Genomic DNA, 72089 nt, shown 5'->3' on the forward strand with positions numbered 1-72089 from the left:
TCGTCGATAAATACAATCACACAGATATCGAGGAAATCTTTGAATACTCTATTCATCAGGTCCATGAATGCTGCAGGAGCATTGGTTAGTCCGAATGACATAACCAGAAACTCGTAATGTCCATACCTAGTGCGGAAAGCCGTCTTCGGAATGTCCTCCTCTCGGATTCTCAACTGATGATAACCCGAACGGAGATCAATCTTAGAAAAGACCGTCTTCCCCTGAAGCTGATCGAACAAGTCATCGATCCTAGGTAATGGGTATTTATTCTTCACCGTCAGCTTGTTCAACTCCCTGTAGTCGATGCACATCCTCATAGATCCATCCTTCTTCTTGACGAACAGAACCGGGGCTCCCCAGGGTGACACACTGGGCCGAATGAACCCTATGTCAAGCAACCCTTGGAGCTGAATCTTTAATTCCTTAAGTTCAGCTGGAGCCATCCTATACGGGGCTTTGGAAACCGGTTCCACCCCTGGTGCCAAGTCAATCACAAAATCAATCTCCCGCTGAGGTGGTAACCCTGGAAGTTCTTCGGGAAAAACGTCCAGAAACTCCCGAACCACTCTGATGTCCTCTGGCCGAATGGTGTCTGGCCGAGTGGTGTCCACCACCACGGCCAGAAACCCTAAGCACCCGCCGTGCAACAATTCTCTCGCTGACATAGCCGAGATCACCGGGATCCGAGATCCCTGAACTGAACCCACAAATACAAACGGTTCTTCACTTTCCGGTTGGAAGACCACCATCTTCCTTTTACAGTCAATGCTCGCCGAATATTTAGATAGGAAATCCATTCCTAAAATAATATCAAATTCGACTAAGCTCATCTCTATCAGATCAGCGCTTAACTCTCTACCATCTATCCTGATCGACATAGACCTAATCCACCTATTGGAGATAACCAATTCTCCGCCAGGTAACAGGGTTCCAAACCCTGATTCATATCTATCATAGGGTCTACCCAATTTACTAAAGGCTCTGCCCGCCACATAAGAATGTGTAGCCCCAGAATCAAACAGCACTGAATATAGCGAGTTGTTAATAGAAAGCTGACCTGTGACTACTGATGGGCTGGCATCTGCATCAGCCTGCGTGATAGCGAACACCCTGGCTGGAGTGGGTATCGCTGGAGCTCGCGGTGCCTCTGGTCGGAGCTGGGGACATTCCCTCTTGAAGTGTCCGGGCATGCCACAATGAAAGCATCCCTGACCTTTGCACTCGCCCCGATGGTGCCTCTTGCAGCTAGGGCACTCGGGATAGGAGAATCGGGTCTCAGTACCACCAGGACGACTCCCTCTGTTCTGGTTCCCCCGGAACCTCTTGTTCTGACTCGAGCCGCCGGAAGCAGTGGGTGCTCTCTTCCTCTGATCAATGGCCGAACCACTACTCCCCCTGCTATAGCCTGATGCAGGAGGGGTAGGAGCCCCGCCACTAACCGGAGTACTCGCTGATTCTGACATGCACCCCACTGCGACCTCAGCTCGCAGTGCCTTCTCCACCATCTGAGCATAGGTGGTGCTGTCGTCGGTGGTGATCATCAGGTCATGCCTGATCTTGGGATTCAACCCGTCCAGGTACTTCTCCTTCTTACTGAAGTCGGTCGGCACAATTCCCGAGGCTAACCTCGCCAACCGATCAAACTGAGTAGTATACTCAGTGACGCTCATGTTCTCCCGCTGGGTCAGGTGAACGAACTCTTTCCTCTTGGCGCTTCTGACCGCCTCATTGTAGTATTTCGCATTAAAGAGTTCCTGGAACCTTTCCCAGGTCATGGTGGTGACGTCATGGATCTGAGACACCATGTCCCACCATACCAACGCGTCCTCCTGGAACTGAAACGTGGCGCACACCACTCTGTCGTTACCGGTGACACCCATGAAGTTCAAAATCTTGGTGATCACCGTCAGCCACTGCTCGGCTTTCATTACATCCGGACCTCCCAGGAATACCGGATGTGCTTGCTTCCGGAACCGCTCATACAATGGTTCCAATCTATGGGCCGCCACCACTATCTCGGCCTGGGCAGCAGGGGCAGGTGCCACTGGAACTATGGGCACAGGAACTGCAGGAGCACCCTGCTGTCTCAACCTCTGAATCTCGAGGTCTTGTTCTTCGATCCGGGCATGCATTTCCGCAAACCGCAACTCCCAGTTCGGGGCTCCCTGATAGGCTGGGGGAGCCTGGGCAGCCTGTGGCGAGTTCTCATCACCCCGGCTACGAGCCCTGCCTCGGGGACCTCTACCTCGGCCCCTAGCAGGTGGGGGAAACTGAGCTCCCTGTCCTTGGTTCGACCCTACGGAGTTGCCCTGACTCCTGGTAGTCCGCCTGGCGTCCATCTAGTTAGAACCGCCTGCGAAACCAAGAGTTGGCATATCAGGTCGTATTCAAGGAGAGCTTACTAATGCCGCTTAATTTGGAAATTAAAAACGAAACATGCGCCTATTCTACTATCAGGCTACTAACATGCTTCCTAACAGGCTTTTCTTTTTCATAACTGAATAAAATAAACTACTAAAGCAATAAAGGCTTACTGAACCGTGAACCGAGCTAACTGCTGATGATGATTGTACATGTCGTGACGATCTTCGGAAGACAACCTGGCGGCTCTGATACCAAATTGTAACACCCTAACTATCTTAGGCGTATTACGTGATTTTTAAACGTACTGTGCAGCTCGTTGCTAATCAACAAGGTTTATGGAAAACGTGATTAATTAAAATTTTGTTTTTTAATTAAACTTATAAACCATATTACAAAAGACTCGGGATCCCGATTTATAAAATCATTTACAAAAGTTTTTAACTGTTTAACTATTACATAAAATTAAAAGTCGTCTAACGACCAGTTACAAAAATTCAGCCTTGCTGTCCCGAGGATCGTACGCTCTAGGCCTAACCGCCCCGACATGTACAATCTCATAAGCTCGCTCACGGTCCATCAGCTACAGCCTTGCCTTTACCTACACATGAACATAAACTGTGAGTCGACAGACTCAGTAAGAAAAGCATAATAATATCATACATAATACTAACTGCCGTGTCCAACACGATACTGAGTCCCGCTACTGCCATGTCCAACATGGTAATGAGCCACTACTACCATGTCCAACATGGTACTGAGTTTTGAACGTTCATAGGGATGGTACTATTGACAAATATCCTCCTGATCGGTCGAACCGGTCATACTCCGGCTGCTGGTCATACTCCAGCCTGTACCGACGGGATAGGTCAATAGCACTGAACCACCAACCAAATGTCAGCCTGATCGGTCGAACCGGTCATACTCCAGCCTATACCGACGTGACAGGGTTGGATGGTTCGAAGCCTAAATACATAACTAATGTAATCTAGCAGGCTTCCTACATGCACGCTAAACATGTAATCTACATATGCATACTGTTATACTAATCTTACCTGGATTCCGATTTCAGGTGTGCCGGTCAACCTGACTGGAACTGAAGCTGAGCGGCGGATTACTGGCTCCTAAACCATAAAAATCACAACGCTATAAGTGACACGCTAAATCACTTTCCGGGGACTAAAACTAGGAACTAAAAGTTTCCCTATCGATAAAAAGCATGGCAATACCCCTAAAAACATAAAAACGAGGAAAACTCGGGTTAGGAAAAATTCCCCAACCGGTAGACCGGTTGCCCAACCGGAATTCCGGTTCTGAGAATTACTGGACACCCATCCGGAATTCCGGTTGCACAACCGGAATTCCGGTTCCTCGCAGGAATTTTTCAAAAATTCCAAACTTGATCAATTCATACCCAAATCAATCCAAACCTTCCAGACCTGCTCTAAATACCCCAAAGAACCAATCCTAGGCACCAAACTAACCCAGAATTCACAGATACACAAAATGCCATTAAAGCTCAAGCTTTGAGTTCTAAACTCAAACTTGAGCAATTCTCACATACATGCATTCAAACCTAGTTAATTCTACTCAAATATGCATGAATAAGCCTCTGAAAATGAACATAAACAACCACAGCAAGTAATTACAGATTCAACATATATTTTCAAAATTCATGCTCTTGAACTAAAAACTCCCAAAACTTGATTTCAAGTAATCATCATGCATACACTAGCTCTAAATTACTTAAAAATAGCAAGATTAAACTTTAGAAAACAACAACAAATCACAGCAGCAAGAACTTCAAATTAACATGCATTTACTCAACTTTTTCATCATTTTTTTCATAGTTTTAAGGAAGAAATCAAGAGAGCTAACCTAGCTTGGAAAAATGCTAAGATTAGGATGAGAATTCACTTGAAAGATTGAACAAAACCCAGCTCCAAGCACCCACATGCACAGCCGAAATTAGAGAGAAAAAAGGAGTGTTCTTTGAAAATTTTCTTACTTTCTTACTTAGTGATTTTTTTCTAAAAAGAGAAAATAGAATACACTATATACACTATTCATTTCAGCCAAGTATATAATTAAATAATTATTTATTTTTCAAATAAAAAGGCCACTAAAAGACAAAACACTAATGGGGCAAAAAGACCATTTTGCCCCTCCACCATAAAATCACATAAACCATACTAAAGGGGTATTTTTGGGACATTCTAAATCCCCGGCCATTCCCGACATTCCCAATGTCTAAAACCCGTCCACAAACTACTAACATACTAAGTTGTGATTTCTACTGAGCCAAACGCCGAGTTCCAAAATACCGGGCACCGGAAATGCAAAATATGAAAAACTACTGGTAACATAATCATGCATTTCTGAATTCCATAAATAACAGTAATAAATTATTTAAATAGCTATAAATAATTTCATAATTAACATAAACAACTGCTAATTTCCAAATTAACTAAGCGGGCTTTACAAGGAGTGGCCCAAGCTCAAAGTCTGTCCAAGTGATACTTGGACAGGTACTCGAAGGGCTACTACAGATGTTGACCGTCCAAAAGGAACACGGATTTCTACCTTGGATATAAACCAGGATCGCCCAGCGATGGTTATGATTTTTTTTGGCATAAGATTAGATCTTGTCTCCTATGCCAGGACATGGTAGTGCGTGCACCTCATACACCTGTTTGCCAGATGGTTATTCTAGTTATTTACTTTTCAAGGTTAAACTATTTGGTGACATGCGTCCAGTACGTACAGTGGTCTCCTATTGTCCAGCTGCTGCAATGTATGAGCACAAATCCTTCCAAGGGGCCCCACAATCATCTCTCTTTGCATGTACTTTACCTCAGTAGTGGGCTCTTTCCCGATATCCTAGGCGGGTCATGAGCATGTCCATACCCATCCTTTATCCTATAAATACCCTTCTATTCCATATGATGGGGGATCACAACCTAGGTAACCAAAGCCCTACTAATATTACTCCAAGATTTTCTCTTATTCAAGATAAACACAGAGTACAAAGATAGGGTTTCTTGCATATACACTATAAAAACATTAAATACGCCCTTTGAGGCTAATAGACTGACTCGTGGACTAAGGTTAATTAACATCTGAACTACATAAAAATCTCAATCTCATTTACTATTGCATTTTATTATTTCTTAAGATCTCAAATATTTAGTTTCCAAAAACTTTGGCAAATATTTTGGTGCTTTAATTGAGAGCTGAAGAAAGACCTAAACCTATAGTGCTAGTGTAGCCATGGTGTTTACCCAAAAATAGTTACCAAAAAGACTCTTTAAGGCAAACTCGATGTTGTAATAGAGGATGTAAACCCTCTCTTGCTAGAGCACGCTCAACTGGGTGATGCGAGTGGAGGAAATGCATCCAACTCTGACAACCGAAAAGCTGGCCTGAACAACCAGGACAATCACATCGATGAAGACCGAGATGCTAAGAAATGAGGAGGAAGACGATGAGGAGAATACGTTAAAGATGGGTATTACAAAGATGACTATCTCTATGAGTAGGACCCCGAAGTGATTTGAGTATCCAAAGAGTTGCTAGAGACTAAATAGAAGCTAGCCCATCAGGAGAAATTTTCTCAGAGAATGATGACTCACCTCCGAGATAAATTTGCAGATCTGGAAGAAGGAGATTATAATGATGACCCTTAAGTGGAATGTGTTAATGGAAACAATAGGAAAAATCTTGATGATGTTGGAATCTCTGCTCCTTTGACAAGGGAAAGGCAAAAGTAGGTGACCCTCAAAACCTGACAGCTCCCGTACTTCTTTCAAAAAATAAAAATTGAGTTAATAGACCTAGTCAGGCGTACAAGGCCACTGACGCCTTCGGGCTTGGACGCTATTTTGCTTTGAAAGACCATAATACGCAAAAAGGGACTGGTACAAAAGTACTTAGGCCCAGGGAAGGAAAAATCACCTTAGTGATTCTGTAAACCAGGACCCTGGGACTAGGGAACAGTATTATGATGATAGTTGGTCCATAGTTGATCTTTGAAGGTGCAATGCCCTCTTACTTAGGCCCGCTATAGTGATTTTTTACATACTATGCACGCCTTTTTCTAATAAAAGGGTTTCTCAAAAATTGTATCAAATTTAAACTTTTATAAATCTATATATTCAAATGTAAAAGCTAGAATTCCGTCTTTAAAATTTACAGTCATATTCAATATACATTTTATAAACATGTTGCACAACAACTACAAAATAAGGGTGAAGTCATCCCGAGAATGAACTCTCCAATTCTAATCGTCCTGATATGTACAATCATTCTTAAGCCATGGACTCACTAGTGCTCAGCCTTTGCCATTCCTTTACCTACATATGTAAATAATATCTGTGAGTCAACCAACGCAGAAAGAAAAGCATATAACATATTTCTGACTTGTATTAAAGCGTCCATATACATCTATTTACAAGGCTTAACAAATGATCATGAACGTTCTTAATAGAAGTACGACCTTTGTACCACATGCACTAAGTACTTGTCATGTACTAGTGTTTGTAGGGTTGAACTGTACCTTGAGTACCAATGAGTGTCATAACGCAAGCACTACAGAGTCGTCCCGTACTAGTGTTGGTAACACTGTATTGTACCATTTGAACATCATATACTGTACAAATGCACTCCATACCGCTACCGTAATAGTGATGGTAGTACATGAATCACATAACATAGCATGTAATTTATATACAATATACATATACACACATTTTATACTATTCTTACTTCATTTCCAAAATCAAGTGTGTCGGTCAACCCAAATAAAAATTTACGTGCTGAATGGAAGAAAGAATGTGTCACCTCGATGTTCTATCAAAATAGACCTCCATAAGGCCTACAATATAGTTGATTGGGGATTCCATTTTTGGCAACGTTTTTGGTACACCAATTTTTACCGCCACCGATAGTTAATGTGTACCGCTTAGGTGAGGTTTTAGAACTCCAAACATTAAATATAGTCATATTATATTTCGTTAGACTTAATTTTGAATGTAGAATGTAATGATGATAATTATTTAGTCATCTGATGGTCATAGGCGAAAGCGATATCTAAGATTGGACTAAATAATTGGAGCTCGGGATTTGATGGCTTAGACTCTTCTTTTTAGACAAAGTTTAACGACTTGAGAAAGGTAAGAACTTGTAACGCCCGTATTTCATAATAATAAACTCGGAAATTAATTTTAATAATTTATATATTAATAACCATATGGATCGGGATCCCGAGTATCAAAATTTAGGTTAAAAGTACTTTACTATTACATATATATATATTTTTTAAAAGTTTTGCGGACATGCATCTTCAAAATACAGACTCAAAATAATAAAAGACCGAAACCCTCCGGGTTGCACTGCCGCGATATGTACAATCATGCCGAGTTCTGTCTCACTGTTCCTCCAGCTTTGCTTTTCCTTTACCTACACAAGGTAGCAAACTGATGAGTCAACAGACTCAGTAAGATATGCAAGAAATATAAAAGTAGCACGCTGCCAGCTTTATGATCAAGCTGCCCTGAGCTTAACAACGAATCTCACCAAATGATTAAGAACGTTCTTAAGGGTAGTACGACTACTATACCAAATGCACTAAAGTACCAACTCTGTACTTGTGTTGGTAGAGCCCTAACTGTACTCCCGGGAATTACTAAGTGTTGTACCACGAACACGACGTACCCTGGGTACTCGTATTGGTAACACCGTAATCACATTAACATTCAAAAACAAGCATATACATTCATATATATATTCTTACGCTATCTTACCTCGTTCCGTGCTCAAGTGTGCCGGTCAGCCTGAGTGGAAGTGCAGCTCGACGTTTAACAGGGCCCTAAACCATAATGTTCAAAAACCGATGAGAGACTCGCTAAAACACTTATCGGGGATTTAAAATAGAAACTAAGCTTAACCCTATCGATAAATAGGATGCCAATACCCTAAATTACTTAAAACAGGAAAAACTAGGGCTCGGGAAAAAAGCCCCAACCGGCAGGCCGGTTCCCAACCGGAAGTCCGGTTCTTGGGACCAACCGGTCGACCGGTTGCAACAGGGTCCCAGGAACCGGAATTCCGGTTCTGAGCTGGGAACCCAAAAAAATCTTCCCCTTAATTCAAATCAACCCCAAACTTCACAATAACTTCCAGAACACCTGTAAACATCATAATAGATCAATCCCAATCAAAAAAACTCAGCAATACACACAGATTTTCAATTCACCATTAGAGAGCTAAGTTTGAGTTCACAAACTCTAACTTTGCTCAAACTTCATATTAACCTTCAATTTCAATTCAAATAAGCTTAAACAACCTAAAATCATTCCCAGAATACCAAGTTATACCATTTCAATCCACACAGCCACCTAGAACCTAAATTCACAAGTAAAACCTAACCTATACCTACTAAACTAAAGAAAAGGATAGCAAAGAATCTTTACCTTAAGTTGAATCTTCTTTTTTCAGGTTACAAACTCTAAATTCCAGCAGCAAACACTCCTTCTTGCTGGTTCTTTGGGGTGCACGACAAAGAGAGAAAGGGAATGATACTTTCTCCTAAGGTTTCCTTCTTCAATGAGTAAAGCCAACCCTTTTCTTTTCTTTTAAATTAATAAACTTATACTCAGCCAATAAATTAACTAGGAAAAGACAAAAGAAGTCTTGTAAAAAGACCTTCTTGCCCCTTCCACTAATAAAAACAATTAAAACATCACAAGGGTAGAATGGTCATTTACTAAATCCCGGAAATACCAATACCGCTAAAGCTTCACAAAAATACCCCGAATAAATTCTAAATTATATAAAATGCGACTCTCGCTTTCCACAGCTTCCGAACACAATCACAGAAATTGAGAATTTGCATAAATAGCATAATAAATATATATGCATTCAAATAAATTCCCATAATCATAATATTATTAATAATAATAAAATCTCATACATAAACCCTAATTATTTAATAATTCAAAGTATTAATCATATGCGGTCTTTACAATTATCCCCCCGTTAAAAGGATTTCGCCCCCGAAATCTACTTGAATAACTCAGGGTACTGAGTCCTCATATCGGATTCCAATTCCCAAGTGGCTTCTTCCACTTTACTATTCCTCCAGAGTACCTTAACCAATGATATAGTTTTAGTTCGCAAAACTTTTTCCTTTTATCCAAAATTTGCACTGGTTGTTCGTCATAAGATAAATCGGGTTGCAACTCTAACATTTCATAACTCAGAACGTGCATTGGATCAGATACATACTTCCTCAGCATGGACACATGAAACACGTTATGCACTGCTGACAAGGAAGGAGGAAAGGCTAATCGATAAGCAACTTGTCCAACCTTCTCCAGAATTTCAAAAGGTCCAATAAACCTAGGGCTTAATTTACCTTTCTTTCCAAAACGTCTGATTCCTTTCATCGGGGATACTCGTAAAAAGACATGATCACCAGGTTGGAATGTAACATCCCGTCGCTTAGGATCTGCATAACTTTTCTGTCTGCTTTGAGAAGCAAGCATTCGAGCTTTGATCTTGTCTATTGCTTCATTTGTCTTCTGAACTAATTCAGGGCCCAAGTATTTCCGTTCTCCTGTTTCGTCCCAATGAATTGGGGAACGACACTTTCTTCCATAGAGCAGCTCATAGGGAGCCATTCCTATGGTACTTTGATAGCTATTATTATAGGAGAATTCAATCAGAGGCAAATACTTACTCCATGACCCTCCAAAATCCATGACACAAGCTCGTAACAGGTCTTCGAGTATTTGGATGGTTCGTTCAGATTGCCCATCTGTTTGAGGATGAAAGGCTGTGCTGAATTTCAAATTAGTTCCCATAGCCTTTTGCAAACTCACCCAAAACTTTGAGGTAAATTTAGGATCCCTATCTGAAACGATTGACTTCGGTACTCCATGAAGACGGAGAATTTCTTTCACATACAAATCAGCATACCGATCCACTGAATAGGTTACCTTAACAGGTAAGAAATGTGCTGACTTTGTAAAACGATCCACCACAACCCAAACTGAGTCGTACATTCCTGTGGTTCTAGGCAAGCCAACCACAAAGTCCATCGCAATGTCTTCCCACTTCCATTCCGGAAGTGTTAATGGCTGAAGTAACCCCGCCGGTCGTTGATGCTCAGCTTTAATTTGTTGACAGGTTAAGCATTTAGTGACATAGTCCACTACATCCCTTTTCATCCCATACCACCAGAAATAGGGCTTTAAATCTTGATACATTTTGGTGGTTCCTGGATGTAATGAGTAAGGGGTAGTATGAGCTTCTTCTAAAATTTCCTTTTTAAGCTCACTGAAATCAGGGACACACACCCGTGCTTTAAACAACAGCATTCCATTGTCAGAAATGGAGAAGTCCTTAGCTTTGCCTGCTAAGACATCTTCTCGAATCTTAGTCAATTCTGAATCTTCTAACTGAGCCATTCTGATTCTTTCCAACAAATCTGACTGAAGTGTCAGATTAAATAATTTCTCAGTCACCAACTCAATGTTTGCTTTTGTCATTTCCGAAGCTAGCTGAGAGGAAATCATAACCATGTTAGATATCTGATCAGGTCCTTTTCTGCTTAAAGCATCAGCTACAACATTTGCCTTTCCAGGATGATACAGGATTTCACAATCATAGTCTTTTACCAATTCTAACCACCTTCTCTGTCTCATATTCAAATCCTTCTGAGTGAAGAAATACTTGAGACTCTTGTGGTCAGTATAGATCTCACACCTTTCACCATACAAGTAATGTCGCCAAATTTTCAAGGCGAACACCACTGCTGCAAGTTCTAGGTCGTGAGTTGGGTAACGCTGCTCATAATCTTTCGCCATTCCGAGAAGCATAAGCTATGACTTTATCTGCTTGCATTAACACACAGCCTAAACCCTGCCTAGAAGCGTCACAATATACTACAAACTTTTCTTGATCAGATGGCAAGGCCAGGATAGGAGCTGTAATCAATCGTTGCTTCAGCTCTTGAAAACTCTTTTCACATTTATCTGACCATACAAATCGCTGATTTTTCCTAGTTAGCTCGGATAACGGCGTCGCAATTTTGGAAAATCCTTCCACAAAACGCCGATAATAACCCGCTAATCCGAGAAAACTTCGAATCTCAGTGACTGTTTTAGGTCTAGGCCAATTCTTCACCGCTTCAATCTTCCCTGGATCAACCATAATTCCGTCTTTTCCAACAATATGCCCCAGAAAAGACACTTGTGACAGCCAAAACTCACACTTTTTGAACTTTGCATAGAGTTTATGATCTCTAAGCCGCTGCAGAACCATTCGAAGATGTTGCTCATGCTCTGCTTCTGACCGAGAGTACACAAGAATATCATCGATAAATACAATTACAAAATTATCGAGGAATTTCTTGAATACCCTATTCATGAGATCCATAAAAGCTGCCGGTGCATTTGTTAACCCAAAAGACATAACCAGGAATTCATAGTGACCATACCTGGTCCGGAAAGCTGTCTTCGGGATATCCTCTTCTCGAATTCTCAATTGATGATATCCAGACCTCAAGTCAATCTTTGAGAATACTGTCTTGCCCTGAAGTTGGTCAAACAAATCGTCAATTCTGGGCAGAGGATATTTATTCTTAATGGTTAACTTATTCAGCTCCCGATAATCAATACACATCCGAAGAGTTCCATCTTTCTTCTTCACAAATAGCACAGGGGCTCCCCAAGGTGACACACTAGGTCGAGTAAACCCTAGATCCAACATCCCTTGGAGTTGTATCTTTAGTTCTTTTAATTCAGCAGGTGCCATTCGGTAGGGTGCCTTTGAAACAGGCTCTGCTCCAGGAATTAAATCAATGATGAAATCTATCTCCCGCTGAGGTGGTAATCCCGGCAATTCCTCTGGAAATACATCCAGGAATTCCTTAACCACTTTAACTTCTTCTGGTCCAAGTAACACAGGTTTACTGGAATCCACTACCACTGCCAGAAAACCAACACACCCATCTCGTAATAAATCCCTAGCTTTCAACGCTGAGATTCTTGGGACACGAGAACCTTGGACTGAACCAACAAAAACAAAAGGTTCCTCATTTTCCGGTTCAAAAGTCACCATTTTCCGTTTACAATCAATACTAGCAGAGTATTTAGACAAAAAGTCCATACCAAGTATAATGTCAAATTCGGCCAATGGCAACTCCACGAGATCAGCACTCAATTCTCTATCTTCAATTCTAACTATTACTGACCTAATCCACTTTCTTGAAATAATTAATTCCCCATTAGGCAACAGGGTTCCAAACCCCGTCTCGAGAATATCACTAGGTCTATCAAACTGATCAAGAAGTCTTGATGACACATAAGACCGAGTAGCACCCGAATCAAATAAAACAGTATAAGCAAAACCATTGATTAGAAGCTGACCTGTAACTACTGAAGGACTGGCAGCAGCATCTGCCTGAGTTATAGCAAAGACACGAGCAGGTGCAGGTGCAGGTTTGACCTCGGGCTTCGGTTCCTCTTGCCTCAACTGAGGACAGTCTTTCCTGAGATGTCCCACCGAACCACACTGAAAACAGGCTCTCCGGTTACAAACCCCGGGATGATGCTTCTTGCAACGCGGGCACTCAGGATAAGAATAAGTCTGACGTCCTCCTCTATTCTGGTTTCCTCGAAACCTTTTTCCTTGCCCTGAACTTCCCGAAGATGGAAAAGTTCTTTTCCTCTGTTCAAGGGTAGAACCCCCACTCTCTTTTTCAGGACCCGACATAGGGAGAGTAGTAATCCCACCAACACCAGAAGACTCTCGGGTTTCTTGTAAAAATTTAACTGCCCCTTCTGCTCGAAGAGCCTTATCAACCATTTCTGCATAAGTCGTTGTATCACTCGTTGTAATAACCAGGTCATGTCTGATTTTGGCATTCAGCCCAGCCAAATACTTTTCTTTCTTACTGAAGTCTGTTGGTACAATTCCGGAGGCTAACTTAGCCAAGCGATCAAACTTGGTGGTATACTCGGTTACTGTCATACCCTCACCTTGTACCAACTCAACAAATTCCTTCCGCTTTGCACTGCGGACCGCCTCATTGTAATATTTGGCGTTGAACAATTCCCGGAACTCTTCCCAGGTCATTCTGGTCACATCCCTGGTGAGGGATACCATTTCCCACCAAATCAGGGCATCCTCCTGAAATTGGAACGTGGCACATGCCACCCTATCATTTCCAGCTACTCCCATAAAATTCAGTATTCTTTCGATAACAGTCAACCACTGCTCAGCCTTAAGAACATCAGGGCCTCCCAGAAATACTGGAGGCGCTTGCTTTCTGAACCTCTCATATAAAGGCTCCATGCGGTTACCAGCAACATGTTGCTCAGCTGGCACCGCAGGGGCTGCAGGAACCGCAACAGGCGGTTGCAGGGGAGGCTCAACAGGGGCATCCCGTTGCCTGAGTCGTCGGATCTCTTCTTCTTGTTGCTCAATTCTAGTTTGCATCTCAGCAAACCTTTGTTCCCAATCAACAGGGGCCTGAGGTGGATTCTCCTGTCCACCTCTCGGGACTCGACCGCGCCCACGGGGGTTTTGGGGATTTCTACCACCCCGACCACCTCCGGTCTCAACCAGTTCACCCTGCCTTCTAACGTTTCGCTGGTCGTCCATTATTTAGGACTTAGCCTGCGAACCCACAAGGCACGTAGGTCAGACAGTGGTCAAAATACTTTCAGGACCGCAATTAAAATTTAAAACATCTTATTTAATCATATATACAACACTACATATCTTAAAATAGTTTGCAAAAGAAATAAAGCTTACGGAACCGTGAGTTGAACTCGACACTGGCCTTGATTGTACATATCTTGACGGTCTTCAGTGGACAACCCAGTGGCTCTGATACCAAACTGTAACGCCCGTATTTCATAATAATAAACTCGGAAATTAATTTTAATAATTTATATATTAATAACCATATGGATCGGGATCCCGAGTATCAAAATTTAGGTTAAAAGTACTTTACTATTACATATATATTTTTTTTAAAAGTTTTGCGGACATGCATCCTCAAAATACAGACTCAAAATAATAAAAGACCGAAACCCTCCGGGTTGCACTGCCGCGATATGTACAATCATGCCGAGTTCTGTCTCACTGTTCCTCCAGCTTTGCTTTTCCTTTACCTACACAAGGTAGCAAACTGATGAGTCAACAGACTCAGTAAGATATGCAAGAAATATAAAAGTAGCACGCTGCCAGCTTTATGATCAAGCTGCCCTGAGCTTAACAACGAAGCTCACCAAATGATTAAGAACGTTCTTAAGGGTAGTATGACTACTATACCAAATGCACTAAAGTACCAACTCTGTACTTGTGTTGGTAGAGCCCTAACTGTACTCCCGGGAATTACTAAGTGTTGTACCACGAACACGACGTACCCTGGGTACTCGTATTGGTAACACCGTAATCACATTAACATTCAAAACAAGCATATACATTCATATATATATTCTTACGCTATCTTACCTCGTTCCGTGCTCAAGTGTGCCGGTCAGCCTGAGTGGAAGTGCAGCTCGACGTTTAACAGGGCCCTAAACCATAATGTTCAAAAACCGATGAGAGACTCGCTAAAACACTTATCGGGGATTTAAAATAGAAACTAAGCTTAACCCTATCGATAAATAGGATGCCAATACCCTAAATTACTTAAAACAGGAAAAACTAGGGCTCGGGAAAAAAGCCCCAACCGGCAGGCCGGTTCCCAACCGGAAGTCCGGTTCTTGGGACCAACCGGTCGACCGGTTGCAACAGGGTCCCAGGAACCGGAATTCCGGTTCTGAGCTGGGAACCCAAAAAAATCTTCCCCTTAATTCAAATCAACCCCAAACTTCACAATAACTTCCAGAACACCTGTAAACATCATAATAGATCAATCCCAATCAAAAAAACTCAGCAATACACACAGATTTTCAATTCACCATTAGAGAGCTAAGTTTGAGTTCACAAACTCTAACTTTGCTCAAACTTCATATTAACCTTCAATTTCAATTCAAATAAGCTTAAACAACCTAAAATCATTCCCAGAATACCAAGTTATACCATTTCAATCCACACAGCCACCTAGAACCTAAATTCACAAGTAAAACCTAACCTATACCTACTAAAATAAAGAAAAGGATAGCAAAGAATCTTTACCTTAAGTTGAATCTTCTTTTTTCAGGTTACAAACTCTAAATTCCAGCAGCAAACACTCCTTCTTGCTGGTTCTTTGGGGTGCACGACAAAGAGAGAAAGGGAATGATACTTTCTCCTAAGGTTTCCTTCTTCAATGAGTAAAGCCAACCCTTTTCTTTTCTTTTAAATTAATAACTTATACTCAGCCAATAAATTAACTAGGAAAAGACAAAAGAAGTCTTGTAAAAAGACCTTCTTGCCCCTTCCACTAATAAAAACAATTAAAACATCACAAGGGTAGAATGGTCATTTACTAAATCCCGGAAATACCAATACCGCTAAAGCTTAACAAAAATACCCCGAATAAATTCTAAATTATATAAAATGCGACTCTCGCTTTCCACAGCTTCCGAACACAATCACAGAAATTGAGAATTTGCATAAATAGCATAATAAATATATATGCATTCAAATAAATTCCCATAATCATAATATTATTAATAATAATAAAATCTTACCACCTATTTTAGTTGTTTTCCTACTTGACTTTTTAATAAACTAAGGATCATTGATATTAGTTGTTTTCCTACTTGACTTTATAAGCTTACCACCTATTTTACTCTCATTTAGGAACTTAATTTAATGCTAGTAGATGATAATAGTACCGTTAAGGAAAAAAGTCTTTATTAATTTAGTCTTTCTCCCTGTCGTCCTCTATTCATGAATCGTCATGGGATCGGTCCTTGTGGTGCTTCAATTTAATCTATAAATTATAAGTGTCGATTTTTGAGCTTAATAATTGTTAAAAAAATTAAACTTAGGTATATATTTATAACCATTAGTTAAATTTACTATTTATACCGTAAATTATAAAAAAAAAAAAAAATTATTAATCACTCATAAGTAATTGGGCATGGCCCACTTGTGGTAATAGCAATGTTGTATCATAATTCTCTTTATGGAGATGTGTATAGATACATCTTTGCATGCTTTTCGCTTTTCACTAAGCTAATTAAGCCTTACAACTTGGACCAAATAATAATTTGTTATTATTCAAAAGATTATGCTGTTATTACATCATCTCCCTACCTTTAGAAAAACGTACGCGATATTTTTACTTTTTTAAAAAAACATACTATTATTATGAAAAATGTGAATGTTTATACGTATTTATGTCTATGCTTTTTCTTTTAGAATTTGATTCGTGGCAAAATATTCATGATCCATATATATCTGAAGGAAATTATTAAACTAGTGTGCCTTTGTTTTTGTTCACTCAGCTTGTACAATATGTTTGTGTGGATATCCTTAATAATATACTTTCCAAGAAATTAAACTAAAAGTTATTCTAATTTATAGAAGAAAAGTTATCCTGGTTCACGTTTGATTAATAGCGTGTTCCCTGTTTTTATTTGCTTTTCTTTTAATAATTATATCATATTAATAGTATTTTCTTTAAGGGAATAATTTAGTGTTAACTAATCATCAATATATATATATAAAGGAAAGCATCAACAAGTTTATGTGGCATTCTATATGAGTTTTCTCTCCTATTCTTAATTTTGTCAAATTTTGTCATTTGTTTAATTTTTTTAATTATTTTTTAAGCTAAAAATCTATATATAATACATCCACATTAACAACACATCTATTATCTATTATTATTACTAATTACTAATAATGAATGATGGAGTAACTTATAACTATATCTAACTACTAATCTATTATAAATATCAATATATACAAAAAAATATTGCATTATAAATTGGTAGTATTTTTTCTTTAAAATATATTCTTCCAACAATTAAAATAATTTTAGGTGATATACAACATCTTTTACAAACTAAATATTTTTTGTCATATTTAATCTAAAAAAATTTACTCATATATATATGCATGTTGAAAAAATACACACGGAACAAAAATTAAAAAAAAAATCAAAAGAAATAGGCGATATTATATATATATATATATATATTTTAATCTATTTTTACTCTTTTTTTTTAGTGTTTCATGTTTTATTTTTTCTTTTTTTAAAAAAAAAATACCTATACCAATATATGCATTAATATAAATTATTTTACAAATCAATATATCTATATTTATCTATCTATATACTTATATAAATGAGATGAGAATACTAAGGAGATGATGTAGCATCTTCTATATGAGTTTTGCTTATTGTTATTTGTTTTCTCAAATTTTAAGATTTTATTTGATTTTTAATTAGTATTTTTATTTAATAAAACTTTTCATTTTTTCATCCCTACTCTCTATTTAATTAATAACATTTATGTATGAATAATTAATGAAAAGATAAAAGAAGAAGAAGCATCATAATATTACATTGGTGGTTTGAAAAGACCACTCATTATTAAAAAATAATTCAGTAATAAATAAAAAACTGATAACATTCCTTTTGTTAATTAGATGACCTATGGTTCAAAAAAAAAAAAAAAGTTAGATGACCTATGAAATTCTAACCTTAACATACGGTAAATGTAATAACTATTTGTAGTATTGTGTATTTATTTCACACTTATTGTCTTATATAATAATAGCATTTTTTTCAACATCTTTATACAATGTACTCATGTCTATATAAATATATAATATTGAAACAAGTATATATATATATATTTATATTCTCTATATTACATATTTGCGGCAAGAGGCAATCAGTCTTTTTGTGTGTATGTTTTGTTGTAATGAATTTATATATAGCTTTATAATCTTTATTCTTAGCAATTGTTTTTTTTTCTTTTATTGTGTGTTCTATATTTTGTGACAGGAAGGGAGTACTCCAACGGAGCGGTATTGCGAACTCTGACAATATACATGGATCATTATCCTTTCAAAGATTTTATGCTTGAAGAAACTATGAAAGATTTTCAAAGAATTTTTCAAGTTAGGTAGCTCATAATATGACTAAGTTTAGACCAGATTCTCATGGTGCTGGTAGTCTTCATTATGTATATGTATGATTTTCTTTAAATCAAATCTATGATATTTTAATTATATCTACACATATCTTTAAAATTATAGTCATTTCGCTTTCATATAAATCATTGTACCATTATTTCTAACTCTACCTAAGCCATTTGAGTTGTAAGTGGTGTTAATTTGTTGGATAATATGAAATTTATAATGACATAATGAACTTATTTCAATAAATAAAAAATTCTATAAGCTATATAATTAATTAGAATTTGGGTAGTCTCTTAGGTTGTTTATTATTTATATTGTTCAATCTTTTCTCAAATTTTCATATAAGGTTTTTTAATTATGATTTTTTTAGTAAAATATAACACTACTACATTTTTTTTATTTAATCTTCTAATTTGTAACATAAATTTAAATAAGAACAATCTTATTGGATAGATTTTTTTATTGATTATTCTGTTAAGCAAAAATCAAGTGTTTTTGCTTACTAAATAATAAATTTATATAATAATTAATAGAAAATAAGTTTACTATGAAGAGCCTTAAACAAATGAATAAATGTTGTGGCATGTAAAAAATAATTAATGGTTAATAAATAAAATTTGAATGATTCAAATATTTATTTTTGCCATATTGATTGTGAATGTGCTTAAAAAAAATCATCCGTATATAGATATTTGTATATATTTATAATTAATGTTCAATTTCTATGAAAATATTAATTGCCTAGCATTTTTGAATTTATATGTGTTTATCATCTATTTTTTCACTATATATATTTATATAAATATCTATATGTTTGATTGTTCTATAAATAAATTAATAGAAAATTACAAAAAAAAAAAAGGAAACAGATACTTGATTTATAATCATGGGGTATTTTGGAAGTTCTAGCTAAATGCTAACCCACAAAACTTGAAGAACAATTTAGTTAATCAACTAGCAAAACTGTAAGACAAATTAACATTTTATTATAGAAATAATTAGTCTTATTGATCATGACTTCCTTTTCATTGTTATAATTTACAAGTTTTACATCCACATAATCTGTTAAAAAAAAATTAATCCTCTTATCTACCTACATTCACAATATTTGTGAAAAAGACATTCCAATGACCTACAAAACAAAATGAAATTTTTTTACAAGTAGCAATCAAATTGTTTTTAGTTTTTTTTTTGGCTGAAAAAATAAATCTAAATAGTATTTTAAATAAATACTATGGTTTTTCTTTTGAAAAAAGTTATTTCATTGGATTTCTTTTTTAAAATAAAAATATAGTATAAGGTATAATTGATTACCCTAAACTGTTTTCCTCATATTTTTTGTTTTAGCTTCTTCCAAAATATTATTTTTCATAAAAAGGCCATATTTTTATAAAGGCTAATAAGTAATTTCCCCTCCCCCCTTCCCGAACTTTGACATATACCAAATCATACTTCCTGAACTTTTTTGGCCGTTAAAAATTCTCCCTTAACTATTGAGATTGTTAAATTTAAGAACTTTTGTCTAATTTCATTTAATTTTACTGTTTCAGTGATTGTCTATGTACTAAAACATGCTCCTCAGACTTTGATATCTACCAAATTATGCCCTTCCAATTTTGATATGTACTAAATCATGCCCCCTGAACTTTCATCCATGTTAGAATTTTTTTACTAAAATTAGACAAAAGTCCTTAAATTTAACAATCTTAATAGTTCAAGGAGAATTTTTAACAGCCAAAAAAGTTCAGGGGGCATAATTTTGTACATGTCAAAGTTCGAGGGGAAAATTGCTAATTAGCCTTCTATAAATTTTGGTAAAAAAAAATCATAAAAATAAAAATTTTCTCAATAAAAAGATTACAAATGTTGGGTAATACCGCGCGAAGCGCGGATTAATTCCCTAGTGTTATATATATGTATTTTAATAAAGTATATCTTCTAATATATCCGAAACTCCATTGTCTTTCTACTAAATTTTTCATTTTCGTTTTTATCAAAAAAAAAATTCATTTCACGTATAAAAATTGTAGTACTATTTTTTCCACCCTTTTGCTTTCAATAACTAACAAATTTCGCTCTATATGAATGGAAGTTTGTGTTAATTTGCATGCATGCTGTAAAGCCCGCTTAGTTAATTTGGAAATTATCAGTTGGTTATGATTAATTAAGAAATTATTTATAGCTATTTAAATAATTTATTACTGTTATTTATGAAATTCAGAAATGCATGGTTATGTTATTCAGTAGTTGCATATTTTGCATTTCCGGTGCCCGGTATTTTGGAGCTCGGCGTTTGGCTCAGTAGAAATCACAACTTAGTATGTTAGTAGTTTGGGGACGGGTTTTAGACATTGGAAATGTCGGGAATGGCCGGGAATTTAGAATGTCCCAAAAATACCCCTTTAGTATGATTTATGTGGTTTTATGGTGGAGGGGCAAAATGGTCTTTTTGCCCCATTAGTGTTTTGTCTAATGTGATTTATTAAATGGATTAAATGGTTATTTTATTTTAATTTGTTGGCTGAAATAAAATATGATTTATGGCTTATATTCCTTTTTTCCACAAAATTCAACACTTAATCAAAATTAAAAGAAATTTTCAAAACACTCAAAGCTCTCTCTCTCTCTCTCTCTTTTCGGCCAAGGCTTGGCTGTGCAAGGGCTGGGTTTTGCTTGGTTAATTCAAGTGGTTTAGCAAGATCAAAGTGAATTTTATTGAGGTATTTCTTGGCTTTAGTTTCTTACTTTGTTTTCTTGAAATTTATGATGAAAATGGTTGTTGCATGCTTAAATCTTTGATGTTGTTGCTGCTGGAATATTGTTGTTGTTTCTGAGATTTAAGTATGTTGTTTTGTGATTAATTAGGTTGTTAGTAATGAGTGTTAAATTGCTTTGCTCAAAATTGGAAGTTTTAGCTCAAAATATGATTTTCAAAGAGTATTGATTGAATCTGTTGCTGGGTTATTGTTGAGGTTTTTGTTTGATTTCAGAAGCTATTTCAAGCATATTTGAGTAGAATTAACTAGGTTTGAATGCATGTTTGTGGGATTTGCTCAAGTTTGAGTTTAGAACTCAAAGCTTGAGCTTTAATGGTGAATTTTGTTTCTGTGGTTCCTGGGTTAGTTTGTTGCCTTAGATTTGTTCTTTGGGGTATTTAGAGCAGGTCTGGAAGGTTTGGAACCATTTGGGTTTGATTTGGTCGAGTTAGGAATTTTTGAAAAATTCCTGCGAGGAACCGGAATTCCGGTTGTGCAACCGGAATTCCGGATGGGTGTCCTGTAATTCCCAGAACCGGAATTCCGGTTGGGCAACCGGTCTACCGGTTGGGGAATTTTTCCGAACCCGTGTTTTCCTCGTTTTTATGTTTTTAGGGGTATTGCCATGCTTTTTATCGATAGGGAAACTTTTAGTTCCTAATTTTAGTCCCCGGGAAGTGATTTAGCGTGTCACTTATAGCGTTGTGATTTTTATGGTTTAGGAGCCAGTAATCCGCCACTCAGCTTCAGTTCCAGTCAGGTTGACCGGCACACCTGAAATCGGAATCCAGGTAAGATTAGTATAACAGTATGCATATGTAGATTACATGTTTAGCGTGCATGTAGGAAGCCTGCTAGATTACATTAGTTATGTATATAGGCTTCGAACCATCCAACCCTGTCACGTCGGTACGGTACCGGAGTATGACCAGCAGGCGGAGTATGACCGGTTCGACCGATCAGGCTGACATTTGGTTGGTGGTTCAGTGCTATTGACCTATCCCGTCGGTACAGGCTGGAGTATGACCAGCAGCCGGAGTATGACCGGTTCGACCGATCAGGAGGATATTTGTCAATAGTACCGTCCCTGTGAACGTTCAGAACTCAGTACCATGTTGGACATGGCAGTAGTGGCTCAGTACCATGTTGGACATGGCAGTAGCGGGACTCAGTATCGTGTTGGACACGGCAGTTAGAATTATGTATGATATTATTATGCTTTTCTTACTGAGTCTGTCGACTCACAGTTTATGTTCATGTGTAGGTAAAGGCAAGGCTTTAGCTGATGGACCGTGAGCGAGCTTATGAGATTGTACATGTCGGGGCGGTTAGGCCTGGAGCGTACGATCCTCGGGACAGCAAGGCTAAATTTTGTAACTGGTCGTTAGACGACTTTTAATTTTATGTAATAGTTAAACAGTTAAAACTTTTGTAAATGATTTTATAAATCGGGATCCCGAGTCTTTTGTAATATGGTTTATAAGTTTAATTAAAAAGCAAAATTTTAATTAATCACGTTTTTCCATAAACCTCGTTGATTAGCAACGAGCTGCACAGTACGTTTAAAAATCACGTAATACGCCTAAGATAGTTAGGGTGTTACAATTTGGTATCGTAGCCGCTGTGTTGTCTTCCGAAGATCGTCACGACATGTACAATCATCATCAGCAGTTAGCTCGGTTCACGGTTCAGTAAGCCTTTATTGCTTTAGTAGTTCATTTTATTCAGTTATAAAAAAAAAAAGAAAAAGAAAAGAAAAGCCTGTTAGGAAGCATGTTAGTAGCCTGATAGTAGAATAGGCGCATGTTTCGTTTTTAATTTCCAAATTAAGCGGCATTAGTAAGCTCGCCTTGAATACGACCTGATATGGCAACTCTTGGTTTCGCAGGCGGTTCTAACTAGATGGACGCCAGGCGGACTACCAGGAGTCAGGGCAACTCCGTAGGGTCGAATCAAGGACAGGGAGCTCAGTTTCCCCCACCTGCTAGGGGCCGAGGCAGAGGTCCCCGAGGCAGGGCTCGTGGTCGGGGTGATGAGAACCCACCACATGCTGCCCAGGCTCCCCCAGCCGATCAGGGAGGCCCGAATTGGGAATTGCGGTTTGCGGAGATGCAAGCCCGGATCGAAGAGCAAGACCTCGAGATTCAGAGGTTGAGACAGCAGGGTGCTCCTGCAGTTCCAGTGCCCGTAGTTCCAGTGGCACCTGCCCCTGCTGCCCAGGCCGAGATAGTGGTGGCGGCCCATAGATTGGAACCATTGTATGAGCGGCTCCGAAAGCAAGCACCTCCGGTATTCCTGGGAGGTCCGGACGTGATGAAAGCCGAACAGTGGCTGACGGTGATCACCAAGATACTGAATTTCATGGGGGTCACCGGTAACGACAGAGTGGTGTGCGCCACGTTTCAGTTCCAGGAGGACGCATTGGTATGGTGGGACATGGTGTCTCAGATCCATGACGTCACCACCATGACCTGGGAAAGGTTCCAGGAACTCTTTAATGCGAAATACTACAATGAGGCGGTCAGCAGCGCCAAGAGGAAAGAGTTCGTTCACCTGACCCAGCGGGAGAACATGAGCGTCACTGAGTATACTACTCAGTTTGATCGGTTGGCGAGGTTAGCCTCGGGAATTGTGCCGACCGACTTCAGCAAGAAGGAGAAGTACTTGGACGGGTTGAGTCCCAAGATCAGGCATGACCTGATGATCACCACAGACGACAGCACCACCTATGCTCAGATGGTGGAGAAGGCACTGCGAGCTGAGGGCGCAGTGGGGTGCATGTCAGAATCAGCGAGTACTCCGGTTAGTGGCGGGGCTCCTACCCCTCCTGCATCAGGCTATAGCAGGGGGAGTAGTGGTTCGGCTATTGATCAGAGGAAGAGGGCACCCACTGCTTCCGGTGGCTCGAGTCAGAACAAGAGGTTCCGGGGGAACCAGAACAGAGGGAGTCGTCCTGGTGGTACTGAGACCCGATTCTCCTATCCCGAGTGCCCTAGCTGCAAGAGGCACCATCAGGGTGAGTGCAAAGGTCAGGGATGCTTTCATTGTGGCATGCCCGGACACTTCAAGAGGGAATGTCCCCAGCTCCGACCAGAGGCACCGAGAGCTCCAGCGATACCCACTCCAGCCAGGGTATTCGCTATCACGCAGGCTGATGCAGATGCCAGCCCATCAGTAGTCACAGGTCAGCTTTCTATTAACAACTCGCTATATTCAGTGCTGTTTGATTCTGGGGCTACACATTCTTATGTGGCGGCCAGGGTCTTTAGTAAGTTGGGTAGACCCTTTGATAGATATGAATCAGGGTTTGGAACCCTGTTACCTGGCGGAGAATTGGTTATCTCCAATAGGTGGATTAGGTCTATGCCGATCAGGATAGATGATAGAGAGTTAAGCGCTGATCTGATAGAGATGAGCTTAGTCGAATTTTATATTATTTTAGGAATGGATTTCCTATCTAAATATTCGGCGAGCATTGACTGTAAAAGGAAGATGGTGGTCTTCCAACCAGAAAGTGAAGAACCGTTTGTAATTGTGGGTTCAGTTCAGGGATCTCGGATCCCGGTTATCTCGGCTATGTCAGCGAGAGAATTATTGCACGGCGGGTGCTTAGGGTTTCTGGCCGTGGTGGTGGACACCACTCGGCCAGACACCATTCGGCCAGAGGATATCAGAGTGGTTCGGGAATTTTTGGACGTTTTTCCCGAAGAACTTCCAGGGTTACCACCTCAGCGGGAGATTGACTTCGTGATTGACTTGGCACCAGGGGTGGATCTGGTTTCCAAAGCCCCGTATAGGATGGCTCCAGCTGAACTTAAGGAATTAAAGATTCAGCTCCAAGGGTTGCTTGACATAGGGTTCATTCGGCCCAGTGTGTCACCCTGGGGAGCCCCGGTTTTGTTTGTCAAGAAGAAGGATGGATCTATGAGGATGTGCATCGACTACAGAGAGTTGAACAAGCTGACGGTGAAGAATAAATATCCATTACCTAGGATCGATGACTTGTTCGATCAGCTTCAGGGGAAGACAGTCTTTTCTAAGATTGATCTCCGTTCGGGTTATCATCAGTTGAGAATCCGAGAGGAGGACATTCCGAAGACGGCTTTCCGCACTAGGTATGGACATTACGAGTTTCTGGTTATGTCATTCGGACTAACCAATGCTCCTGCAGCATTCATGGACCTGATGAATAGAGTATTCAAGGATTTCCTCGATATCTGTGTGATTGTGTTTATCGACGACATCCTCGTGTACTCTCAATCAGAAGAAGAGCATGAGTTACATCTTCAGATGGTACTGCAACGGCTTCGAGAACATAGACTTTATGCCAAGTTCAAGAAATGTGAGTTCTGGTTGTCTCAGGTGTCCTTCCTGGGGCACATTGTGAGTAAAGATGGGATCAAGGTGGATCCCGGGAAGATTGAATCCGTCAGGGATTGGCCGAGACCGAAGACAGTGACAGAGATCAGAAGCTTCTTGGGATTAGCTGGGTACTACCGTAGGTTCGTGGAGGGGTTCTCCAAAATTTCAATGCCCCTAACCGAGCTTACAAAGAAGAATCAGCGATTTATCTGGTCAGATAAATGCGAAGCTAGTTTTCAGGAGCTGAAACAGAGGTTGATTACTGCTCCGATACTAGCTTTGCCTTCGGACAAGGAGAAGTTCGTAGTTTACTGTGACGCATCCAAGCAGGGTTTGGGGTGTGTGTTGATGCAAGCCGATCGGGTTATCGCTTATGCCTCCCGTCAGTTAAAGGATTATGAACAGCGATACCCGACTCATGATTTAGAATTGGCCGCAGTGGTTTTTGCACTGAAGATTTGGCGGCATTACCTTTACGGGGAGAAGTGTGAGATCTATACCGACCATAAAAGTCTCAAGTATTTCTTTACTCAGAAAGATTTGAACATGAGACAAAGGCGTTGGTTGGAATTAGTGAAGGATTACGATTGTGAGATCCTCTATCATCCCGGAAAAGCCAATGTAGTGGCCGATGCCCTGAGCGTAAAGTGGTCCCGGCAAGTAGCTAGCATGGTTCAGATCTCACCCCAGCTAGCTGAGGATATGGTTAGATCCAGCATTGAGTTTGTGGTAGATCAGCTTCACAACTTGACGCTGCAATCTGATCTATTAGAAAGAATAAAAGTCGCTCAGATGACAGATCCGGAGTTAGTGAAAATCCGAGATGAGGTGTTGGCTGGTCAAGCCAAGGACTTTTCAGTGTCAGATAGTGGTATGCTTTTGTATAAAGCCAGGGTTTGTGTTCCGAGCAATGCGGAACTTAGAAATGAGATCTTTGAGGAGGCTCATTCTACCCCGTATTCGCTGCATCCCGGCACCACCAAGATGTACCAAGATTTGAAACCGTACTTCTGGTGGAACGGTATGAAGAAGAATTTGGTAGAATTCGTATCGAGATGGCTCACTTGTCAGCAGATTAAGGCTGAACATCAGAGACCGGCAGGGTTGTTGCAGCCTCTAACCCTACCAGAATGGAAATGGGAGGATATTACGATGGATTTTGTGGTCGGGTTACCTAGGACCACGGGTTTGTATGATTCCATCTCGGTAGTGGTGGATCGATTTACGAAATCTGCTCATTTTCTGCCGGTCAGAACAACATTTTCAGTGGATCAGTTGGCAGAACTGTACGTCAGAGAGATAGTGAGACTTCACGGGGTACCGAAGTCTATAGTTTCGGACAGGGATCCGAAATTCACCTCCAAATTTTGGCAAAGTTTGCAACGGGCAATGGGTACAAAGCTAAAATTCAGTACAGCGTTCCATCCTCAGACAGATGGTCAGTCCGAAAGGACAATTCAGATATTGGAGGATATGTTGAGAGCCTGTGTTATGGACTTTGAAGGCTCATGGAGTAAATATCTACCGTTGATAGAATTTTCATACAACAACAGTTATCAGAGTACAATAAGGATGGCTCCCTATGAACTGTTGTACGGTAGGAAATGTAGATCCCCTATCCACTGGGATGAGACAGGGGAGAGGAAATACCTAGGTCCTGAGTCAGTTCAGCGGACCAATGAGGCGATAGAGAAGATAAAGGCTAGAATGCTTGCCTCACAGAGCAGACAGAAGAGTTACGCAGATCCGAAACGCAGAGATGTTGAGTTCCAAGTAGGGGAACATGTGTTTTTACGAGTATCTCCGATGAAGGGGATTAAACGTTTCGGGAAAAGAGGCAAGTTATGCCCTAGATTTACAGGACCTTTCGAGATTCTCGAGAAGATAGGTCAAGTGGCATATCGGTTAGCATTGCCTCCAACCTTATCAGCAGTGCACAACGTATTCCATGTCTCAATGTTGAGAAAATACGTTTCAGACCCCTCTCATATACTCAGTTATGAGAGTCTTCAGCTTCAGCCAGACATGTCATATGAGGAACAACCAGTGCAGATCCTGGATAGAAAGGATAAAGTCCTTCGGAATAAGACCATAGCATTGGTCAAGGTTCTCTGGAGAAACAGTAAGGTGGAAGAAGCCACCTGGGAGCTAGAGTCAGATATGAGAGCTCAATATCCAGAGTTATTCAGGTTAGATTTCGGGGACGAAATCCTTTTAAGGGGGGAATAGTTGTAAAGCCCGCTTAGTTAATTTGGAAATTATCAGTTGGTTATGATTAATTAAGAAATTATTTATAGCTATTTAAATAATTTATTACTGTTATTTATGGAATTCAGAAATGCATGGTTATGTTATTCAGTAGTTGCATATTTTGCATTTCCGGTGCCCGGTATTTTGGAGCTCGGCGTTTGGCTCAGTAGAAATCACAACTTAGTATGTTAGTAGTTTGGGGACGGGTTTTAGACATTGGAAATGTCGGGAATGGCCGGGAATTTAGAATGTCCCAAAAATACCCCTTTAGTATGATTTATGTGGTTTTATGGTGGAGGGGCAAAATGGTCTTTTTGCCCCATTAGTGTTTTGTCTAATGTGATTTATTAAATGGATTAAATGGTTATTTTATTTTAATTTGTTGGCTGAAATAAAATATGATTTATGGCTTATATTCCTTTTTTCCACAAAATTCAACACTTAATCAAAATTAAAAGAAATTTTCAAAACACTCAAAGCTCTCTCTCTCTCTCTCTCTTTTCGGCCAAGGCTTGGCTGTGCAAGGGCTGGGTTTTGCTTGGTTAATTCAAGTGGTTTAGCAAGATCAAAGTGAATTTTCATTGAGGTATTTCTTGGGTTTAGTTTCTTACTTTGTTTTCTTGAAATTTATGATGAAAATGGTTGTTGTATGCTTAAATCTTTGATGTTGTTGCTGCTGGAATATTGTTGTTGTTTCTGAGATTTAAGTATGTTGTTTTGTGATTAATTAGGTTGTTAGTAATGAGTGTTAAATTGCTTTGCTCAAAATTGGAAGTTTTAGCTCAAAATATGATTTTCAAAGAGTATTGATTGAATCTGTTGCTGGGTTATTGTTGAGGTTTTTGTTTGATTTCTGAAGCTATTTCAAGCATATTTGAGTAGAATTAACTAGGTTTGAATGCATGTTTGTGGGATTTGCTCAAGTTTGAGTTTAGAACTCAAAGCTTGAGCTTTAATGGTGAATTTTGTTTCTGTGGTTCCTGGGTTAGTTTGTTGCCTTAGATTTGTTCTTTGGGGTATTTAGAGCAGGTCTGGAAGGTTTGGAACCATTTGGGTTTGATTTGGTCGAGTTAGGAATTTTTGAAAAATTCCTGCGAGGAACCAGAATTCCGGTTGTGCAACCGGAATTTCGGATGGGTGTCCTGTAATTCCCAGAACCGGAATTCCGGTTGGGCAACCGGTCTACCGGTTGGGGAATTTTTCCGAACCCGTGTTTTCCTCGTTTTTATGTTTTTAGGGGTATTGCCATGCTTTTTATCGATAGGGAAACTTTTAGTTCCTAGTTTTAGTCCCCGGGAAGTGATTTAGCGTGTCACTTATAGCGTTGTGATTTTTATGGTTTAGGAGCCGATGTCCGCCGCTCGGCTTCGGTTCCTCGGAGTTGGACTAAGACACCGAAATCGGAATCCGGGTAAGATTAGTATAACAAGATGCATATGTAGATTACATGTTTAGCGTGCATGTAGGAAGCCTGCTAGATTACATTAGTTATGTATATAGGCTTCGAACCATCCAACCCCGTCACGTCGGTACAGTGGAGTATGACCAAGCGGCGGAGTATGACCGGCTCGACCGATCAGCCGACATTTGGTTGGTGGTTCGGTTATTGACCTATCCCGTCGGTACAGCCGGAGTATGACCAGCAGCCGGAGTATGACCGGTTCGACCGATCAGGAGGATATTTGTCAATAGTACTGTCCCTGTGAACGTTCAGAACTCGGTACCATGTTGGACATGGCGGTAGTGGCTCGGTACCATGTTGGACATGGCGATGGCGGGACTCGCATCGTGTTGGACACGGCAGTTAGAATTATGTATGATATTATTATGCTTTTCTTACTGAGTCTGTCGACTCACAGTTTATGTTCATGTGTAGGTAAAGGCAAGGCTTTAGCTGATGGACCGTGAGCGAGCTTATGAGATTGTACATGTCGGGGCGGTTAGGCCTGGAGCGTACGATCCTCGGGACGAAAGAAGGCTGAATTTTGTAACTGGTCGTTAGACGACTTTTAATTTTATGTAATAGTTAAACAGTTAAAACTTTTGTAAATGATTTTATAAATCGGGATCCCGAGTCTTTTGTAATATGGTTTATAAGTTTAATTAAAAAGCAAAATTTTAATTAATCACGTTTTTCCATAAACCTCGTTGATTAGCAACGAGCTGCACAGTACGTTTAAAAATCACGTAATACGCCTAAGATAGTTAGGGTGTTACACTTGCTCTCTTTTGAAATATCTGATCAATTTCAATTATTTTTAATTTATCACAGCTAATTACTATTATTCAGTCTTCATTTATCGGGATGATTCACCCTAAGAAATTAAAATAAATTTGCTGTCTCAAAATTGGTGTGCCCTCTCTGTCTCCACTAATTGTTTCAGGATACATCATTTATACCTATTTTACATATATTAATTTAGTTTAGAGTGTGTTAACGAATTTATTATATGTTAAATAGGTATAGATGTTGTGTACTAAAATAATTGGCAGGAGAGGGAGGGCACACCAATTTAAAGACAACAAATTTTCTTTCCTAAAAAATATATACATGGAAGATTTTGTCAAGTTAGTTAATTATTGATAACAATTACATAGCAATTAAATGTGGGGTGAATTTTGAATATTAATTACAATACTAACGATTATAAAAGTAAAATTGTGCTTATGCTCTCTTTCGAGAAGAGCCTTTCTTAAGTTTGCTTCACACGCATCGTTCTATCATGGATGATTTGCTTGAGAAAACTTTTAATCTTACGATTCTTGAGGAGGATGGTTGGGAAGTAAATGTCGCTAGTGATTTTGAGTTGGGAAATTTCTGTGTGATTGAATGTCTTTGGTCTAATAAGTCGATGTGTAAGCGTTTTCTAAAGACTATTTTGAGCAAATTTGGGGACTCAAAGAGAAGGATCGGGATGTTCTGATTACGTTATCGATTGACTTGCTACTGTTCTCATTTTTCTCTTTCAAATCTGATAGAGAATTGAATTAGATTCTCAGATGGATGCCTTGGTATTTGACTAATGGAACGCCCATTCTCCGGCGCATCTCTCGGATGCCTCTAGACTCAAAGTCGGAGCTTCTATGTTTTCATATCACCGGTTGAGTTCTGAATCTTCCCCCTAAATTATCTATTACCCAAAGGAACTTGGATCAGTAGGCTGGGTTTGTGGGTGAAATCATCGAGGTTGAAAAAGTGAAAGTTGCTACAATTGTCTTAAACGATTATATTTTCTTCAAGGTATGGTGTGACATTTCTAAGCTGTTATTTGCTGGTTTACTATTTCCTAGCAAGGGTCTTAAGTGATGGCTTCCCCACCATTATGATTAGTTGCACTACTAAATAAATGGTTTTTTCTGACGTTTTTAAATAGGCGGGTAAAGTATTCTCGTCAGTTTCTATAATTATCGCCTATACAACTGTCGTAAAATGGGCAGAATAGGCAACGATTCGAAATAGTTGCTAATTTGAAATTCTCGATAATTCAAAATTGTCGCCTATAATAGGGTATAGGCGACCGTTTTAAACTATCGCCTATAGTATAGGGCACAATTTTAAATCGTCGCGTATACCCTAATATAGGCGATAATTTTAAATTGTGTCATATAGTACAAGTTACGTTTTTTATTTTAAAAAGTTTTTTTGAGCGACGGTTTTTTTCAGTCGTTACATTGGAAAAATAAGGGAAAATGTAGATTTTCTGCCATTTTCTCTTACATTAATTTTTAAATTTTTTACAAATTTATATAGTCACAATAATTAGCCTAACGCTAATATCATCTAAATATATTTAAAAATCTTTATAAACTATAATTAAACTAACGCTAATATCATCTAAATATATTTAAAAATCTTTATAGTAACAATAATTAAACTAACGCTAATAATCATCTAAATATATTTACAAATCTATATAGTAACAATAAATTGAGATATATACACACTTATTAACAAGGTCCGTTGTCATTCTGCTTTCACTTTCACGTAAAGAATCTACCGATCATGCATAATATTTATCTCGTCATTTGTGTACAAAATGAAGAACATACCATGTAATTAAAAGTATATATTAATTAGTAAAGACAATTATCATATGCTATTTAATAAAAAATAATATTTATTATAGTACTTATTAATTATTTTACTAGTAGTGTCAACACGTGTATTGGATCTTCTACGGTCATAAAAATTTCAATGAATTTCATGACGTAGTATCCACATTGTTTGTTGTCAGGTTGTTCAGGACATATAGGAGTTATCTACTAGATGGGTCTATCAGGTCGTCCTGCCATTTGATTGTATATGGTGAACGATCTACACAAAAGGTAAAGTTAGCATATATAAATTTATAAATTTAAAATACGCTTACATATTGGGATATTAGATATAGAACTTACGGGAAAATGATGAATTTTAAATCATCTGGTACGTCGTCATTGCCTGAATCCAAGTACACCACCATCGGCGTACTTGGTTGGATGAGTATAAGCATCCAGTTAATTATTATCCTGCACGAACAAATATGTGTAAAACTGTTAATACATAATAATAATAAATATTATGAAGAGTTATAAATGCTAAAATGATTCATTTTAAATCTACATACTGATTGTTGTAGGAGCAATAACCCATTTATCTAGATTGGTAATCCTAGTCATACGAGTGACTAGTGCTTGACAACGGTTACTGTCAACCCCTACTTCGGTGGCAATTACAGTCAAATTTAAAAAAATTATATACTCTGTTTAGCCCATTGATGTCTAATAATCTTTCTTTCATGTGCTTGATAAAAAGTCATAATTAATAACCGTCGCTATTAAAAAATATGATCAAGTTTATTATTAAGAGTTGGAAATCATAAATGCACCAAACTCCTATCGATTGGGCTCTAAAGTAATTCATGGTGCACAATTCATGAGTATTGTTTTTAACAAGCCAAATGGAGTCATCTTTGACCCGAAATAGATCATAAGCAACCCGAATTGGATTATGGACGACTTCAACCACCTTTTGACGGAGTTCCATAAGGTAATGATTGAGCTAGTTTGTCATGGTTAGAAATAACAGCCATGGCATGTTGGCTTACTTGACCTCTCAGGGTGTTTTAGAGGCTATGTTTAAGGACCGAGTAAATTTTTCAAAGGCTTATCTGCCTCTCCTCATGGATTGCTTCTAAGGTTTCTTGATGGGTGATTGTGTCTATATATATGGAAAAAAAATAAAGTTAAAAATGTCATTAATCAATAAACACAATATGTTAAGTAAACAAAATAAAACATGTACCAAGTATTTTCCAACACGTGTAAGATAGTCTTTTGGCCATGCTACGTAACTTTTTATCGCTTGACATACTATTATGAATGCATCTTGGGCTATGGGACACGGAAGTAGTGTTTTCTCCACACTGACTTCTTTGATCAATACCCGACGATAATCTTTGTATAGGTATTCATCATTGTGAATCAAGAACTTTCCATCTTTCAAACATTTCTCCTTCACAATGTGCCCCAAAGCAACCTTTGGTACCATCCCACTAGTCTCCAACTGACAGTGCATCCAACACAGTAAGGTCTGCATATCCAAATCAAACAAGCAACAACTCAGGTTGTAAATTGACCGTATTTATAATTTTGTATTAGATTAGTTCATAAAATAACATTAAGATTACCTCTTCTAAATTATTACTAGTAGGTGGAGGTGTTGCTGCTGGAGCAGAAACCTTTTTGAAATGTGATGGTGATAGAGTAGAGACATTGGCAGCTAGTGGAGTAGAGACATTGGTAGGAATCGATTGTTTTTCTATAGGATCAGAGGCAATGTCAGCATGGGCTTGTTCATTCGATGCTCCTCCAATAGAAGAACCAGACGCATGGGATGTGCCTGTAATGCTACTATGCTGAGAACTAACTAGACGAATGAGCTCATCCATTTTCTTCTGTAGCTTTTTGTTGCTTTTCTGAATCTCCTGAATGCCTCTCTCCAAATTTAATGATGGCTGGTTTGACCCATCCGTGTTTTTCCTTTTAGGGCATGGTGTACTAAAATATTTGATCTGGGTAATGCTGATACCCATAGCTCGAACCCGACCACCATGCTCCTCTATCCCTAGTGCCATGGCCAACACGTCCCTCTTACCCTCGACATGCACAACTCCATCTTCCACTTGCTTACGAAAGTTTTCCTAGAAACATAACAAATAGAGTTAGAAATAAATTATGAAACATAACAATATAAATGAAATTATACTTTAAACTTACAATCCATTTAACAGTTTTTGTAGCTAGGCCCTCCACCTCGTCTTTCGTGTTCATGTGAATTCTTTTCTATATTTTAGATCTATCAAATTCGGTAATTTGGTGGCCTCCCTCTTTGCCCATTTTTTCTTAAACCATCCTTACACCACCTCGTCTGATGTGATGGTTGTAAATATTTTTTGCCCTGCTCTGTTGGGCCTTTTTCCTTCCCACCTCAAAGTCTACACTCAATCTCGTAGCCACAAACTCTCTCCATCGTTGCAAATCAATTATGCTTTCATACAGTTTCAGTGGCTTTTTGAGAAGTTGGGGAGCCACATCTTTGACTTTAAAAATACAATCTGTTAGGGTATTTTTTCCAATCCTTCCACCTCTCTTCACCTTTAGAAATGGTTAATTTCTTGTCTTTCTCCAGTATATCAAATGTGGCCTGATAAATTGATAATCATAGTTAAAAGTACTTCGTACAATCAATAGTAAATAACTCGAATAATAAAATTAATTTTAGCTTTATGTCATCCCATAATTAGTTTTTAATGTCCTAACTCACTTTAGGCCATGGTATGTCTCGAAGTGGAACATTAATTCACAGCCATGTTCCGATTCATGTAACTTTTGTCGTCACTCCTTTTCCCCAATTTTATATATAGTTATTGTACTCAATCTTCAAGTTTTTTCCCATGCTATCTATTTTTGTTATGTCGCTCTGTTTGCGTTTTCCGTGAGTATTTTTTTGTGTTGGTTGTTTAGTCACAACACTACATTCTTCTTCCATGGATGGTTGTTCAGGATCAACACTAGATCCTCCTAGCACGGATGGATCATCATCATCATTATAATCTAACCAAGCACTCCACTCATCATCCCCACCTGGTCCCATGATGGATAATCTTATGCAAATTTGAAACCACACATTAGAATATAGAAAAATATGTAAATTGATAGCTAAAAGTAAATATATCAAAAAGACTAATACAAATACGTGTTTGATGACGCATCTATTGAGGGCTTCGTTCACTCATAATCCTTCACCATGATCTCGAGATGATATGATATCATCCCCAACAGTGACATCAATAGGTGGTGGAGTGATTTGATGAATTCGGTCACTAAGTATGAGATCATCGCCATTAGGCTCTTGATTATCACAATCTTTTGGTTGCGTCGTTAATATAACTGATCAGCGTGCATCTAATGGATCGCTCATATATAACACTTGACTGGCTTGGGATGCCATTATAAACGTATTAGACTTGTGTCCAATTCGATTCAAGTCCACTAACTTGAATCCAAATTCATTATCTTTAACCCCATTATCACTCCTAACCCAATCACAAAGGAAAAAAGGGCTCCAAAAGCTACTGTAATCTAATTCCCAAATTTCATGAAATACATCGTAAAAAGACATGTTGCATTCAATAGGATTTTTGCCTTTTTAACTAGATACTTATAAAGTCTTAGCAACTATCATAACACCGTTATTTTGTGTATTTTTTTAGATTTATCACGAGCTTGGGTGAAAAATTGTGTACTATTTATATACTACGATTGGTACTTAAGTACATCACACGAAGGACCTCGTGATATGGAAAATAACGTGTTGGATACATTGCTCAGAGATTCACACATTTTCACATATACCTATCAACATACAAGTTGATTAGTGAGCAAAGGTAAATTAATATATGATCCATAACAAAATAATAGTGTTAATAGTACCTTTTTTTTAACCATGTACTGAAATATCGATAATGTTCATCTTGTACCCATTTTTGATTTCGTGCCTTAGTCAGATTAGTGGTCTTTATCCAAATAAAATATTTCCGTAAAGTATCTGATGGATTTATTTTAGTTTCAATTGAATATAATTATTTTGTTTTAACTATGAAAAGTTAACTTAAACTTACTCAATGTACAGTTGGACCACGTCAGTATTTTACAACACAAGTTGGTGTGCTTCTTCACGATCAACTCGGCTTACACCACAAAGAGAAGCACCCTTACTCCCTCTACTTATTTCACTATCGACTCGAGTAGGGCGAGAGCCAATGGTGGTAACCTCTGACAAGTAGTTTGAGCAGATTTTAATCATCTCTTTAATGATGTATGATTCAACAATACAACCCTCAGGCCTACTTCTATTTTTGACAAAACCTTTCAAGATTTTCATGTATCATTCAAATGGGTACTTCTATCTCAAGTACACAAGTCCACACTACTTCTCCTCTCTCACCAAGTGCATTGTTAGGGGAACCATTATGTTAAAAAAGGAAGGCGAGAAAAATTGTTCCAAATAACACAAAACTTCTACAATTTCTAACTAAATATTCTCTAACTTAGCCACATCAACTACTTTACAACAAAGAGATTTGAAGAATAAACACAACCTCATAATTGCATATCTAACTTTCTTATGCAACATAGAATGGATAATAACTAGTTAAATGTGCTGAATCAATAGATGATGATCGTGAGATTTCAGACCACTCAAAATTAATATGTACCCAATCTGAGACATTTGAAGAGTACCCTTCAGGTACCTTCACCTAGGAGATAGAATCACACAAAGATTGCTTCTCTTGTTTAGTTAAAGCATGACAAGCTGGTGGTAAGAATGTTCATCGACCAACAACTTGTGGGTGTAAATTGGCTCAAATCCCTAACTCTTTCAAATCTAGGAATGTTTGATTCCATCTTTGCTCCACTCAGGATTATTGAACAAGGTATTAACGAAGCTTTCTAACACATTTTTCTCAATGTGCATCACATCCAGATTATGACGTAATATCAAATGCTTCTAGTACTCGAGCTCAAAAAATATTGACTTCTTTTTCCATGGCCCCTGAGGTTTATTTGTAACAACGTCACTTTTCTCACGGTGACCTTTTTTTTTCCTTAGAGTAACTTTTTTGTTTTCCAAGGTCGAATTGAACTTTATTCAACTATTCTAACACTTGTTCCCCTTACAAAGGTGGCGGTGGCAATTCAAATTTTTGCTTACCGTCAAATGCTTTTTTCCAAGTCTAAAACACATGTTCGTTTGGAAAAAACATTCGGTGTCGCATATAACAAATTTTCTTCGAAAGTTTTAAATACATAGATCATGTTTTCTCCTCACCAATAGGATATGTTTTGTACCCTTTCACACTGTATCTAGAAATATTTCCAAATGTTGGAAAATCATTAGTTGTCCACGGTAATATGGCCTTAAGATTGAATTCTTCTTTCCTAAAGGAATCATATGCAAGAACACCCTCATACCACAATTGACTCATATTATCAACTAGAGGGGCTAAGTACACATCAATTTCATTACCAAGCTTTGAATGGCCTGATATCAATAGTGTAGGCATAGTGAACTTCTTGTTCATTACCAACAAAGGTGGCAAGTTATACATCACAACCAAAACTAGCCAACAACCATATTTACTGCTAAGGGTGGTATGTAGATTGATTCCATCTGCTTAAAATAAAATACGGATATTCCTAAGTTCATTGCCAAATTTAGGCCACCTAGCATCAATTGTGTAGACCTCAAAAAGTGATCAACCGACAGCGAGGTTGTATAGATCTGATGCTTTCCACGTGTTCCATAAACAAGAATGAAAAGTAATAAATACATAGATTTTTTATAGAGGTTTGGCCCCCTTGTGATAGTAGGTAATGACTGACTCGCCTTTTAGTTGTATTTATACTGAGGGTTAATACTATCCAAATCAATAAAGATTGGATCTGTTGTATAGCCCCCTTAGGAATATAATGTATGAACCAAGAATGGAAAAACTCAAGTGATAGTGCTTGTATAGGCGTGTGACGAAGAGAGAGAAGTTGTTAAACTTAGGCTTAGAGCTTGGAGGCAAGTACTAGGCTTAACAGAGCTTAGGTTTTTTAGGTTAAAGTTAAGGCCTTTATATAGGAGGCCTAAACCCTAGATTACAACTTGAAACCCTATATATTTATATATTTTATTATTAAATTATAAAAAGACAAAAATGCCATTGAATCTAGATATTATTCAGCTATTTTGTTGGGCTTTTAGGGACCAATTCGCAGCCCAGAGGATGTTGTCCACGTGTAGAAGTGAATAAAGAATCCTGTAGAACCCTTTTTGGCCAGCCAAGCACCTGTAGCGAGCAGGCTGGCCGGCCATGGCATTGTCCAGAGGCTGGCCGGCCAAGGGTGGGCGGCCAACTTATGTGAGGAACATAGTCTTGTGTTCGATGCTCGTTTGAGTGGCGGGGTCTCCGTTTTCTCAAGTACTGACTTTGTCTTCATACCAGTGAGTTGTATTGCCATGTGGCACTAATTCTGTCCATGTAAGCACTACCACGTTAGGAAGACAAAACATGGGATACCAGTTACCACCCAAGTCCCTGTGCAGACGCTTGTATGGATAGGGACTTTCCCTGCTATGTTGGTGTGGTCAGGGCTATAGTAGCCTTTGCTGAATAAAATTTCTTACGTTCTTAGTCCTTTAAAATTTTTTACCCTGATTGTCTTATCTTGTTGCTGTTCAAAAATAACTGTTTTAGTTGTATTTTTGTTGTGTAGGTGAAGTAATTGAAGAAAGGGTCCCACATGCACTACATAAGTGCTTTTTGGAGGGAAAACCTTTTTCACTTCTCACTTTTTATTTTTCATTTTCTCTCACTAGAAATTTGCATTAGAAAAATCTCCTCCTTCTCTTTAGAGGGCCGAACTCACCAGCATCATCTTCCCAGGATTTTTGCACTGTTTCAACGATCTAAGCTTCCCACCTTCTTCCTCAACGACATCATGTAGTGGGTAAGCTTTCTATTCCCGCTATTTCACTTGATTTGGTTGATTTTTCCATGGATGCATGAACACTATTCCTTAGTTTGAACATGTTTTGATTCTTATGTTAGATTTTTATCCTTCGGTATTTTGATATGTGTGAAAGCCTTAGGATACATAATGTATGATTTTTAGACAAAAAAGATCTGAATCTGACCTTCGTTGTGATAATTGGCTCTTTATGTCACGAAGAACATGTTTGAGTTCTTGAAAAAACATGACTTCTAATCCATGAAGATCTTCGTCGGCCAAGGAGCTCTTGTTCAAGACTTGGCCGGCCAAGGGAGGCTATCAAGGGGCCTAGCCGACCAAGGGGTTGTATCCCTAGGCTGGTCGACCTATGCCTGGAATTATGGTTCCTTGCTAGACACTAGACTAGGTCTTGGCATCTGGCCAGCCACTAAGGCCTGGAACCCTTGCCGGTCAAGGCCAAGGCTCCAAGTGGGCAGCCAGTTTTTCTCTCTCTTTTGACCACGACTAGGGTCTTGTGACAGCCTTGGAGGAATATACAATTGTGGCCTTATGCATGGTTTCACTTGGAAACTTTATATAAGGCTAGGTAGTGAGTCCATTATAGTTAATTATACAACTTAAGAATTGCAATATGTCTTAGTTAGTGTTCTTAAGACGGTACTTGATCGATGATTGACCTTCTACATTGTGTTTTGCCTAGAAGGAACCTTTGGGTACTGTTGACTTGAATTTGTTTGTAGCTTTATCAAGTTGCTCACCTCCCTTTATTTCTTCCATGTAAGTAGCACCAGGTGTTGACTAGGGGAGGTGACAGCCGTGTAGGTCCCTCATTTACTTCATATTTATTGCCAAAACGAAACAGACCCTCCGTAGGGCACCCCCATATGACCATCACGTGGCTAGGGTGGCCACAAGGGGTCAAGTTAAGATTGTGGAGGAGATTGCTCAGCCCAGTGCTAATGTTGAGCCAGAGATTGACCAAGGGGTCGAGAGTCCTAATACTAAATCTAATCTTGAGGAGGCCGCACCGGCGAAGAGGAGGAGGTACAGGACTTGTTCTGTCCTCCCAAATTGTCCATTGGGTCACTGTGAGGCCAATGGTAACCCACTGAACAGGCTTGGTGAGCCTTCAAAGCTTGGAGTAGATCATGTAACAGAGCAGTCTTTCGAGCTGGAGATACTAGATGCGAGATCACAGAGAGATAGTTGGGTCTCTACTGCTTCTACTCTTTTTGATGAGGCCTTTAGCAAGATCCTTACTAGTGGCTTAGTGAGGGGTTTCCATTGTCAGATTCCTCATTTAAATTATTGGGTGCACTGGCTCCCTTTGGGTTGGTTGGCGTGATCTAAGCGCCACATTGAGCATGGGGTAGCATTTCCATTTCATTAGTGTTTTTTGGACATTGCTGCTTACTTTGGGATGTGTCCTACACAACTCACGTGGAAAAGCATCAAGTACCTTTCGATGATGTTTGTCATATATAGGGAGCTAGGGTGGCCTCAACCTACCCCGTACGAGATCGAATACTACTTTGTTCTGAAGTCTGCCCCGAAGTAGAACAGGACTGGGTATTTTTATTTATGTTAGATTGGTCACCTATGGTTGGGTGACACTAATTGTGCAACCATGTTGAAGGTCGGTGGGTACGCCAAGAAGTACTTTATTGCCTATGGCCTCCGTAGGATCGGGCACTACAAATTCTGACTAGTGCTACTCTTCAGATGCTCTATCCTTACTTTGTAAATAGGGCAAACCACATCCTATCTCTCTCGCTAGAGTAGAGAAATATAATCCAGTTGACCAATGTGGAGAATTCCCGAAAGTATGGCTTATATCCTCCTACTCTTAGAGTTGCGGAAGTCTCGGTGGTAGAGGGTGACTTAGATGTTGAGGTGCCTTTATCTCACATCTTGTAGAATCTAGAGAAGAAGGAAAAGACTCTCCGCTGGTGCCTAGCCTGGCCAACGAGGATCCAGTTGGTGATGCTTCTCTCTAGATCGGGCCTAGAGGCCAGGCTTTCAAGGGACCTACTCGCCCCATGCCTGAATCTAGAGGTAAGGGTAAGGAAATTTTCAATGACTCTGATAGTTCCTCTTCTAATGATGATGGTATTTGATAGTTGATAACACCATACTCTTATCTTGTATTGAATGTTTATGATTGCTTTCCGACTTTTCTACTTTCTTTTACAGATATGTCTTTCAGGCTGAGAGGTCTTACTCGGGGACCTTCAAATGAGCCCACGGGATGAGTAAAGGCCAAGGTGGCTAGGACTTCTCGTGGTGGAGATGATGTTAGGTCGTCACTGCCTCCCCCTCTGCTAGGGCCTGCACCAGCTGGGTAGCCTGTGATACGGCTTGCTGGCTAGGCTACTTGGAGGACCGATAGAGGAACAGGGTCAGTTGCTGGGTAGAGGGCTACTGAGGTAGCCACAGAAATATAGAGAGAGCTTTCCCCTTCATGGATGAGGATCTAAAGGAGCTTGGTGATGGCGAGCCAGATAAGCTCTACTCTACCGGTATTTGGGATCTTTCTCTGGTAAGTTGTACTCTTAGCTTTGTTCACCTTCTTGGCACTGTGTAGGCTGGCTAGCCCTAAGGTTTGTTGCATGTGTCTGGCCGGCCTTGGATGTATAGGTGAGGGGCTGGTCTGCCATAAAAGTCCCAAGGGGTGGACTGGCCGGCCAATGTTGTGGTTTTAATACTATTATTGTTCTGTTTTGTTATTAAGCCTTGATAAAGCTGAGCTCAGCACATGATGGCTCACAGGGATCCTCGGATGCTCTTCGAGAGCAGGTGAAGACCTTGGAGGTTCCCTTGTGGTGAAAGACAAAGCCATACCTGAGTTGGAGATTCTCCTAGAAGAGAGACAGAGAATGGTTTCTGGCTTAAAGACTATGCTTGGTGCTAGAAACATAGAGAACACGACAAAAGCTGCCATCATCATCGAGCAAAAGTCTGACCTTCATGATCACAAGGAGAAACTGAGGGAGGCTCTTAATGGCCAGCAGACCATTAGGGTTGTCCTCCAAACTTACTTATGAGTTCAAGTTACGTGACACCCGTGCTAGTCTATCATACATGGGCATCAGGCTTTTGTGGAGAGAACATTGGCCCGTGGAAAGGCATTTTTTGAGAGCTAGATGGAGGTAGACCAAGTCACTACCTATCGAGAGGAGTCATCATTAGAGACTCATGATGAGGGGTTGGCCGACCCACCTGTGGAGGAGGTGGTCAGCCAGGATACAGACCACCAGGTTGGCTAGCATGTTGATGCAAGGGCTGGCCTAAACTCTAGCAATCCTAATCTCGTGGCTTCAAATTCAGCTCCTCTTGGCCCCTACACACATTTAGATAGTATTTCTATTAGTAATATTCAACATTATGTTTGTATAAGATAGACTGTTGACCTCACTTCTAGCCAACAAGAGTGAGTCAAAATAAAGTGATTACATAAAATAAATAAAAGAAAGCAAAAATAGTAAAGTAAAAAGAACACCGGATTTTAAAGAAGTTTTACCCCGTGAGAATGTTAATAGCCTACTCCCCTTGTATTTTATTGACTTGAGAGAAGGAATAAAGTGTTCTTCCTCTCTAAAGCTCTTATAATGGATCTCTGAGTTATTTTCTCTCTTAGATCACTATTCTCTCTTGAGTGTGTTTCTAGATTAATTCTTTTGTCCCCCATAATAGTGAGATTATGCCACTATTTATAAGGGCTTATTACATGAAGAATGGCTTAATCTATAATGAATAAAATAGGAAACTACATTAATTCTATAATTACAATGTAAAGAATAGGAAACTAAGGTATCTTTCCTTTATTTTCTGACTCAATCCCACAATTATAGGGATTGTCTTCGCATCTTGGAGGTGACAAGATTGATCTCTAGAATGGCCAACTTATATGCCTTGCTCGATACAACTATGTCTGTATCTTGGTCGGATGTCTTCTTGACTATCCTATTCAGAAATCCAAGTGTTACCAACATTAAGATTAACCATTAGTATGTTGCTAGGAATACTTCCCTTTGCCCAGGTACCAAAAATATGGGACACGTGTCATCCATTCTCATTGCCACGTCCAGGTCCAAAAATAGGACAACATTTGCCCCTTAAGTCTGCGTAGGACATTCCTGGTCGCACGTGGACTTCACTCAGCTCGAAGTCTTGTCCACGTGGGTGACACGTGTCTTTGATGATGATGTCGATTTGATGTGACTCTGACTAGGAGTCTCTTCAATATCTAACCATTTAATGCCTATTGATAGGTATACCTCGAACCACGGTTCTATGTCTGAGCACGCTTGACAGATGTACTCCCTGCAATGAGTACTAACATTTACTTTTGGGGAGAAATCCAAATATTCAAATTTCGAAATGATTAATTTCCTTTTCAGATTGCTTATAAATAGGACTAGGAACCTTTGGTGATCCTTTCAGCCATTTTAACTCTTAGAAAACAAGAACAAATATTTCCAAACAAGTTTTCTCTCTAATTTTTCGAAGAACTCATAGGAAAACTCTTGGTGATATCATCCAAGCAGGGCAAGAAAGCTCTGAATCAATGAGTAAGTCTTTCATTCCTTTCTTTTATACACTTGTAATGAAAGGCATGCATTATTTTTGGATACTTTGCTGTGAATTTTGCTTGTTCTTGAACGGTTCTAGGTTAATTGTAGAGCAACTATGTTAAGGGTTAGGAAATTGTAGAGCAACTTATCAGTATTATGAGGATGAGATAGGAAATTTTGCAATTTCTATTCAAAAGACTCAAGCACAATTCCTAGTCCTTATGAAAAGTTTTATGGTATCTCTATTGATTACTTAATCTTAAGCAAGTATTTTACATTAATGTTAATACTAGAATATTGTCTTGATAACTTAGTCTAGAAGGAACTTATAGTTTCCAGACTAAGATAGAATGTCGCAACAAGATATCCCTAAGTACCAATGGTAAGAGGTTAAATGCACACTTGTGTATGAATTTAACCAAACTCCTACTACTTAGTGGGAGCCATCTAAGATGTAATCAAACAAGGAACATTGGGAAACAATTAAGAAAGAATATCTGAAAGTGACCTGTATGTTAAATGATAGGGGTGTATATTTGAATCCTTATATCTACATCAACTCATAACTTATCAAAGATGGTGGTTACTCTGGGGTGGAGTAATTGTTCTAGAAGAGTGTAAAAACCCATCTATAATAATTTTGTTCCACCAGTGAAGCTAAATAATTTAGTTGTTTCAAAAAGTACTAGAAAGTTATTCAAACTGAAGAAAGTTCTTAAAATGTTTCATCTCTATTCCTTTTTTGGATAGAATTAGAGGTGTGTCTTCTATTTATTCAGAAGCACTTAATGAGCAGTAAAGAATTCAGTATTCCTAGAGGAGTAATACATATAGAAAACATAATGTTGCATAATTTTTTATGAACACAAAGGAAGTAATGGTGGACAAAGAAGTTGCTTACCATAGCCTTACAGTTCCTATTATTTGGGTATAGTCAGATATGCTACACTTGATCTGGATATCAAGACACTAGATCGATTGAAATGCACTTCTTGTTTTATATTAGTACAAGTGGGAGTTTGTTGGGATTTTATGCCCTAAATAAAACTCATTCCAATGCAATCTTATTTGTTATCAATAGAAGATTAGATGTCATTTATATTTACATGTAGTTTTCATGTTTAAGGTTTAATATACAATTTCTTTTAAATCCAGAACATATAGTTATTCACAATTACAGTGATGTCAACACAGTGGAAGGTAATTATGATTATATGCTTCACAAGTTTATGTCCCATGATTCATCAGTGCACTGGATTTACATTGATGTGATAGTGAGCGATAAAATTTACTTACACCTTGAATAAGTGTTATGTTCTCTCCAAGGCATTGGCAAAGTATGCTAGTATTAGATGTATGGAGTATACAATGGACTAGGACCGATATTGATATTGGTAAAGATATTATAATCTTATCGTTGTATCTTTCTAAGTCAATATCATTGGTTGATCTTAGATCAAAAGATCTTAATCCTCATATGGATAGGTTTGATCTCATGAGTGTTATTGTGTTCTTAGAGTTTTGTGTCAAAGCCTACCAATTAGTTCGGGTCACACATACATCTTGGGAACATGATAGTACAATTGAGTGGGAGCGCTAATCATAGATATGGAATCTATAGCTTCTATCTGGACATAGAAGTGAATGATGATATCCTTCGAGCTTGGCTTAATAGAGATAAATAGAAGAGCTCTTATTTCAGTAATTATATTAGTTTACTAAAATATCATTTATAGGAAGCTAAGTGTTTGAAGGATAAAATACATTGAGGGGTGAAACGATAAATTTGTCCCTACTCGATGTAAATCATCTATAGAGGATCTTTGATTATTAGGATTAGAACGATGGATAATTTCATTGCGCATCTATATCGTGAAACATATAGAGTGCTCTATATAATTGAGAGTGGAATTCCAAATTTATAGTGGTGCAAGGAGAAATTACTAAGTTAGGGAATTTCCTTGGTAAATTCTAGATCTGCATATTGAGAGCTCGCTTATATAGGCTAATGGTCCTCACACTAGTTGAGACAATACTGCTTGTTAGACTCAATTAATTGGTTTTAATTAATCACTTATAATTCTAAAATTAGACTATGTCTTATTTATGAATTTTCACTAAGCAAGGGCTCAATTGTGAAGAAAAGAGATTTTAGGGTTTATTTGTTAAATAAGAGACTTTATTGAGTCTTATTAACAAATAAATTAAATGACAATTTTATTTGATAATTAATTTTAATTATTAAATAAATAGTTTTGAAATTTAAAGGATTGAAATTGCAAAATATGCTATTTGTTAAAGAAAAGGATAAATAGTTGAGTAAAATGGCAAAATTATAATTAGTGGGGCCCACATCCTATGGTCGGCCAGTTAAGCTCTATTTAGCCATTTATTTGTCAATTTTTTAATGTCATATAATTAAAACCTAAACCTAGAAGGATTCTTATAAATAGATAGTGATAGACTCAAAACTGATAGATGATGAATCATACTCCTTTTAGTGAAATTTGAGCTTCTCTCTTCTCTCTCTATTTCGAATCCTTCTCTCTCCCTTTCTCTTCAATTTTCGAGCCATATAGTGATAGAGTACATGCCCACACATAGCAAGTCGAGTACCCAATCATAGTGTGTAAGACTATGAAGAATCCAACACCAGAAAGAGAATCAGGCTCAAATCTTGATAATACTCTACCACAAAAAGGAACAAGGGTTAGAGATCTGAGTGGAAGGAGTCATTTAATTCCACTGCAACCAATGTAAGGTTTCTTGAACTTTATATGTGTTTAAATTCCATTGTTTTAGAAATTCATGTTTAGGATATTAAACAACATACATGGTAGTAAATCTAGATCCTCGTAAAACAATTCCCAACACCTAGAACAACTCGAGATGGAAGAATCTACTGAAACCCACTTAATCTTGCCTTGCATCCCAGACGCAGAAGGTGACTCGCTTATCCCAAACTCAAAGGGATTTAAATGTGGAAGCCTGCCTAGCCAATACCCGGATGGGTACTCAAAGGGCCCAACGCAGATATCAACCACCTTGAAGTGTCGCAGATGTCGACCTTTTATGCACACCAGATCACCAAGTGAAGGTTATGCTTTTTCTGATAAAGATCAGATCTTGTCTCCTACATCTGAGCTTGGTAGTGCGCGTACTGTTGGGTTTTGTGCCCTAAATAAAACCCATTTCAATATAATCAGATTTACTCATTAATAAAGATGATTAATAACATTTTATGTTGCATGGTTCACATGATTTATTTCATGATTATATATATAATGTATGAATTCTATTTAAAGTCCAGAACATATGAATTTGTTAATGATTATAGTGTTGTCAGCACAGTTGTAACACCCTAACTAATTTAGGCGTATTACGTGATTTTTAAACGTACTGTGCAGCTCGTTGCTAATCAACGAGGTTTATGGAAAAACGTGATTAATTAAAATTTTGCTTTTACATTAAACTCATAAACCATTTTACCAAAAAGTCTCGGGATCCCGATTTATAAAAATATTTACAAACGTTTTTACTATTCAACTTTTACATCAAAATAAGGTCATCTAACGACCGTTACAAAAATCCCAGCCCTGCTGTCCCGAGGATCGTACGCTCCAGGCCTAACCGCCCCGACATGTACAATCCCATAAGCTCGCTCACGGTCCATCAGCAACTGCCTTGCCTTTACCTACACATGAACATAAACTGTGAGTCGACAGACTCAGTAAGAAAAGCATACTAATATCATACATAAAACTGACTGTCGTGTCCAACACGATACTGAGTCCCGCTACTGCCATGTCCAACATGGTACTGAGCACTACTGCCATGTCCAACATGGTACTGAGTTTTGAACGTTCAGGGGACGGTACTATTGACAAGTATCCTCCTGATCGGTCGAACCGGTCATACTCATTCTTGGTCATACTCCGGGCTGTACCGACGGGATAGGTCAATAGCCCGAACCACCAACCGGTGTCGGCTGATCGGTCGAGCCGGTCATACTCCGCTTGGTCATACTCCAGCCTGTACCGACGTGACAGGGTTGGGTGGTTCGAAGCCTAAATACATATCTAATGTAAACTAACAGGCTTCCTACATGCACGCTAAACATGTAATCTACATATGCATACTGTTATACTAATCTTACCTGGATTCCGATTTCAGGTGTGCCGGTCAACCTGACTGGAACTGAAGCTGAACGGCGGATTACTGGCTCCTAAACCATAAAAATCACAACGCTATAAGTGACACGCTAAATCACTTCCCGGGGACTAAAACTCGAAACTAAAAGTTTCCCTATCGATAAAAAGCATGGCAATACCCCTAAAAACCCAAAAACGAGGAAAACTAGGGTTCTGAAAAATCCCCCATCCGGAAGTCCGGTTGCCCAACCGGAATTCCGGTTCTGGGAAAAATGCGAACCCCCATCCGGAATTCCGGATGCTCAACCGGAATTCCGGTTCCTCGCAGGCAGCAACCAAAAATTCCCATAACTTGACCAATTCGAACCCAATTGATCCCAAACTTTCCAGACCTCCTCTATAGGTCCCAAATAACAATTCTAGAGCATCAAACCTACCCAGAAATCCCACATGCAAAATTCACCATTGGAGCTCAAGCTTTGAGTTCCAAACTCAAGCTTGAGCAAACCACCAAAACCAGCATGCAAACCAACATAATTCAACATAACTAAGCATAATCTAACCTCTGCAAACTAACAAGAACAACAGCAACAACACAGAACATAAACACAACACTTTCCTTCCAAAATTCATACTTTTTTACATAAAAACAACAAAGCTTAGCTCAATCTAACTATCATGCTTCAAAACAACCTAAATTAACTTCAATCTAACAAGCTTTAAACTCAGAAATTAACCTCAAATTACAGCAGCAAGAATCACATAGAAAACCAACATGCATCTCACATTTTCACACCTTTTCTTCAAGAAAACAAGTAAGAATTAAAGCCAAGAGTTACCTCAATTAAAAATTACTATGATCTTGCTAAGAACAACTTGAATTTGACAAGAAACTCCAGCCCTAGCTGCTCCCCAAGCTTGGCCGAACAAGAGAGAAAAGAGAGAGCTTTGTGTGTGTGTGAGTTTTTTGGAAATTTCTTCAAAATGACTAAGTGTGGAAAATAAATGAAACTAAAGCCATATAATACCATTTCATTTCAGCCAATTAATCACATAAATAATTATTAAATTTCCATTTAAAAAATCACATAAGACAAAATATCATTGGGGCAAAAAGACCATTTTGCCCCTCCATACTAAAACCACATAAAAATCACTAAAGGGGGTATTTTTGGGACATTCTAAATTCCCGGCCATTCCCGACATTCCCAATGTCTAAAACCCGTCCCCAAAATACTAACATACTAAGTTGTGATTTCTACTGAGCCAAACGCCGCGTTCCAAAATACCGGACACCGGAAATACGAAACATAAAAACTGCTGATGACATAATTATGCATATCTGAATTCCATAAATAACAATGATAAATTATTTAAATAGCTATAAATAATTTCCTGATTAACATAAATAACTGCTAATTTCCAAATTAACTAAGCGGGCTTTACAACAGTGGAATATAATCTTAATTATATGTTCGAAAGTTTATTCCCTGATTTGTCAGAACACTGGATTTAGACTGACGTGGTATAATCAGCGATAGGTATTCTTACACCTTGGAAAAGTGTTATGTCCTTTCCAGGACATTGGCAAAGTTTACTAGTATCGGATGTATGGAGTATACATCGAAAGAGACCGATATTGAACTTTGATTAGATATACTAAAATTTACCGTAATATCTATTCAATTCAATATCACCTGTTGATCCTAGATCAAATGATCTTAATCCTGATATGGTTAGGTTCAATCTCAAGAGTACTATACATGTTCTTTGATTTGTTAGTTAAGCCTACTTTTGGGTCAGGGTGATACGTACATCTTGGGAACATGATAGTATAATTGAGTGGGAGCGCTACCATAAATATGGAATCTATAACTTCTATAGGAATTTAGAAGTGAAACGATTATATCCTTCGAGCTTGGCTAAACAAAGATAAATGGTGGAGATCTCATTTCACTTTGCTGAAATATCATTTATACGGAGCTAAGTGTTTTAAGGATAAAATACATTGAAGGTGTAACGGTAACTTAGTGCCTTTTCAATGTAGATCATCTATTAGAGGGTCATTGATCAAATTAGGATTATAACAATGGATAACTAATGACGTGTCTATATCATGGAACATATAGAGCGTTCTATATGACTGAGAGTGCAATTCCAAGTTCTAAGTGTGGATTCAATAAGGAATTAATAAGTTAGGGAATTTACTTGGTAAATTCAGTTCGACTTATTGGAAGCTCAGTTATATAGACCCATGGTCCCCATACTAGTTGAGACCACACTGCTTGTAAGACTCAGTTAATTGATTTTAATTAATCAATTATAATTCTAAAAGTTAGACTATGTCTACTTTCGGAATTTTCACTAAGCAAGGGCGAAATTGTAAAGAAAAGAGATTCTAGTTTTATTTATTAATTAAGATACTTTATATGTCTAAATTAATAAATATATTAAATGGCAATATTATTTAATAATTATTTTTAAGTTATTAAATAATTAGAATTTGCATTTAAATGGTTAAATTGGAAAATTGGCATTTTTGAGAAAATGGAAATGAAAAATAACAAAATGGAAAAGTTACAAAGTGAGGCCCAATTTCCTTATATGGGCCGCCCACTATGCATAGGCTTTTACCATTTTATTTTTCCATTATTTTAATGCCACACAATTCTAACCTAAACCTAGAAGGCATTCTATAAATAGAAAGTGTTGGCTTCAGGAAACTATGCACTTGCATCTCATTCCTTCAGAGGAACTTTCTACACGCCACTTTCTCTCTCTTTTCCTCTCTTCTATTTCGAAACCCTTGAGTGATAGAGTAGTGTTCACACACATCAAGTGGTACCTCAATCATAGTATGTAAGACTGTGGATAATCAGCATCAAAGAAGGAGAGAAGGAGATCCAGATTCAGATGTTGATTATGCTCTGCTACAAAAAGGAATCAAGGGCTAGAGATATGAATGGAAGGAGTCATAATATTTCGCTGCACCCAATGTAAGGTTTTCTTAAACTCTTATGTGTTTATTTTCATTGTTTTAGAATTCATATTAGGATGTTAATCAAACATACTTGGTAGTAAATCTAGATCCTGGTAAAATATTTCCAAAAACTAGTATCAGAGCCATGGCAATGATTTACTTTCATGTAATATGAATTAAAACGATGTTTTATATGTTTTTGTGTTAATTTGGATGGTTTCATGTTGGTTTATGTGCTTATGTGATGAATATATGTGTTGTACGAAATTTTTCCATAAAAAAATAATTTTTCTATTTTTTAAAATATTTTATTTGGATTATTTGTGAAAAATTAAGCAATTTTCGTTTTTACGGAACTCGATTCCGATAAAAATTGAAAGAGTTATGATTTTGGGAAAATCGGGGTTCAATGGTGTTCCCCACAAATTGCGATTTTTTGGGTTTTTTCTCCAAAAATCCAATTTTTTCATGGGATTGTTTCCCAAAATTCAATTTTTCCAATTTTAAATTTTTCCAATTTGAATTATTTCCATTTTTTATATATTTTCAATTTTAAATATTTCCAATTATAGTAAGATTTAAAAATTTGTTAACTTCTTTAATATTTATATATTATTTAGTTATAAGATTAGATATTTTGATATTTAACATATTTTAAATTAAAAAATAACTTTGTCTTTTTATTTAAAATATTATATTAAAATTATCTTATATGACAAATTAAATAATTAATAAATTTGAAATTAACATAGATATTTTTATAGATACACTTACCATAATATTTTCAAATTCAAAATTTGTTATTTTGTGAAATATTTAATTATTTATAAATTATAAGTTTAAAAATAATATTTTTCTATATATATCATTTTTTTCTTATTGGAAATTTATAAATCATATCTTAAATATTTAAATAACATAGATATTTTGTAGAAATTTGAATATTGCTTAATTTGAGATATTATGACATATAATTATGGTAATTATTATTTATTTATTTATTATTTTATTACTAAAATAATAATTATCTAACCAAATCTATTTTAAAATTGGTTTATTTTATTAAATTATAAGATTTGAAAGTGATTTTGAAGATTCTTTCCTTTCAAATCATTGATCTTATTTGATATTTAATTTAATCTAATTAAAATAAACCTAGATATTTTAAAATTAGTTTCTTTATTTTGAGATTTTAAGGTTTGTTTTAATAACCCTAAATTTTCAAAATTTAATTGGTTAGTTTAAGAATAATAATTTAATTATATTAATATCTTATTTCACATCTGTTACATGGACAATGTTTATTTATTTTTATATTGTTTATTCAAATTTTTTTTTAACAAACCTATTATTTATTTGATCTAAATTGCTATGATTAACTTGTTGACAGAACCAATGATCTGATTTTAATCATAGTCTAATTGTCAATAGATCTTATAAATAATTTGTAATAGGTAATTTTTTGTACTTCTTTCATCTGTGTAAACCTAATAACATGATAGGGCCCATCCAAATCATTTAACCTGTGTGAGCCTATATGTTTGCTATTGGGCTTAGATGCATATAGGAAGCCCATTTAAGTTTTACTAAGTAAATGGACTAGGTTGCTAAAATAAAATTTGTCATAAGTAATTTTATTTAGGCCCAATTAGATTTGGGCTTATTCAATGAATAACAATTGTTTATTTAAGGTTGAATTCCTCTCTTTTGGGCCTTGTGTGAGAGTTGGGGGCCAATAGAAGTGGGTACGACATACTGAACCCAGCTCCCCCTCACATGAACTACCCCAATTGTGAAGGCCCATTTGCCTTATGTACATAATTGTATTAGGTTAATTACATTAGTCTAACGTAATTAAAATTGAATTAGCAACATAATTAACTTTTAAAATATATGAAATTTATTTTTCATTTAATATTTTAAAGTTAATGATATATATTCTAGATAGTTATTTCTATACTAGTTATTATTTCTAATATTAAATAGGAAAATATCATTGATTGTGAAATTAATTGTTTAATAATTAATTTTGGTACAATCTAACTTTAGTATATTTTCCTAGTATTAAACTAGAATTAATAATTAAGTTTCCTCTATACTTAATTATTTATTTCTTGAATTTAATACATTTAATTAAATTGAAAATTTCAATATCTAAGTTGATTTTCATCATGATACTTAAATATTGTTATTTTCATGATATTTAATTAAAGTTGAAAATTATTTTAAGTTAGAAATTTTTCTTTAAAATTTCATAACAGCTTAAATTTGAATAATTTTCAAAATATATTTTATTTTATTTTATTAATCTTTTACCCACAATTTCGAGATTGCATTTCTTTAATGCAGAAATTTCGAATTTTATTTGAAAAATAGATTAAAGTTGAAAATTATTTTTTTTAGTTTTGGACCAACTTCAATCAATGATTTTTTTCATTTAATGATTAATTAAACTAAATGAACGAAAATATATCATTATTAGAAATTGAATTAATTAGTAAATGAAAGTCTAGATAGTTATTATCTGTTTTGCTTGAAGTATTTTTCTAGTGATATTTAATTAAATAGAAAATTAATATTTAAGTTGATTTTTATCATGATACTTAAATATTTGAAATTTTTCTTCATATTTAATAAAATAGGAAAATTATATTTTTATTGTAAATTAATTTTATTAATTAATTATGGGCCAACATAAAATTAAGATAATTTTTCCAGGATTTATTTTTATTTTATTTTAAAGAATTTTCGAAAGTAGTATTCATATACACTTCATTTTTTTCGAAATGCAATATATATTTATAGAAAATTAAATTTGAGTTGTAAATTAATTTAAATTAATTTTGAAACAACTTAAATTGCATATTTTTCTAAATATTTATGGAAATTATTACTAAGATGGAAATAATTCACGTTATTTTCATATCCATCTAAGTATAATTTATAAATATTACATTAAAATTTATATTTAGAATTTTTCATTCTAAATTGGAAATTTTAATTAAATAAATATATATATTTAAAATAGATAAATTAAAATAAGTTTCAGAAGAAAATACAACTTTCATTAAATAATGAGCTTTATTATTAGGATATTCGATCTCCATTGTTGGTTTTACATAGCTATTGTTTTAGTGAGTAATCCTCCCTAATGGAGGAACGTTCATTAGCAAGTTAGCACCGTTTAATCTCGAAAGATAAGTACATTTGTAAGTGTTTTATATGGTATTGATCACCCTAATGGTGACGACTGTATTTGACTTACAAAATATGAAACAATGGTGGAAGCTCATAAGATAGAATATCCTTGACTCTCGCCTAAACGAGACAACGCTGGATTCCAATCTTGATCGAATAAAAGGTTGCTAGAATGTTTATCATTTTAGATGAGCTGACAACTCTATTCAATGGATGCTATCACTGACTCTCGCCTAAACGGGACACTGATATCAGTTTGTTGAAGACCTTGGAAATTATTTAGGATTGTCTGTTTTAGTATTTTCACTTATCATTCCTACTTGCTATGTGATTAATAATTTTTGAATTGTGTATGAATTTATATTGAACCATGTTATTTTCTGTTATTAAATTATAGTTTAATTTCGAATCTTCATTGTTGGTCTAACTTGGTTTGTTTTTCTAATGAGATAAATTCCTAATGAATTTTCACCATTAGACTAGCATAATAGTGTTAGATCTCGAAAGATAAATATTGTATATGCAACATCTAGCTGTTCATCAATTGATGACACCTTAGACTAGTATTTTACAATATGAAACAAGAAGATTGTATAAATAAGAATACTTTGACTCTCGCTAATCAGAGCATCGTTGGATTCTTATTTAAAACGAAATTATCCTAATTCCTCTTAGCTTATTTTGAATTAGCTCAATAACATATCATTGGATGAATGGTCTATAAATCATTTCATGTCATTCTATATTTTCTCTTAAGAAATTAAATGACGCATATGATTATATTCTCGAAATTCTATCCCAAAATGATATAAATGCTCAATCTTAGAAATCTCCTACTTGTATGGGCAAATCAACTTAGAGTTAAATTAGTAGTGGTGGTCCAAGAAAGAATTACTCATTATACAATTACACTTTCACAAGTGTTTCATAACCATTTTATATCAATGGATTCAAACTGTATGAGTTTACTATTATGTGACCAGAATCCACTTGCACTATTCTAAGAACTCTTTGATGTAACTAAACTTAAGTCATCAAAAGATACAACCACATATTTTATAAATCTATGGCATTTGTATCTTGTTCATAGTGGTTTTGACAAGATCATTCTCTACAAAGAGTTAATATGCCTATATCCACTGAAAGTATAATCATCTCATTCGTAGATGGATGTACATTCAGGGGTGGATATGAGTTTTCGTTGTATTCTTAAAACGATCACTCTAGATTTTACCTTATCCAAAAGAAATTTGAAATGTTTGAAAAATTTCATGAATTTCTAGCAATGGTGAAAAACTATCAAGGTAAGTGGTTAAAGATCTTGCGAACTGATAGGGGTGGAGAAATAGTTAGTTAATATGCAGTTCAAAGATCATTAATTTGATTTTTGAATTATATCCAAACTTACCTCCCCATAAATTCGATTTGCATATTGATAATTAGTTACTAGTCGTTGCCTAAATCCTTCTATGGTAATACAATTTCAGAATGATGCAATGGCTGTATACTTAATGTAAATCATTACTAGATTCATGGATGACCTAATCAAAATCTTAAGAAAAGCTAGAACTGTTAACCATGGTTTGCATGTTTGTTAGCTATTCTAAGTGATTAGGGGTGGACCATCCCATAGTCATTAGATAAGAAAGTGTTTGTTTAAACAAATACTACTTTTCTAAGAAAATGACTAAGTCCGAAAAATAAAGTAGCAAATAAAGGAGATAATTTTTTCTAAGAACTATATGTTAGTCAATAAGGGTGTGTTTAAAACTCTTACACTACACCACATCAGATTTCAAGACTTGCCTTTGTGCTAGAAAGTCTGCTGATAAAATGGTGATTACTCTGGGGGTGGAGTAGTGATTTTGGAGAAGTGTAAAAACCTATCTGAAATCTCTTAGTCTACCAGAGAGAGACTGAATGTTAAAGTTGCAGGAAAGGTACTTATTCAGTCTAAGGAAAGTTCTATACAATTGTGGCACCGTTCCAACTTGTCTTAACTACTAGTGTTATTTCCTGAATAACCAAAAGTAGTTGCCAAAGGTATAGAATCCAATATCCCAAAAGAGTAGACATATAGAGAGGAATTTCACAATATCAAGGATTTTGTGATTAAGGGAAAGTAATGGTGGAGAAAAAGTTGTTGTTAATTCAACCTATCAGATCCTATTACGAGGAGTTTACTACTACTACACTTGATTTGTATATCAAGGTGTTAATGATTATTTGAAATGCACATATTGTTTTATATAAGTGCAAGTGGGAGTTTGTTGGGATTTGTGCCCTAAATAAAACCCATTTTAATATAATCAGATTTACTTATTAATAAAGATCAGAAATAACATTTTATGTTGCATGGTTCACATGATTTATTTCCTGATTATATATCTAATGTATGAATTCTATTTAAAGTCCAGAACATATGAATTTGTTAATGATTATAGCGTTGTCAGCACAGTAGAATATAATCTTAATTATATGTTCGAAAGTTTATTCCTTGATTTGTCCGAACACTGGATTTAGACTGGCGTGGTATAATCAGCGATAGGTATTCTTACACCTTGGAAAAGTGTTATGTCCTTTCTAGGACATTGGCAAAGTTTACCAGTATCGGATGTATGGAGTATACATCAGAAGAGACCGATATTGAACTTTGATTACATATATTAAAATTTACTGTAATATCTATTCAATTCAATATCACCTGTTGATCCTAGATCAAATGATCTTAATCCTGATATGGTTAGGTTCGATCTCAAGAGTACTATACATGTTCTTTGATTTGTTAGTTAAGCCTACTTTTGGGTCAGGGTGATACGTACATTTTGGGAACATGATAGTATAATTGAGTGGGAGTGCTACCATAAATATGGAATCTATAACTTCTATAGGAATTTAGAAGTGAAACGATGATATCCTTTGAGCTTGGCTAAACAGAGATAAATGGTGGAGATCTCATTTCACTTTGCTGAAATATCATTTATACGGAGCTAAGTGTTTTAAGGATAAAATACATTGAAGGTATAACGGTAACTTAGTGCCTTTTCAAAGTAGATCATCTATTAGAGGGTCATTGATCAAATTAGGATTATAACAATGGATAACTAATGACGTGTCTATATCATGGAACATATAGAGCGTCCTATATGACTGAGAGTGCAATTCCAAGTTCTAAGTGTAGATTCAATAAGGAATTAATAAGTTAGGGAATTCGCTTGGTAAATTCGATTCAACTTATTGGAAGCTCGGTTATATAGACCCATGGTCCCCATACTAGTTGAAACCATACTGCTTGTAAGACTCAGTTAATTGATTTTAATTAATCAATTATAATTCTAAAAGTTAGACTATGTCTACTTTATGAATTTTCACTAAGCAAGGGCGAAATTGTAAAGAAAAGAGATTCTAGGTTTATTTATTAATTAAGATACTTTATATGTCTAAATTAATAAATATATTAAATGGTAATATTATTTAATAATTATTTTTAAGTTATTAAATAATTAGAATTTGCATTTAAATGGTTAAATTAGAAAATTGGCATTTTTGAGAAAATAGGAATGAAAAATAACAAAATGGAAAAGTTGCAAAGTGAGGCCCAATTTCCTTATATGGGCCGCCCACTATGCATAGGCTTTTACCATTTTATTTTTCCATTATTTTAATGCCACACAATTCTAACCTAAACCTAGAAGGCATTCTATAAATAGAAAGTGTTGGCTTCAGGAAACTATGCACTTGCATCTCATTCCTTCAGAGCAACTTTCTACACGCCACTTTCTCTCTCTTTTCCTCTCTTCTATTTCGAAACCCTTGAGTGATAGAGTAGTGTCCACACACATCAAGTGGTACCTCAATCATAGTATGTAAGACTGTGGATAATCAGCATCAAAGAAGGAGAGAAGGAGATCCAAATTCAGATCTTTATTATGCTCTGCTACAGAAAAGAATCAAGGGCTAGAGATCTGAATGGAAGGAGTCATAATATTCCGCTGCACCCAATGTAAGGTTTCTTAAACTCTTATGTGTTTATTTTCATTGTTTTAGAATTCATATTAGGATGTTAATCAAACATAATTGGTTGTAAATCTAGATCCTAGTAAAATATTTCCAACACGTACTTACACCACCTCTTTTCCAAGCAGATATTACAGAATCCTACTTGTAAAGGAGCAAGCTTTGGGCAACAAGTGGCCTCTACTTTTAAAGGTTGAACCTTTGGATGACACGTGTCCATATGGTACAAAATGATCCCCATTGTCCAGCTGATTCATGCACGGGCATAATGTTTCCCATAGGACCCAACAATTAACTCTAATGTTGCATGTAATTTACCCCAGTAGTGGGATTTTAGTAGAAACCTTAGGCGGGTCGTGGGTTGTCAATACCTGCCACTTAGCCTATAAATACCCCTTAATTCGCATACAAATAGAGGATCAAAATTTATATAGCTAAAACATTAACAATATTATTTTGGGTCTTCTTCTTCTTCAAGAAAAACTTAAGAGTAAGAACTTAGGGTTGTTAACACAACAAACTCGCCCTAGAGGCTAATAGACTCACTCATGGACTAAGGGTTATTAATAGCTAAACTACATGAAAAACCTTCATCTCTTTATTTTTGAAATTAATTTTTTCTTTAGCTCCTAAATATTTAGTTTCTAAAAATCTCAGTAAATATTTTGGTGCATTCATTAAGAGTTGAAGAAAGACGTAAACTACTGCTGCTGCCACGATTTTCACACAAAACATGCTTCCTAAGAAGAATCTTCAAGGTGGCCTCGAGATGGTAATAGAGGAATTAAACCCCCTCTCACCAAGCATGCCCAACCGAGCGATGCGAGAGGCAGAGATACGTCCAACACGAACGATCGAGAGGATGACCCACCCAACAAACATGATCACGTCGATGATGACAGGAATTCTGAGAATAATGAAGAGGAAGAAGACGATGATGGTTACATCAAGGATGGGTACTACAAAGACGGGTACTATAATGAGAAAAACACCCAAGTAACTTGAGTGTCTAACAAGGTTCTCGAGATCAGACAAAAGTTAGCCCATCAAGAGAAGTTTTCCCATAAGATGGAGAAAATGATGGTTCACCTTCGAGCCAAGTTTGGAGATCTAGATGAGGAAGATTCTAATGATGACCCCTCATTGGAATAAATCAAAAGAAACACTACGTAAAACCCTACCAAAGCTAGAACCTCTGCTCCTACACAGGACAAGGGGAAGGCAAAGGTAAGTGACCCTAAGAACCCGCATGCTCCTGCACCTCCTCAAAAAAATGCAAATTAAGCCAACAAGCCTTGTCAGGCACAAAAGGCAACCGAAACCTCCAGGCTCCGACGTCCTTTAGCTCAGAAAGGCCTTGTAACGCCAAAAGGGAGCGGTATAAAAGTACCAAGGCTCAAGGGAAGGTAAAATGCCCTAGCTATTCAGTAAACTAGGACAGTGAGACAGAGGGACAATATTTTGACGATAGCTGGTCCACGGTGGATTGCAGAAGGCATTTAGATGCCAAGTACGAGAAGGAAAAAGGCGAGAAGGTGAGGCCACGTGGTAATGACCTCAGGAACCACTTGAACGATAAAGTCTGTAGAAACGGTGAATCATTTCCCTAGGCAAGACCCTTGGAAATGGTGATTTAGGGATTTAGTTACTCTATTGGAGTGACTTTAGGGTACTCTAATTTTCATGTTTTATCAATATCTAGGGTATGTCCATGCTATTTATCAATCGGGAAACATCTAGTTTTGATTTTAAGTGCCTGAAAGGGTTTTAGCGAGACACTTACCAATTTTATGTGATTGTGACTTAGGGTCACTAATCATCGAGCAATAGTTTTCACTTAGGTTGGCTAGCACACCTGATTTTAGAGTTGAGGTAAGATTAGTATAACACACACATACACACTATTGACTTAAAATTTGGTCAACTAGAAGTGGAGCCTTATTTATGATAGACAATCACCACATGTAAATAAGAACAATAAATAATAACGATGGCATAGCGATTTATAGAGGTTTGGCCCCCTTTTTTGGTGGGTAATGACCTACTCTTCTTTTAGTTGTATTGATTCTAGAGATAATTCTATGCAGATCATAGGTGAAAACCTTATGAATTCTAGCTATGACTCCCTTTGAATGTTACAATAGTGAGAACAAGGTGGTACAGATCAAGAACTGATGAGTTCGTGTGAAGGACTTAAGAAGATATGACTTAGTGTCTAGGTGGCACAGATGAAGTATGATACTTGAGAGAGAGAGAGAGAGAGAGAGAGAGAGAGAGAGAGTCTTTCACGTGTAGCTTAGGCCTTCTTATGCAAGTGGAGTGAATTGGAATGACTTAGTCTGACTTATAAAGACTTAGGGAATGAGAGAGACCTAATGCCCTTTATATAGTGTAGGGCTTACAAAAGATCTAATTCAAACAGGTAGAGATATCCCTTTTAGATAGGGATATTTACATCCTTTTATATATTATTTAAGTTACAAAAAAGGATAACTAAATCCCTAGAAAATAGGACTAATATCTCGAGAGAAAACCCCTATTTTTGTGGGTTGTTGGGCCTATCTCGTAACTTTGCTCAGCTGGTTGGAGTTATATATGTAGAAGTTTGTCGACCAACCCTATTTTGTAGGGTTTGGTCGGCATATGCACTCATATGGCTAGCAGGTATTATTCCTACAGCCTGAGGAAGTGTCTGCCAGCTTTCTATGTGTCTTCCAGCTTTTCCGTGTGCTTGTCAACTTTGGTATGTGCCTGCCATCCTTGGTATGTACTGGGCAGCCTTAGTATGTAGTGGCCAACCTTAGTATGTGTTGGTCCGCCTTGGTATGTGCTAGCCAGCCTTAGTATGTGTTGGTCGGCCTTAGTATATGCTAGTCAGTCTTAGTATGTGCTGGCTAGCCTTTCTAGCTTCTTTGTATATCTTTCTATGCGAAGGTCAAGCTTCCTTGGTCGTACAAGCCCTTTTTGGTCTGACAGTCACCTCATTGGCTGGCCAGCTTATTCTCAAGACATGGTCAGCCTATAACCTTCCTTTGGCGAGCCAGACATGATTGGCCACGGTCTCATTAGCATGCTTAACTCCTTTTGCTTATTGCTTGATAGTTTACATGTTGTGTAAGGAGATTTTGTCCTATTATTGACAAGTTGAGTCTTGACTATGCCATGTCAAGTGGGCAAAATTTGGGATAATATTTGCCCCTTAAGTCCATGTTCGAACGTCTATTTGGATAGGGACTTTTCAGCTCTTATCTTGACTGTAGGAGCCTTTGACAAGCAACCTTGTTTTGCCAAATATTGAGCTTTTTGAATGGTGTTCTCTTAAACATTTGATCTTCTCTCTCCATATATGTCTCATCTTTTTTTCTTTGACATCTCTTCTTTGAATCTGTCATTAATAAGTTTCAAGTTTTTTAAACCTTTTGGAAACTTTTTGATTCTCATGTAGTCTTTTCACATTATAATACATTTGATAGCTTTAGGATGTATAATATTTGACTTTTTGATGAATAAGATTGAGTCTTGGATTGGTATCTTGTTAGAGACCCTGTCTGACTCTTAGATCTTATTTAGGAACTTTTTCCATGACTTAGATCCTGTATAGAAACTCTATCCATGACTTAGATCATGTATAGGAACTCTGCCTTTGGCTTGGAACCTGCATCAGAACTTTGCCTATGGCTTGGAACTTGCACCGAAACTCTATGTAATGACCGCTCTAGTAATGTGGATTAGAAAAGGCAATTAGCACTAATTTTTATTATTTTATTATTATTTGTGAATTAATTTATTTGTGGACCCCAATATTTAGAAGTAAATGTTAGAGTTATAATTTCTCAATTCCGGAGATTTTATTAAACTACGGGGTATTATTTAGCTTATATGTGAAATATGTTAATTTTGTAATTTTTGCTCGGCGACAACGGAAAATGCGATGGATGGCTAGATTAATCACATGGGTAATTTTAGAACCCTATTTTATAGTGGGGAATATTTTAGAGAAAATTAATTATCGGGTTTGAGCGGGGTTATGGAAATTGACCATTTTACCCCTAGTTTCAAAGAAATGCCTTAGTTTAAGTCTAAGGGCATTTTTGTCTTTTAAATTAATAAGTGATAGGTGGCTGCCCTAGGTTTGTGACACCTAATCTAATTAATTTCAGCCAAGGTTTAGTTAAGTTCATTTTCCCAATTTAGAAAATCAAAAGAAAAGAAATTAAAGAGAAAAACCAACCTAAGTATCTCTTTCTCTCTTCCTCTCTTTCGGCTGAGACAAATCAAGGGCAAGGGCAATCTTTTTCTTCCTAATTCTCTGTGATTGAGCTGGAAATTTAAGGAGAAGCAACCAAAGGTAACCCTAGAACATTGGTTTCATGTTTTTCTTTAAGTTTTACCTTAGTTTGAGCTTATGGTTTGGTGTTTTAATGGCTGTTATGGTTTGGGTTGATTAGGAGGTGAATTCTGGGTTTAGTTGGAATTGATTAAAGGTCATAGTAGCTAGTTTGGTTGGTTGATTTAGGTTTTGTGTTAATTTGAGCATAAAACCTTTAACTTTAAGCTTTAATGGCAAGTTGTTATTTACTGAGTTTTTCTGTGAAATACTGGCTGGGTTTTATTGTGTATGCCTTGTTTAGGAGCTCTGGAGAGTTTGGTAAAGATTGGGCTTGATTTGAATCAAGGGGGAGAATTTTTTGGGTTTCTGCAGATGAACCGGAATTCCGGTTCTGGGTGGTCTGTACCAACCGGTCGACCGGTTGGTGACCCAGAACCGGGATGCCGGTTGGATCCGGTCTGCCTGTTGGGGATTTTTCCAGAACCCTAGTTTTGGCCAATTTTGGGTAATATAGGGTATTGCCATGAGGTTTAGTGATAGGGGAACATTTAGTTTCGGGTTTTAAGTCCCGGAAAGTGATTTGGCGAGTCACTCATCTGTGTTATCATTCTTGTGATTAGGGCATCCATCTAGCACGTAAATTCCGTTCAGGTCGGCCAGCACACTTGAATTCGGAAAACAGGTAAGAACTGTGTATAATGTATGATGTGATTATCTGAATGTGTGTATATGTGTTTATATATGCATGCTTAAAATATGTTAAACACTACCAGCACTTGTGTGAGTGTATTGGTACAGTGATTATTGTTAATTTGAGTACGATACAGTGATACCAACACAAGCATAGAAAATGCTAAGGTGTGTGGTACATCACTCAGTGATACTCAGTGATCGGGATAAACCCTACCAACACTCGTACAGCGAGGTACGTTGTGTATGTGGTATAGTGGTTGTACCCTGGTATTGAACGTTCATGCTTATCTGTTAAGCTCTGTAAATAGGTGTATGGGCGCCTATTTACAGGTCGGAAATTATATGGTATGTTATATGCATTTCTTACTGAGTCTGTCGACTCACAGTTTCTGCTTCCATGTGTAGGTAAAGGAAAGGCGAAAGCTGAACAGGAGTGAACCTGAGCTCGGGTGAGATTGTACATGTCAAGCAGCGTGACCTGGAGTGTTCGGTCTCGGGACATCTGGGAGTTGTATTTTGAATGTCGCTGTGCGACCTGTAAATCCGTATATTTTGGAATATATGTTTAAAAGTAAAGTTTGTAAAGTTTTAAAAATCGGGATCCCGGCACTTGTAAATATTTTATTAAATTACAAAGTTTAATGTTTAATGCAAAAGTTTTAATTTGACACGTTTTTCGAGAAATTTCTTTGATTAGCAAAGATCGCACAATTATTGAAAAAGCACTGTAGCGTGCCTTAGCATTAGGGCGTTACAATTTTGGTATCAGAGCCGCCAGGTTTGTCTACCGAAGCTTGCTATGACATGTACAATCTTCATCAGAGAAAGCTCGGTTCACGGTTCAGTAAGCCCGTACTTGTTTAGTATGTTAAATAAGTGTGATGTAAAAGCATGTTAGGAAGCATATTAGATTTAAATTAAATATATTTCTATAAAAAGAAAAGAAAGTGCGTTGCCTTATGCTATTAAGAGCGGTGTAAATTTTGATCGCCGTCTAACCTGCCTACCTTATGGATTCGCAGGCTAAGTCCTATTAAATGGACGCCCCGCGAAATACAAGAAACCAGGGTGGCATGGTTGAGGCCGGAGGCGGTCAGGGGAATCCTCAAAATCCCCGTGGTCGCGGCCGTGGCCGTGGTAGAGCTCAGGGTGGTCGCCCTGTAAATCCACCTCAAGCTCCTCCTGATTGGGAGCAAAGATTTGCTGAAATGCAGGAAAGAATTCGTCAGCAAGATGAAGAGATTCAGAGGCTGAGGCAGCAGGGTCCTCCTGCCGTGCCTCCTCAACAAGTTCAGGCCGTTGCAGTTCCAGCGGTGCCAGCAGAACAACCTGTTGTTGGCAACCGTATGGAACCGTTGTACGAAAGATTTCGAAAACAGGCACCTCCAGTGTTTCTGGGAGGCCCTGATGTGATGAAGGCCGAGCAATGGCTTTCGATGATTGAGCGTATTCTCAACTTTATGGGAGTGGTTGGAAATGATCGGGTGGCCTGCGCCACTTTCCAGCTTCAGGAAGATGCCCTTGTGTGGTGGGAATTGATAACCCTCACACGGGACGTCACACTGATGACCTGGGAAGAATTCAGGGAGTTGTTCAACTCCAAGTATTACAATGAAGCAGTCCGCAGTGCAAAGCGGAAAGAGTTTACTGATCTAGTTCAGACTGAGGGTATGTCAGTCACTGAGTATACAACGAAGTTTGATCGGTTGGCTAAATTGGCAGCAGGAATTGTGCCCACGGACTTCAGTAAGAAAGAAAAATATTTAGCGGGTTTGAGTGCAAAGATCCGGCACGATCTGGTTATTACCACTACTGAAGCAACCACGTATGCAGATATGGTTGAGAAGGCTTTGAGAGCCGAGGGTGCAGTAAAGTTTCTTCAGGAGCCCCGGGTGACTCCGAGTGTTGGTGGAACCCCCACTGTTCCTACTCCTGTTTATGGTAGGGATGGTGGTGACTCCACCATTGAGCAGAAAAGAAAGGTTGTTCCAGCTTCTGGTGGCTCGGGGCAAAGCAAGCGGTTCCGTGGGAACCAAGGCAGAGGAGGACGCCAGGGTTATTCTTATCCTGAGTGTCCAAGGTGCAAGAAACATCATCCGGGAGAGTGTAACCGGAAGACATGCTTCTTATGTGGCATGGTGGGGCATTTCAAGAAAGATTGCCCCCAGGCAAAGAAAGAGGAGCCGAAAGCCGAGATGAAACCGGCTCCTGCTCGTGTGTTTGCCATCACCCAAGCTGATGCTGCAGCCAGTCCTTCTGTTGTGACAGGTCAGCTTCCCGTCAACAACTTGTTATTTACAGTATTATTTGACTCGGGAGCTACACGTTCTTATGTGGCTACAAGGGTGATTGATCTTTTGGGTAGGCCTTGTGACATTTTAGAAAGAGGGTTTGGAACCCTAATGCCTAGCGGGGAATTGGTTATCTCTAATAGGCGCATTAGGTCTATGCCGATTAGGATCGAAGATAGGGAATTGAGTACTGATCTCATAGAATTGAAACTAACTGAGTTTGATATTATACTGGGAATGGATTTCCTATCCAAATATTCGGCCAGTATAGATTGTAGGCGTAAAATGGTGACTTTTCAGCCGGAAGGTGAAGATCCATTTGTTTATGTTGGATCGGTTCAGGGGTCTCGGATCCCGGTTATTTCTGTGTTGAGAGCTAGGGATTTACTATACAATGGTTGTGTAGGATTTCTAGCGGTAGTTTTTGACTCCAGCAGACCTGAAACATTTGGGCCTGAGGTAGTCCGGGTGGTGAAAGATTTTCTTGATGTGTTCCCCGAGGAATTGCCGGGATTGCCGCCACAGCGAGAGATTGATTTTGTAATTGATTTGGCACCTGGAGTCGAACCTGTCTCTAAAGCTCCATATAGGATGGCTCCGCGAACTCAAGGAGCTTAAGTTGCAACTTCAGGGGATGCTGGATATTGGGTTTATTCGACCCAGTGTATCGCCCTGGGGAGCTCCGGTTCTTTTTGTAAAGAAGAAAGATGGTTCCCTCAGAATGTGTATTGATTATCGGGAACTGAATAAGCTGACGGTTAAGAACAAGTACCCGTTGCCTAGGATCGATGATCTGTTCGATCAGCTTCAGGGAAAGACAGTGTTCTCGAAGATTGATTTACGGTCTGGTTATCATCAACTCAGAATTCGGGAGGAGGACATACCGAAGACTGCTTTTAGAACCAGATATGGGCACTATGAATTTCTAGTAATGTCATTCGGATTGACTAATGCTCCTGCGGCCTTTATGGATCTCATGAATAGGGTGTTCAAGGATTTCCTCGATAACTGCGTTATAGTGTTTATCGATGACATTCTTGTGTACTCTCAGTCAGAAGAGGAGCACGAGCATCATCTCCGAATGGTGTTACAGCGACTTAGAGATCACAAGCTGTATGCCAAGTTCAAAAAGTGCGAATTCTGGTTGTCCGAGGTATCCTTTTTGGGTCACATAGTTGGGAAAAATGGAATTATGGTTGATCCAAACAAGATAGAATCAGTGAAGAATTGGCCGAGGCCCAAGTCTGTGACAGAAATTCGAAGTTTTCTCGGGTTAGCAGGGTATTATCGACGTTTCGTCGAAGGATTTTCTAAGCTTTCTATGCCCCTAACCGAATTGACTAAGAAAAATCAGAGATTCGTGTGGTCAGATAAGTGTGAATCAAGCTTTCAGGAGTTGAAGCAGCGTTTGATAACAGCTCCGGTGTTAGCTTTGCCATCAGATCAAGAGAAATTTGTTGTGTATTGTGATGCTTCCGGACGAGTGCAGGATGCGTTACGATGCAAGCTGACAGAGTCATAGCTTATGCCTCTCGTCAACTGAAGGATTATGAGCAGCGTTATCCAACTCATGATTTAAAGCTCGCTGCTGTGGTTTTTGCTTTAAAAATTTGGCGACATTATCTTTACGGTGAGAAGTGTGAAATTTATACAGATCATAAAAGTCTCAAATACTTTTTCACCCAAAAAGATCTGAATATGAGGCAGAGAAGGTGGTTGGAGTTGGTTAAGGACTACGATTGTGAAATACTGTATCACCCCGGAAAAGCCAATGTTGTGGCCGACGCTCTGAGCAGAAAAGGTCCCGGTCAAGTGTGTACTACGGTTATGATAGCTCCTCAGCTAGCCTCGGAAATGGTTAGTGCAGGAATTGAATTCGTGGTCGGGAAACTACATAATTTAACACTCCAATCTGATCTGTTGGAAAGAATCAGAAAGGCGCAACTGGAAGATCCCGAGCTAGTTAAAGTTCGAGATGAGGTGGTGGCCGGTCGGCCTAGAGGTTTTTCAGTCTCGAACAGTGGAATGTTGTTATATAAGGCTCGAGTCTGTGTTCCTTGTGTGAATGAGCTTAAGAAAGAAATACTGGATGAAGCTCACACCACTCCATATTCATTGCATCCGGGAACCACCAAGATGTATCAGGATTTGAAACCCTACTTCTGGTGGTATGGGATGAAAAGAGATGTGGTGGACTACGTGTCCAAGTGTTTAACCTGCCAGCAGATTAAGGCTGAACATCAGAGGCCGGCAGGATTATTGCAACCTTTAGTCCTTCCAGAATGGAAGTGGGAGGACATCACAATGGACTTCGTAACTGGTTTGCCTAGAACCACAGGGATGTATGATTCTGTTTGGGTTATCGTGGACAGATTCACAAAGTCAGCTCATTTCTTACCAGTGAAAGTTACATATTCAGTGGATCAATATGCTGAATTGTATGTGAAGGAGATAGTTCGTCTCCATGGAGCCCCTAAATCTATTGTATCAGACAGGGATCCAAAGTTCACATCGAAGTTTTGGGTGAGTCTCCAGAAGGCTATGGGTACCAAGTTAAAGTTTAGTACAGCCTTTCACCCTCAGACTGATGGTCAGTCAGAAAGAACTATCCAGATTTTAGAAGACCTATTACGAGCCTGTGTCATGGACTTTGAGGGTTCATGGGTTAAGTACTTGCCACTAATTGAGTTCTCCTACAACAACAGCTACCAAAGTACAATAGGGATGGCTCCCTATGAGATGCTATATGGTAGAAAATGTCGTTCTCCTATTCATTGGGACGAGACAGGAGAAAGGAAGTACACAGGTCCTGAGTTAGTGCAGAAGACCAACGAAGCTATTGATAAGATCAAGGCTCGGATGCTTGCTTCTCAAAGCGAGCGAAAAATTATCCGATCCGAAGCGCGTAGATGTCACATTTCGGGCAGGGGAACATGTTTTCCTGCGAGTTTCACCCATGAAGGGTATTCGGCGCTTCGGGAAGAAGGGTAAGTTAAGCCCTAGGTTCATTGGGCCATTTCAGATACTTGAGAAGGTCGGGCAGGTAGCGTATCGGCTAGCCTTACCACCAGCATTGTCAGCTGTTCATGACGTATTTCACATTTCTATGTTAAGGAAATACGTGTCAGACCCGACTCATGTCTTGAGTTATGAAGCCCTTGAACTTCAACCAGACTTATCTTATGAAGAGCAACTTTGTTCGGATTTTGGATAGAAAAGAAAAAGTTCTTCGGAACAAGACTATTGCCTTTGGTTAAGGTGCTCTGGAGGAATAGTAAAGTGGAAGAAGCCACCTGGGAGTTGGAGTCAGATATGAGGACTCAACATCCAGAGCTATTCAGGTTAGATTTCGGGGACGAAATCCTATTAACGGGGGGATAATTGTAATGACCGCTCTAGTAATGTGGATTAGAAAAGGCAATTAGCACTAATTTTTATTATTTTATTATTATTTGTGAATTAATTTATTTGTGGACCCCAATATTTAGAAGTAAATGTTAGAGTTATAATTTCTCAATTCCGGAGATTTTATTAAACTCTAGGGGTATTATTTAGCTTATATGTGAAATATGTTAATTTTGTAATTTTTGCTCGGCGACAACGGAAAATGCGATGGATGGCTAGATTAATCACATGGGTAATTTTAGAACCCTATTTTATAGTGGGGAATATTTTAGAGAAAGTTAATTATCGGGTTTGAGCGGGGTTATGGAAATTGACCATTTTACCCCTAGTTTCAAAGAAATGCCTTAGTTTAAGTCTAAGGGCATTTTTGTCTTTTAAATTAATAAGTGATAGGTGGCTGCCCTAGGTTTGTGACACCTAATCTAATTAATTTCAGCCAAGGTTTAGTTAAGTTCATTTTCCCAATTTAGAAAATCAAAAGAAAAGAAATTAAAGAGAAAAACCAACCTAAGTATCTCTTTCTCTCTTCCTCTCTTTCGGCTGAGACAAATCAAGGGCAAGGGCAATCTTTTTCTTCCTAATTCTCTGTGATTGAGCTGGAAATTTAAGGAGAAGCAACCAAAGGTAACCCTAGAACATTGGTTTCATGTTTTTCTTTAAGTTTTACCTTAGTTTGAGCTTATGGTTTGGTGTTTTAATGGCTGTTATGGTTTGGGTTGATTAGGAGGTGAATTCTGGGTTTAGTTGGAATTGATTAAAGGTCATAGTAGCTAGTTTGGTTGGTTGATTTAGGTTTTGTGTTAATTTGAGCATAAAACCTTTAACTTTAAGCTTTAATGGCAAGTTATTATTTACTGAGTTTTTCTGTGAAATACTGGCTGGGTTTTATTGTGTATGCCTTGTTTAGGAGCTCTGGAGAGTTTGGTAAAGATTGGGCTTGATTTGAATCAAGGGGGAGAATTTTTTGGGTTTCTGCAGATGAACCGGAATTCCGGTTCTGGGTGGTCTGTACCAACCGGTCGACCGGTTGGTGACCCAGAACCGGGATGCCGGTTGGATCCGGTCTGCCTGTTGGGGATTTTTCCAGAACCCTAGTTTTGGCCAATTTTGGGTAATATAGGGTATTGCCATGAGGTTTAGTGATAGGGGAACATTTAGTTTCGGGTTTTAAGTCCCGGAAAGTGATTTGGCGAGTCACTCATCTGTGTTATCATTCTTGTGATTAGGGCATCCATCTAGCACGTAAATTCCGTTCAGGTCGGCCAGCACACTTGAATTCGGAAAACAGGTAAGAACTGTGTATAATGTATGATGTGATTATCTGAATGTGTGTATATGTGTTTATATATGCATGCTTAAAATATGTTAAACACTACCAGCACTTGTGTGAGTGTATTGGTACAGTGATTATTGTTAATTTGAGTACGATACAGTGATACCAACACAAGCATAGAAAATGCTAAGGTGTGTGGTACATCACTCAGTGATACTCAGTGATCGGGATAAACCCTACCAACACTCGTACAGCGAGGTACGTTGTGTATGTGGTATAGTGGTTGTACCCTGGTATTGAACGTTCATGCTTATCTGTTAAGCTCTGTAAATAGGTGTATGGGCGCCTATTTACAGGTCGGAAATTATATGGTATGTTATATGCATTTCTTGCGGTACGTCGACTCACAGTTTCTGCTTCCATGTGTAGGTAAAGGAAAGGCGAAAGCTGAACAGGAGTGAACCTGAGCTCGGGTGAGATTGTACATGTCAAGCAGCGTGACCTGGAGTGTTCGGTCTCGGGACATCTGGGAGTTGTATTTTGAATGTCGCTGTGCGACCTGTAAATCCGTATATTTTGGAATATATGTTTAAAAGTAAAGTTTGTAAAGTTTTAAAAATCGGGATCCCGGCACTTGTAAATATTTTATTAAATTACAAAGTTTAATGTTTAATGCAAAAGTTTTAATTTGACACGTTTTTCGAGAAATTTCTTTGATTAGCAAAGATCGCACAATTATTGAAAAAGCACTGTAGCGTGCCTTAGCATTAGGGCGTTACACTCTACCTATGGCTTGGAACCTACATTAGAACTCTGCCTATGGCTTGGAACCTACATCAAAACTCTACCTATGGCTTGGAACCTATATCGAAACTTTGCCTATGACTTGGAACTTGCATCGGAACTCTACCTATGGCTTGGAACCTACATTGAAACTCTGCCTATGGCTTGGAACTTGCATCGAAACTCTGCCTTTGGCTTGGAACCTACATAGAAACTTTGCCTATGGCTTGGAACCTACATTGGAACTTGGCTTATGGCTTGGAACCTGCATTGAAACTTTGTCTATGGCTTGGAACCTGCCTTAGAGATTCTTCCCAATACATGTTTCTTATAAGAACTCTGTTTGGTTCTACTCTGGCTGCATGGTTCTTGCATGGCCTCGGTCTTATGCATTTGAACCAATTTTTTTATTCTTGTATTATGGCCTTAAGGCCCTTTACTTTCAAACAAATGACTCACCAAATGGTCTTTAATGCCAGCTTTATCTTCTTTCAACTTTTTGAACATGTAGCTAATTGGGAACCTTTAATCCCAAGTTTATGCATTTTATGTTAACCTTGAAGCGTGCCTAGATGCACATACTTAGCCGTTAATTTTTAGCTTTAACGAAGCTTCAAATTTTTTGGCCTAAGTATATATGTGCTTGTTCAATGATGTGTGTGTGTGTGTGTGTTTCCCAAGTATCATACACACTTATGGTCTCTTGGTCACTTACAATTCACCAAGTAATTAGATCATTTGCCTGTGTATTTTCTTGTGAGGACCGTCTTACACGCATGTTGAACGAAAAATCAAGATTAACTTTAAGAAGTTATCTTGTTAGCAAGTTGTTTGACACAATATTGAAATGAAATACCATTTTTATTCATCAATTGGTCTTACATATGTGTTGTTGCTATGCAACGTACATTTTTGGTGTAGCAAAAGCTTACAAATCAAAGTCTAATTCTAAAACCACGTTTTGGCTACCCCTGAGCAGCATATCACGCAAGAGCCATCAATGATGAGTGATGGTGATATAGCTCTTTAATTTTTGTCTACCTTTGCAGAGCATACCATGCATAGGAATTCACTGAAGAGTGATGGAAACTTTGCTCTTTTCTGAATTCCTGCACAGTAAAATGTTACAGGAACCACTACTGAAGAGTAGTATTTTGTAGAAGTTGGCTAGTGGCAGTACTTACTGAGATGTTCTCCATTCCTGTATCTTGGTAGGAGAGCTAACTCCATGTTTTCATTGTACTCGCCAAACTTGTATACGCCATTACTTGTTATCTTGTAACTTGGAGTAGACCTTTTTAGTTTGGTCCAAACATGCTTGCTGCAGGATCTTTGGTATTATGGAATATTCTTTGAAGCACTAAGTCTTCTATGAAGAATTTCCTCTCTTTGATTTGTTTGTTGAAGTACCTGGCAACTTTTTGCTGCCACACATGTCGATTTAAGTTGGCTTAGTCTCCTCTTTCTTTTATTTCATCAAGGGATTCTGCTAGCAAGATGTGGTTTGCTTTTTGTTCATAG

At 37.8% G+C, this 72089-nt stretch overlaps 1 protein-coding gene across 1 annotated transcript; it reads right to left on the bottom strand.

Moving 5' to 3' along the window:
* Positions 1 to 9420: 9420 nt before the first annotated feature.
* On the bottom strand, positions 9421 to 37483 carry LOC133034239 (uncharacterized). The gene is made up of 13 exons (XM_061109288.1): positions 37204 to 37483; positions 36026 to 36239; positions 35330 to 35407; positions 34840 to 34975; positions 33500 to 34012; positions 33256 to 33402; positions 32699 to 32838; positions 32229 to 32339; positions 13046 to 13816; positions 12123 to 12913; positions 11274 to 12038; positions 9663 to 11218; positions 9421 to 9546 (listed from the first exon to the last, which is right to left on the bottom strand). Exons 1-13 carry the CDS (start codon positions 37481 to 37483, stop codon positions 9421 to 9423), a joined length of 5628 nt encoding a protein of 1875 aa, XP_060965271.1.
* Positions 37484 to 72089: the final 34606 nt, after the last annotated feature.

Source organism: Cannabis sativa, chromosome 2 (genome assembly GCF_029168945.1).
Source record: "Cannabis sativa cultivar Pink pepper isolate KNU-18-1 chromosome 2, ASM2916894v1, whole genome shotgun sequence".
Classification (NCBI taxonomy): Eukaryota; Viridiplantae; Streptophyta; class Magnoliopsida; order Rosales; family Cannabaceae; genus Cannabis; species Cannabis sativa.

What these genes read in the sequence shown, in the direction of transcription:
- LOC133034239 (XM_061109288.1), bottom strand. Translation starts at nt 37,483, where the DNA reads ATGTATAACTTGCCACCTTTGTTGGTAATGAACAAGAAGTTCACTATG. An exon ending in GTACAAAACATATCCTATTG is followed by an intron (nt 36,240 to 37,203) that starts GTGAGGAGAAAA and finishes AAATCTTGAAAG; the next exon opens with GTTTTGTCAAAAATAGAAGT. An exon ending in GAAGCACACCAACTTGTGTT is followed by an intron (nt 35,408 to 36,025) that starts GTAAAATACTGA and finishes TGATTGGGTTAG; the next exon opens with GAGTGATAATGGGGTTAAAG.